Source organism: Oncorhynchus kisutch, linkage group LG3 (genome assembly GCF_002021735.2).
Source record: "Oncorhynchus kisutch isolate 150728-3 linkage group LG3, Okis_V2, whole genome shotgun sequence".
In the NCBI taxonomy this organism is placed as follows: Eukaryota; Metazoa; Chordata; class Actinopteri; order Salmoniformes; family Salmonidae; genus Oncorhynchus; species Oncorhynchus kisutch.
Genome location: NC_034176.2, coordinates 55389264 through 55461352, shown reverse-complemented (window position 1 = coordinate 55461352; position 72089 = coordinate 55389264). Strand labels below are relative to the sequence as shown.

The window sequence follows — 72089 nt, the reverse complement described above, 5'->3', positions numbered from 1 at the left end:
GCCTACCTGAGAAGGTGCAGGTGTGCTGCTCGGCTTGTCGCCTGGTTCTCATTCTGGGAAGAAGAGTTGGGTGAAGTGCTCATAGGACTGCACTTTTGGACTGTCCCTCTCACAGGCGGCGTGCACCCACTCCAGAGCCCCGCCTGTTAGCACCGAGATCACCAAGGCCACCTTGTCCCTCTCGCAGGCCGTCCCGGCATGTCGGGCAAGGTGGAGGTCACACTGCAGGAGAAACCCCCTACAGTTAGCTGGGGTGCAGTATAACCGCTCCGGGAGGGGCAGGTGGACGTTGCTGATTGGATCGGTGATGTTGATGGTGGTGGGGTGGCTGGAACGACCGTGGGGAGCTGGGAAGGTGATGGTGTAGCCAGCAGCTGGCGTGCAGTCGGGAGCACCTCCTCCATGGCAGTCCCAAGGTGCTCCAGGCGCGGTCGTATTATAGGAACTTTCTAAAGCGGAGGGGTCGGGATGTCCTGCTACTTCTTGTTCTCTTGGCTCAGTCATTCAGTCACAAGTGTAGAGAGGAGTAGGCAGGAGGCAGTCACAGGTTTAGAACTACTGAATTTGTTAAAGCACCATATATAAAAGGGGGACGAATCCCAAAGTGCAAAATAATAAAGCACTCAGGAAATAGTAGGAGAGATTCCTCTCTGGAAAACAAGCAACATCAACAATGACGACAAAGACAAATGACAGAGGGTATATATATACAGTGATAGAGTGGGGATTGGGACCAGGTGTGTGTAATGATGACGAGACAAGTCCGGGGTTGATGGGCGAAGGGCGTCTGCCAGCAGCAGGTTCGGCAGCAGCTAGAAGTCCGGTGACGTCGAATGCCTGAGCTGGGGGGAGCCAAAGCGAAGGCCTTTCCAAATTATCTCCAATCAATTGAATTTACCACAGGTGGACGCCAGTCAAGTTGTAGAAACATCTCAAGGATGATCAATGTAAACAGGATGCACCTGAGCTCAATTTCGAGTGTCATAGCGAAGGGTCTTAATACTTACGTAAATAAGGTATTTCTGTTTTTATTTTTACTAAATGTGCAACAATTTCTAAAAACCTGTTTTCGCTTTGTCATTATGGGGTATTGTGTGTTGATTGCTGAGGATTTTCTTTTTTTAATCCATTTTAGAATAAGGCTGTAACATAACAAAATGTGGAAAAAGACAAGGGGACCGAATACTTTCTGAAGGCCATGTATGTATTCTTTCCCCCGGACAAATATAATTAATCAATCCAAGCTGCAGAAGCAATTTGATGAATGGAAGGAGACATCTGTTACAAATACCAAAACATTTAATGACATTCAGAGAATGTCAAGCCAAGCCTTCAATACTGGGTAAGCCTACAAGGTAGGGAGGGATGTGTTTTCTGTTTGTCGAGATTGACACAGTATATTCATTGTGGTGTTGAAAATACAAACCATGATATTGAAGTTTCCAAAGTTGGTATGTTTTGTTTATTTGTTGTGTGATGCATTGGCACTGAAACCTGTTGCTGAATAATTTGTTGCATGTATTTTATATAATTCTAAATATGGCATCAAAATGTTAAAAATCAGATGTCCTCCTAGCTCATCATTGTCTGCAACTGGTTCTGATGTGAAGTAGGCTAATAAAAGAGGCAGGGAGCGTGAGTGAGCTCCTCTGTGGTGGTCGGCGAACCCTCAACCTCCTGGCCCATAGCCCTGCGTGGCATCGACTGTGCCACAAAAGAAAAATAGATATCGCCGTTTATAAACACAGGGTCGCTGTGTTTATAAACGGGGGGAGGGTGTTCAATGTATTTTACAGTCCAAGGGGAGGGTCATGTGAAAATATTTGTAACGTTGGGGGGGGGGGGGGGGCTGTTCTAGTGGTTGTTGTGCCTACAGAGCCTTTTTCCCAGTCCTTCATCCATCTAATCCTCTTTTACAAATATTATTGTGTCATGTTTTTTCGATGGCTTTGAGTTCCATCTCATAAGCAGTAACTCATACTGCATGAAGTTTAAACAAACATAGTAAACCTGGATGAATTAAAGCCAGCAAAATACCATAATGCTGAAAATAGTAAGTCAACCAGTTAGTTAGGTAGTTAGTCGCTAGTTAGTTAGTTATTTCATTTGTTAGCTAGTTAGTTAATTAGTTTGTATGTTAACAGTTTGTTAATTCACTAGTTATTTAGTGTAGCTTCCAACTCCCTGCCCTTTTCCAAAGTGTAGCTTGGAGAAAATGCCCTTTATTTAAATGAGGGCATTCTTTCTGTCCATTTTTGTGGGGCAACAGATGCTCTACCATGCCGGAACAAAAATGATAGAAATGAAAACCCTGATGCCATCAAAGTTAATATATAAAGAAGATAAATATATTTTCAAGTGATCTTAACCCATAATGATGAGGAATGTTGCGCTTGCCAGTAAGAATGGGACTCAGGAGGCTCTAGCCAGGTCTCTGGCGAGGAAACAAATAATATGACAGTTAACTATGGATTTTTTTATTTTTTTCATCTGCAGTAGAGCAGAGTAAATTGCTAAATGAATGAAGGAATGGAGCAGACTGGCAGATAAGCAAACAGGCAACCCAGAGAGATGAAAAAATGCTAATGTTGGTGTTTAACTAAGCTCCCTATTAATATGTACATTAGATGATCACACAAATAAAAATATATGAATTTAATACTTTAATCGTTCTTAATACTTAAATGGGTTCTTTGATCATGATGTAGGATAAATCTCATATGGGGTTTTACAATGAAATAATTGTTATACTAATGTACATTTAGTTCTGTATATTTTTTGCAACTTGTTTGTATGCCAAAGATATGTTCCTCCAAAGGTTATCCCACTATCCACACGCTTTTTGGTTCACTTGTGTTTTACTTGCTTGTCATTACAAATTATTTTTTCACCTAATTTCACTGAGCATCAACAAAACATTGAACAAAAACAGTTTTACAAGCAGCTCATGCTGAAGACAACCATGCTTCCCATCACCAGATTGAACAAAAATATGTCATTACGTTTATTGTACCTGGGCAACCAATGTCAACCATTGGCAACCTGATATAAACCTTTTTTTACATCAAACATTCACTGTATCAGTTATATAATGCTGCTGTAATATGTACTCTGTATTGATGGGCTTTATGGTTTTTATTTAGCCTTGTTCCCAGTTGTAGGGTAATAGTAATTATAATATTTTGCATTACTGGTGTGTTTTAACAGGTAAACTACATTCAATAAACTCAATGGATACCATGTGAAGAGTTAAAAAATATTTCCTCAAAACAGGTGAACAATGAGACTAATGAATAAAAACTAACCCTTAGGCCTCCCGAGTGGCACAGCAGTCTAAGGCACTGCATTGGAGTGTTATGGCATCACTACAGCCTGGGGTTTGATCACAGGCTGTGTCATTACCAGCCATGAGTCCCATAGCGCAGCACACAATTGGCCTAGCGTCATCTGGGTTAGGGGAAGGTTTGGTCGGGGAGGCTTTACTTGGCTCATCGCACTCTAGCGACTCATTGTGGCAGGCCGGGTGCCTGCAGGCTGACTTTCGGACGTCAGTTGAACAGTGTTTCCTCCGACACATTGGTGAAAGGAGGGAAAAGGGCTACCTAAGTATGGTTCCCAATCAGAGACAACGATAGACAGCTGTCCCTGATTGAGAACCATACCCGGCCAAATCATAGAGATACAAAATCATAGAAAACAAAACATAGAATGCCCACCCCAAATCACACCCTGACCAAACCAAATAGAGCCATAAAAAGGCTCTCTAAGGTCAGGGGGTGACAATAGGGGAGGAAAAAGAGGGTAAAAATTACACCAAAATAATAATAATAATTTTAAAGAACTAACCCTTGGCCTCGCAGCCATAGAGCTTTACATGGGTTTTTGTCCTAAATTATGAATAACAGACATATTTTTACTTTCCAGGAGTGGGCTGTCAGATCAGAAGGGTCTGTTATCTTGTATTCTCTTTTGCATGAAACAAAGAAAGTTAAAGATTGCTGTTGTGAAGAGTCACTCTTTATTGTTTTATTCCCTTAAAGTATAGGAACCAAGATGTTGTGACACATTGTGAAGTGTAGGTCACGAAGGTACCCGGAGTAATGTTGTGGGAGATGAAGTGTCCTGCTTTGTGGAAGCCCTATTTCACATAAAGTCACATTAGTATTCTGCTGGCTGGTTGCATCGTGGCCTGCTAGCTTGTGTAGAGTGGAAGACAGGCCTATCCAAGGGGCCTCTTGCGAGAGGGGGCAGCATGGTTGACTCTGCGGGTTAATTGTTGCGTTGTGTTTCCTCATGAGAACGGCTTGCAATTACCGGGGAGAAGTTAACCCATTTCATATTCAGGGGATAAACTCTCAGTGTAAGTCTGGAACTCAGAGCCATGCAGCAGCCCCCACAATTCATCTGACCAGGAATCTGGGTTAAAGATGCTGTGTGTTTCTTTGAAGGGTTGTAGATTGGATGTGCATCCCTTCCACTATGTAGTTATAGTTCTTAATTCCAGGACTTTTGTCAGGGATTCCACCAACCCATTATTAATGACAAATCAGTCTTTAGCAATGTGGAAAGCAGTATACTGTACTGGCAATGAGAGAGAGAGGAGAGGACACAGGAGGAACTCAGCGGGTGGTGGCAAGGTAGTGACTGGATAAGTAGGTATTGTTCTGGCTCAGCTGTCTATACACAGTGTTGGAGGACTCGAGCCACCCCTTTTATAATTATGATTTTGTCATGGGTTATATAGCTCAGGACTGGTTTGGAGGTAGCCAGGTTGCAGTAACTACTTTATCTATTGTCTTGATGTCTTCATTCACAATCATGGATTTTAATTAACATCTTGACAGCCCAATAGTTTTTTCTTTGGCTTTTATCTCAATAGTAACCAAAACCGAATTTTGGGATTTGGTGCTAATACATATTATTGTGGGGGCGATACCATCATATCTAAGCCAATATGATACCAATCTCGATTAAAAATCTACTTAATTGGAGGTACACAGCACACTCCCCGCCTCTCGTCATGAGCCGTATGTCCGTTACCGAGAACCATTACCTGATTTTTAATCAGGTTTTTTTCTCTCCCAGAACTAGCTCAATATTTAGGCATCGGATAAGAACGAGACCTTTAGACTTGTGTGACCTTTAGACTTGCCACCTTTCGAACTGAATACATTTGTATAATTTATTGCTCTCACATTCTTGTTTCTGTTCATTAAGAACCAACGATGTGGTACCTTTTTGTAGCATTTTTGACAATGTTAACATATTTTTTGCCAAAGCTCAGAGTTCTAACACCGGGTCAGTTGCTCTGCAACAACACAGCTGCTTGCACCAGGCTGCTAGTCATAAGAAGTGTATGGGAACAAACCTAGGCTGTTGTAAATAGCTAGCTATATGGTGGTATTCTAGCTGAGTTTATTCAATGAATGCAAACAAACTGACACCAGTCAGCTGAAAGCTAGCTAGCTAACAAACAGGCAAAGAAAGGTAGCTAGCCAATTAATGTGGTTTGGTTTTGATTAGCTAGCTAACATGATGTTATACCAATCAGATGAGAAGTAACATTGGCTAGGTAGTTAACCAACAAGCAAGGAAAGCTAGCTATATAGCAAGCTATATTTAGCCAAGTAAGGTTTTTCATATAAGGCCAAAGACACCATGTGTAAACTGCTGACCTAGACACTTGCATGTAATCAGAGCACAAACCAATTTGCACAAAGCGTGCACCACAAACAAACCAGCTGCAGAAAATGACGTATTGAAGACAGCGGTGCAGAATGCCGCAAGAATGCCTCAAGTTAAAACGTAATATTCAATGTCTGTAAATTTGACTAAATATTAGCACTTCACTCCACATACTCGTGGGCAATAACCTTCAATCTGAATAACAACACAAAACGAATTACAAGGCTAGAGAAATGTATCGATCAATATCACCAATACAATCAACACCAGAGAGTAAGCATGGATAACCAATCCCCAAAAGAAAATAAGATTCCTCAACGGACACAGACGATTTATGCTTTTCACCACCGGGAATGGTAAGTGGAGAAACCGACTTGCTGAATTCAATAAATTATCAATTTGTCATACTTGAACTTGTCAGGAAAGATATAAAGGAGTTGAAAGCGAGCTTCGAGATGAGAGACGAAAAAGTTGTGACAATGGAGAAAGAAAGAAACGAGCTAAAAGGTACAGTCGATACTATTAAAACAGATGTTAAAAAGGAGAACATGTTTCTGAGAGAAGTCTTACTTGATATACAGACTAGATCTATGCGAGAAAAAAATCTGGTATTTACCGGTATTAAAGAAAATTAGGGTGAAGATCCTGAGAGAGTGGTGAAAGAATTCCTTCTAGCAGATCCCATGCAAAACTGTCGACAAAATCAAACTCAAACATGTACACCGTTTTGGACAGCGATACGAGCGCCCAATCATTGCCAAATGTGCATTCTTTAAAAATTAAATAATGATAAAAAGCCTGGGCAAAAGACTCGCTTGCACGAAAATTGGTATGAATGATCAGTTCCCGAAGGAAATTGCAGAAGTTCTTGTAACTCCCGTAGTCGGTAAACTGTACCTTGATAACCAACTGTTTCGAGACCCCAAGACTACTCCATGACTATTCTAAATAGTACAAAGTGCCCATAGAGGAGTTGAATAACGAAACTCCCAATACTATCCATGGTAGGGATTGTAATAAAAAACCAGGAAAACATTTAAATACAACAATTAATGAAGAAATAATCTACAAATACGCTATACCATTCACAATAGGGAATGTTGTAAAATAATCAGTATCTGACTTTGTATTTATAGTATTTATAAATAGATAAAAGACAGCATTAGAAGAAAGGATAGTTATTTCAATAATACATCTTCAAATATATGGAACTAGAACACAAAATTACTCAAAATCCCCAAGTTAGGTAGGAATCAACACGGTAGGCATAAAAACACAGCAAACAAGAGGACAATAGAAGACACAGTATGTGGGTATGTGAGGGTATATTGTAATGGAAGATGGGGTGTTTTTTTGTGTTTGGAAAATTGTGGAGTTAAGTGAGTGAAAACGGAAAATGGTTGCAAATGCCAGTGCCCATGTGTGTCTGCGAGTAGGAGTTATGACAGACAGAGCTTTCAATTTTTTGCAGATATGAGATATACATTTTAAAATAAATAATAAATATGTGACCCGTTTCAAAAACTAGGCGTATATCGCGGGTAGCGGGTTTATGTTCACATGAGTGAACATAAACTTTTTTATCAAAATGCATTTTTTGGCAGAAATGCCTTCTCGAACATGTGAACTTTCATGTGCCTTAATAACAAACTTGTATGCAGTCTGTAAATACAAATAAATGTGTTAAATTACAAGCCTAGTTTGTTTAGCCACATAAAAAGGGAGCCACCTTCCTGCTAGCCATGATTGGCTGAGATAGTGAGTGGGCTGGACATGCCAAGAGATGAGTTTGGATTGGTCTGCCATATAGCATGCTTCTGACTCTTTGAGCTGGTCAGTATGTGTAGGTTATCTTGTCTAACGGGGATTTTTTAAATGTATTGCGTAGTAAAACTTAACAAAATTGTCCACTATGCAAGTATCCATATCAATAGAATTTCACTGCAAGAACTGTTTCAGAGCACTCTCGTCTGAGTGTGCCAGAGCGCAGAATAACTGATGAATTTACGAATGCTCAACACCCGTTGAATATGGCCGGTGTCAGTAAACATATGCAAAAAAAGTTTAATTAAGTTGTTGCCAGTGTAGAGAAATGCTATTTCTTATGTAGGAGACCAAACTATTGTTAAGGGGGGGCTACCACTCAGAGTTGAGCCTGTGGGGTCCCCTACAGGATAGCTCCCGCATTACACTAATGGCCAAAACCAGCGCACACACACATGATCTCCGTTGTAGCTGAACGTTGAATACCCGAAGAGGATTCTACGATGACGGACAGACAACTGAGCCAATGGCGGAAGACTACAGACTACACCCCAGCTGAACCAATCCAAAGATCCGATCTTCCAGAATCAACCTACATTATTTTCTATATAATAGTGGTGTACTGATTGTAACGGCCTCTTCTTCGTCTGCGCTTCCGTACGAACCAGCGGGAGAGCCGTAATTACGCTGTTCTAGATATCTTCACTCTGAATAAACTGTAGCTTGTCATACAATTTACCACCTTGTCTGAATCGATCCTTGACCGACTCGTCCGTCTACATATCCAATTACTAACACCAGGAGCACAGTTACAATCACCAACGCTCTGGATATCATGAAAACAGCCTAACCAGCTCTGCTAGGGCGAGTAAAATGGTCAGAGTTTGGGTGGGGGCTAAAGCTTAAGATGACTCTAATAGCATTGCACACGGTTAGTGTGAACCAGAGTGACTTGACACAACGCTGGGCCAAGCAAGCTGTACAAACAAAATAGAAATGACACAGGACGTCTTATTTAATGAAAGGGTCTGCAGTCTGCAGTGAAGCGTTCATCCATGTATACAGGTAAGAGTCTAGATACAGTTTCAGATATTATACGTTTCTAATTTTGCCAGAATGTTGTTTTCATTGCAAATTAACGCTTACTATTAACTAGCTAGCTGACTTTAGATGGCTGGCTCGCTAGCTAACATTATGTTTATGATCTGTGTGTAGAATATTATCTCAGAATGCCATTTCGCATTGCTAGTTATAGCCTGATGTTAGCTAGCTAACCAACCTATTTGGTTATGAATTAGGATTATGGTTCATTGTTTAGCTAATATGTCTAAACAAAAGACTCCACTACCAGATGATTACAAGACCCATCAAGTTGGCCAGGTGTGTCTGACAATGATTATGGCTATCTATTTCATAATAATGCCAAAATGTTGGTATCTGGAATTTGTCTTTCAGCATCTGTAGAACAGGCTTGAATCTCCTCCACCAGTCATACAAGGATGATGGTCAAATGCCTCCCATCAAAAATAGAGCTGGCCCAAACAAGAAGAGGACACACCTAAAGCATGAGGACTTGCAGCGAGTTGTGAACTTCATCAACAACTACGCAGAGGATAATGCAATAGTATTACCAGGACACAAATACTTTGTGGAAAGTTGCTGCCATCCCATGTGACAAAAGTAGCGGTGTGGCATCTCTACAAGGAATCGATGACAACACTTGGTATGTAAAGCATAAACAACACGTTTTGATTATTTAATTTAGCTCTAACATGATTGGCACTACTTTTATTGATCTCACATTAAAAAAATATACATTTCCTGTTTTACAGGTTCATTGCTCTGGAGCCTGGTGTTGTTGTTGCCAAGGAGTGTTCTGACTCAGCTAAGACCAGGTTTCAGCTGCTGCGCAAGGCTGACATCCTTCCTCCCATAGAAGGTCTGCCTGTACAAGCACCACCTGAACTGGACACAGCTAGACAAACGTATATTTTTGAGAAGATCAGGAAGTTTTGCGACGAAGAGGCTATGGACATCACATGTCCTGCACCAAAGTCAAGGACAGAAACAGACTCTGCAAATATAGATTCCTTTGTTCATTCATGGTTCGGATGGACTAATTCATCACTGGGGGCAAGTTCCCAGTCATCAGCACTATCTGCAGTGCCTCTATTCAAATGGCTCTCTCAAATCAAATCAAATTTATTTATATAGCCCTTCGTACATCAGCTGATATCTCAAAGTGCTGTACAGAAACCCAGCCTAAAACCCCAAACAGCAAGAAATGCAGGTGTAGAAGCACGGTGGCTAGGAAAAACTCCCTAGAAAGGCCAAAACCTAGGAAGAAACCTAGAGAGGAACCAGGCTATGTGGGGTGGCCAGTCCTCTTCTGGCTGTGCCGGGTGGAGATTATAACAGAACATGGCCAAGATGTTCAAATGTTCATAAATGACCAGCATGGTCGAATAATAATAAGGCAGAACAGTTGAAACTGGAGCAGCAGCACAGTCAGGTGGAATTTGAAACTGGAGCAGCAGCATGGCCAGGTGGACTGGGGACAGCAAGGAGTCATCATGTCAGGTAGTCCTGGGGCATGGTCCTAGGGCTCAGGTCCTCCGAGAGAGAGAAAGAAAGAGAGAAGGAGAGAATTAGAGAACGCACACTTAGATTCACACAGGACACCGAATAGGACAGGAGAAGTACTCCAGATATAACAAACTGACCCCAGCCCCCCGACACATAAACTACTGCAGCATAAATACTGGAGGCTGAGACAGGAGGGGTCAGGAGACACTGTGGCCCCATCCGAGGACACCCCCGGACAGGGCCAAACAGGAAGGATATAACCCCACCCACTTTGCCAAAGCACAGCCCCCACACCACTAGAGGGATATCTTCAACCACCAACTTACCATCCTGAGACAAGGCTGAGTATAGCCCACAAAGATCTCCGCCACGGCACAACCCAAGGGGGGGGCGCCAACCCAGACAGGATGACCACAACAGTGAATCAACCCACTCAGGTGACGCACCCCCTCCAGGGACGGCATGAGAGAGCCCCAGCAAGCCAGTGACTCAGCCCCTGTAACAGGGTTAGAGGCAGATAATCCCAGTGGAAAGAGGGGAACCGGCCAGGCAGAGACAGCAAGGGCGGTTCGTTGCTCCAGAGCCTTTCCGTTCCCACTCCTGGGCCAGACTACACTCAATCATATGACCCACTGAAGAGATGAGTCTTCAGTAAAGACTTAAAGGTTGAGACCGAGTTTGCGTCTCTGACATGGGTAGGCAGACCGTTCCATAAAAATGGAGCTCTATAGGAGAAAGCCCTGCCTCCAGCTGTTTGCTTAGAAATTCTAGGGACAATTAGGAGGCCTGCGTCTTGTGACCGTAGCGTACGTGTAGGTATGTACGGCAGGACCAAATCAGAGAGATAGGTAGGAGCAAGCCCATGTAATGCTTTGTAGGTTAGCAGTAAAACCTTGAAATCAGCCCTTGCTTTGACAGGAAGCCAGTGTAGAGAGGCTAGCACTGGAGTAATATGATCAAATTTTTTGGTTCTAGTCAGGATTCTAGCAGCCGTATTTAGCACTAACTGAAGTTTATTTAGTGCTTTATCTGGGTAGCCGGAAAATAGAGCATTGCAGTAGTCTAACCTAGAAGTGACAAAAGCATGGATAAATTTTTCTGCATCATTTTTGGACAGAAAGTTTCTGATTTTTGCAATGTTACGTAGATGGAAAAAAGCTGTCCTCGAAATGGTCTTGATATGTTCTTCAAAAGAGAGATCAGGGTCCAGAGTAACGCCGAGGTCCTTCACAGTTTTATTTGAGACGACTGTACAACCATTAAGATTAATTGTCAGATTCAACAGAAGATCTCTTTGTTTCTTGGGACCTAGAACAAGCATCTCTGTTTTGTCAGAGTTTAAAAGTAGAAAGTTTGCAGCCATCCACTTCCTTATGTCTGAAACACATGCTTCTAGCGAGGGCAATTTTGGGGCTTCACCATGTTTCATTGAAATGTACAGCTGTGTGTCATCCGCATAGCAGTGAAAGTTTACATTATGTTTTCGAATAACATCCCCAAGAGGTAAAATATATAGTGAAAACAATAGTGGTCCTAAAACGGAACCTTGAGGAACACCGAAATTTATAGTTGATTTGTCAGAGGACAGACCATTCACAGAGACAAACTGATATCTTTCCGACAGATAAGATCTAAACCAGGCCAGAACATGTCCGTGTAGACCAATTTGGGTTTCCAATCTCTCCAAAAGAATGTGGTGATCGATGGTATCAAAAGCAGCACTAAGGTCTAGGAGCACGAGGACAGATGCAGAGCCTCGGTCCGATGCCATTAAAATGTCATTTACCACCTTCACAAGTGCCGTCTCAGTGCTATGATGGGGTCTAAAACCAGACTGAAGCATTTCGTATACATTGTTTGTCTTCTCTCCTAACACACACGTCATACGTTGCTACTACTATTTGTTTTCATCCTGCTGCTCAGCCACTTTACCCCTGATTGCATGCATATAACTACCTCATCGATCACTGATATCGTTATTGATATTGTTCTTGTACATACTGTATGTTGTATTCTTTATATTGACACTCTATTTTTCATATTGCTACTATGCAAGTAACTATTTCACTGTACTGTTTACACCTTCTGTAGAGACCCATCCACTTAGTAAGATGTGGCTTGGGGTTATAGCATTTCTTTCACATGACCCATCAATTTAGACAAGTGTGTCTGGGTAAGCATCATTTTTTTTATCTGCATACTTTCAGTTTACCTGGAATTTTTCCTTATTGTACAATGGTTCCTCAATTAAAAGTTTTGAGATTATGAAGTAATTTAGAAGTAATTTGTGGTTTAGTACGTTACCCCACGTCACTGCTTCATTGCTCCAGACCACAGCAAGGGGGAGATAGAGCACTGATTATGTTTTTGGGTTCAAAGGCCTAATGTGTCTCTACCTGACAATGAATGGGCGATATAAACCAAATAGAAACTGATAATTGTGCACGATTTCAAAATTGAATTTAAATTAACTGAATGAGGAGGATGAAGAAGGTGATTGAATTTAGAAATGGAAATGTTCAATTATATTCCATGATATTCTTAAGATATATGTGTTGACTGAAAAAAAGCAAGTGATGCTGGCTAAATAATCAAGTTGATGGCGCAGTTATATAGCCTCGGCACCTACATAACTCACTCATGGCTTTGGATCAAAATAAATAAGTACCAATATTCTTTCTGAAAGTCTTTAATAAAAAAATGTTTTGGTTATCCTGACCGGGATGCCATGATTTATAGTCTCTAAAAGGAAAAATATTACCACCATCACTTACGCATGTCATTTTCCAGATTTGCCCTGTTTGATTGCCAGGCGGCATTGGCGGAGAGTCAGGTGGAGAGCGACCTGTTTAAATTATATGAGCAAAAGATATTCAAGAATTGCCTTTTTCCCTTTATTCAGATTATAACCACTCACTTTCGGTTATTTTAAAATGAAATCATCTCCAAAATATAGTTATTTTTTAAACAAGGACTTGAAAATGAGATCGTGAACTCTGCAAACAACCCTTCCACTTTATACTGTAGGTCTACCATAGGTACTGTAGGTCTTTAATTTATTAATTTTATTTAACCTTTATTTTACTACATAAAGGTCTACATACTCTGCTGGCGTCTTGACGCAGTTTATGCCCTCATTTGTAATGCAAACCCGGGCGGTAGTGTGTTTCGGTCCGACCCTTTTCCGGCTTACAGACAGTTTTCATCAAGCCAGCTTCTTTCTATGGTGCTACCCACTGCAGGGGGAGTCTCACGTGCGCAATGTTCCACACTTCCTAAGCATGCCGGAACCACTCATCTACCGCAGGAGTCGTGGTCTGGGCTGGGGTCCATGGGGCCAGGGCCGGCTGGAAACCCAAAACACACTGGCAGGGGATCAATCCAGTGGAGGAGTGACTTAGAGAGTTCTGGGCGTACTCTGCCCAAGGAAGGAAACGTGCCCACTCATCCTACCGGTCCTGACAGTGACTCCTCAGGAACCTCCCCAGCTCCTGATTCATCCTCTCCATCTGCCTGTTAGACTGAGGCCGATACCCGGATGTGAGGCTAATTGTGACCCCGAGTTTCTCCAAGAAGACCCTCCATACTCAGGATGTGAATTGGGGGCCACGGTCCAAGACGATGTCCACCGTAAGGCCATAATGCCGGAAGACCTGCTAGAAGAGTGCCTCAGCGACCTGGAGAGCAGCGGGGAGACCAGGAAGAGGGTTTAAACTAAATTAACTGGAAAATCTATCCACTACCACCAGAATGGTGGTGAGGCCATCAGAAGGGGGAAGATCAGTAACAAAGTCAACGGATAGGTGGGACCAAGGTGGCTGAGGCACGGGAAGTGGCAGGAGCTTCCCTGCTGGAGCATTCCGCAGGGACTTGGTTTGAGCACACACGGAACAGGAGTTGACATACCGTGTAACATCCTGCCCCAAGGTGGGCCACCAGTATTTCTCAGTGAGGGAATGGACGGTGCATGAAATACCTGGATGGCCAGCGACGCCAGCTGTGTGTGCCCAGGTCAGCAGCTGATCCCTTAACCCTGTGAGAATGTAGATGTGCACGGGAGGACAACTCCAGGGTGCAGGCTCCCTCTCTAGAGCCTGGTGAATGTCCACATCTACATCCCAAACCACTGGACCCATGACTTGGGAGGATGGGATTATGGGTGCCTTCTGGACAGGACCCTCTCCCAAATCGTAGATACAGGACAGGGCATCAGCCTTGATGTTCTTAGAACCTGGGCAATAGGTCAGCGTGAAGTCGAACCTGGTGAAGAAAAGGGCCCACCTGGCTTGGCACGGATTCAGTCTCCTCGCTGTCCATATGTACTCAAGGTTCCGATGGTTGGTGAGGATGACGAATGGTTCCTTGGTGCCTTCCAGCCAGTGTCTCCACTCCTCTAGTGCCAACGTTAGCGCCAAGAGCTCCCGATTGCCGACGGCGTATAATTCCTCTCTGCGGGGGACAGTTTCTTGGAGAAGGAAGCACAAGGATACAATTTGAATGGGTTCCGCTGTCTTTGTGACAAAACTTCCCCCACACCCACCTCCAATGCATCTACCTCAACCACAAATGTGGCATGGGATCCTGGTGTTTGAGCAAGGGGGAGAAGGTGAACATCCCGCTTGAGGAGATGAAAGCCCTAGTCGGCTGCTGGAGGCCAGCCCAACCGACGAGGCCCACCCTTGAGGAGAGAGGTGAGAGGGGCGGCGACGCCGCAGAAGTTCCTGATGAAGCGGCAGTAAGAGTTGGAAAACTGGTGGTTGGGACTGGCCATGACCTTACCACATCTACCTTCTTGTCCTCCATCCTCACCCCCTGCAGGCTGATTTGGTAGTTCAGGAAGGAGACAGCCCTCTGGTGGAATTGGCACTTCTCCGCCTTGACGAACAGGTGGTTAGACAAGAGGCGTTCTAGGACTGCTCGAACGTGAGTGATGTGATCTTCCAGGTTGGTCGAGAAGATCAGGATGTCATCGATGTACACAATCACCTGACATCTGAGCATGTCCCTGAACACCGTGTTGACGAATAACTGGAAAACTGACGGAGCATTGGCTAAATCAACATAACCAAGTACTTGTAGTGACCAGACATCGTGCTGAACGCCGTCTTCCACTCATCCCCCTCCCGGATGCAAATGAGATTGTAGGCACTCCGCAGGTAATCAATACAAGTGCGTAATCCTCCCTCCTTCATGGCCACGAAGAGGAAACCAGCGGATGCAGGGGACTTGAACCTGCTGATGAAACCCTGTTGGAGCGCCTCTTGAATGTAGTCCTCCATGGCCTGGGTCTCAGCCACTGACAGAGGGTAGATGCGTCTGTGCGGAGGTGTAGCACCAGAAAACAGGTCAATGGCACAGTCTCAGGGGCGATGAGGAGGGAGAGGGAGCGCGGGTCTTGGAGAATACCTCCCTTAGATCCTGATATTCCTCCGGGATGTTGGGCTGGAGGGCAACCACAGGACTCTCAACCAACGTGGAACCACAGGGAACAAGGAAGCAGGTCATCCGGCATTCAGGTGACCAGTCGGTGATTCTCATCCTCGACCTTGAGATGGTAGGGTTATGGCGCTGAAGCCAATGTTGGCCAGTTTATTTTTATTTCACCTTTATTTAACCAGGTAGGCCAGTTGAGAACTAGTTCTCATTTACAACTGCGACCCAATGTGTGTGATGGTTCTGGATCCTAGTCAAGATCTTGAAACGGAAAAGGAGAGGAGATCAGGTAGGTAGTAATATTGAGAGAGGAGGCAAGGGTCTGATCCATAAAGTTTCCCACAGCGCCGGAATCCACTAAAGCTGTAGATACAGGGCATGAGGGACAGTCAGACATCCCATCTGATGTGCGAAATAGAGGGAGCACTGAAGGAAGAAGCCATGGCATTTGGATGATGTTGCGTCATATTTCTCCGGGAGGGATAGACAGACATTGCTGACCTGAGCGGGTTGCTGGATGGGCTGGTGTGCTAACTCGTTGGGTAGACTGGCTCTAGAATATCCTCCGCTGTTGAGAAGCTGTAGACTGCGGAGAATATCTTCCATGGCCGTCCCCAGTTGAGCCAGCTGATCATGGTGTTGTTCAACGATCGTCTGGGAGATGTCTGGTTGTCCTGCTGCTTCCATATTTTGAGTTGGTATTCTGTAATGATGGGGCGGTGAGTCGGAAGCAGGTACAGGTGAAACGTTTTAATAAAACAACAAAACCAAGAACACGACACTGACATAACGCAGAACACTGATACACAAGAACAATGCCAACTGGTGAGTGAACATGGGAGAGTGACATATAAAGTGGAGGAAATGATGATGGTAATGGAGTCCAGGTATGAATCATAATGATTAACACGTGCGCGTAATGATGAGTACCAAGTGTGCGTAATCATGAATCCCAGGATCGGTGGTCAGTACTCTGGCGATGTCGTACGCCGGAGGGGAGGAGCAGGAGCAGACGTGACATAAATATTAAAGTATTAGACCTCTCACTAAAGGCGTCAGTCGTGCAAAAGTTAGACTTATATCCGAACTGGTTGGAGACTATAAGAGTACATGACCATAAAGGCTAGATCATTTTTCAAGCTGTTCAAACATTCATAGATGACCAACAGGGTCAAATAATATAAACAGTTCAGCACCTTAGGAGTAAATGCCAGTTGGCTTTTCAAAGCAGAGCATTCAGAGGTCAAGACATCAAGTGCGTGCGCATGTGCGAGAGAGAGAGGATCAAAACACACACAGTAACGTGTGGAATATAGCAATAAGAATGTCAGTTTAATATGCAGATCACCTCCTATTACCCTTCTCAAAGTTATACGAATTGTGTGTGTACAATTATTTGTGACATTATTGCATTTAAAGCGTATTGAAGATAGAAGCAATAGGATTTGAAGCAATAGCCTACCGACGTGAGGTCAACTATTTCAGCACCGTTTCGCACTACTCTGAGACAAGCATGGGGACTGGTCTTGGTAGATCAATTCGATTTCTTATTTTAACTGTCTCCATTTGGGGATTGGTTAGCCTACAATTAGGGTGTAAAAATGTTAGGATTATTTTGCTCTTACTAACCTATTCCCGACCGGTCATGAGTAAACCTGAGGGTTTCGTTTTCCGTGTAATAGAAACACCATAATATTAAATCAAATTAATTAAACTACATTTCTTAAAATCAATCCCACATACTATGTTCTTACAAAAAAAGGTTTTAAATTCTCTAGTACAGCCACTATTACAAACGGTCAAATGCTTCTCAAAGATGCCCTCTGGTAGTCAAACTAGCACTAACTAGCATTAATGGTAACAATGGCTGACACTATAACTTGCCATATAATTCTGCGGCAGCAAGCAAGGTGTACTGCAGTATGACACCTTTTACAGGAAGAACCACTGTAGGCTACTACTTTTATTCTTAATCTTTACTACACTACTCATTGTTTAGCACATGACCTCACGTATGAATTCTTAAAGAGATGGGTGGGGCTGGCTTAAAAGGGTGTGAACAATGCTGAATGGGTATAGACAAAGGAGAGCTCTCCAGAAAGTACCAAAACATTCAAAGGCCATTTCCCAAAAGTGAGGTTACAAGTTTATCAACTTTCAAAGCAGAATTACTTTCCCATTGTTCCTCAAATGCAGTGTATGATATATCATTTTGTAGCTCTGTGTCTCTGCTTTTATCCAACGTAAAAAACACAATTTCAAATTTTGCTACATAAGACCAAATCAAGGCAGTCGGTCACATATAGTTTATTTATTTATTGTCCTATCATGATGGAACAGTCCCCACACCTGTACCCCTGACACCCACCTGAGTGACCCACACACCAAGGAGAAGTCCTTATATGTTTTATAGGCCTACTGCAAGTATCCTACACGCAGCCAAGACAGAAAGATAAACGTAATAAGATATCCACTAAAGCAACACCGCCCCCTCAAGAGTTTGAGCCTTTCTGGCAGGGTTGGTCCAACAAAGCCAAAGCCCACGGATGGGTGAGCATAATATGCAAGACATTTCTCAAAGCTGCTAATGAGAACCTTGACGACCTTGTACCTAGGGAATTCCGGTGGGGTGCCCCCACTCAGGTAGTGGCAGTGCTGGCAACACTAGCTGTAGTAACCCATGGGGAGGTGGTCACACTCGGACAATCAGAGAGGGGGCAAATTATTGTGGCCCTGCCCTGGTGGCACAAAATAATCAAAAGGTCCAACTACACAGAGATGCTTGGGTAAAGGCTCACAATGGGGGACCAGCGTGTTTCAGGGGAAAGGGGTGTATCTGAGTTCTATCAGCTAGGACTTGACATTGGTTAATCAAATCTCCCCATTCTTGCAAAATTGTGCATGCCTTCTCAAACAGCTACAACTGTATATGCATTCGCACATTAAGTCTTCCCTTGAGTTGGGCTCTGGGGTGGAACAACTGTTGAACATCTGTACTTGCGGTTGTTTTTGGGGGAAGTGTGTGTGTGTGTGTGTGTGTGTGTGTGTGTGTGTGTGTGTGTGTGTGTACAAACCATGGCAATTAAAAACAAAAACAATGTTTTAAGTGAGAACTAGGTATTGGTCTGAAGCCGAAAAAGAAAGGAAATTCACATGAGCACTACAATGTTTATTCCATCCATGCTCTACCAAGGTTTTCCAGCACACAGCTTTGACCTACTATAGTCGCTAGGTTGGTATTGTACTTCAACCTATGTGTAGGCAGGTTGCTTAGGATTCAAACCTTCTCAAACAGCCTAATTCATAGAAGGATAATGGACTTTACAGTGTCCTGCTATAAAAAACAATGATGTATACCGGTGTATATATATATATAATTTGGCTGTATGTATTTTTAGATATAGTAAATGTGTATTATTATCTTGTGTATTATTATATTGTAATTGTGTGTTATTGTTGCATCTTCAACATAATTGCAAAAATAAATAGAAGTACAAACATAACTTTAAGCTACATATTATTTTGACGGAGGTAATATCAAATCAAATCAAATCAAATGTATTTATATAGCCCTTCGTACATCAGCTGATATCTCAAAGTGCTGTACAGAAACCCAGCCTAAAACCCCAAACAGCAAGCAATGCAGGTGTAGAAGCACGGTGGCTAGGAAAAACTCCCTAGAAAGGCCAATACCTAGGAAGAAACCTAGAGAGGAACCAGGCTATGTGGGGTAATAAGCTTGATCAGCACAGCAACTGATGAAACAGGACCATGTTCGAAACACAAGTGGTTCTGATCTTATGTCAATAATACACAGGTAAGCTAACAGATACAGAAATCTATCTGAGATATTGTGTCCAACACAACACCACCTGTCATATATTGCTAAAGTAAAGGTTTAAGGAAATATAGGCACGCACCATATTAATACAAGACAAAACAGCTCAGTCAAGCCTGATGGTCTTGTAAGCATAAAAGCAAGGTAGAGTAATGGGTTAATGTCTTACTCTGGTGCATGAAGAACCCAATACTTTACCTTGTATCTGGTACAAATCACATTATTGTGTAAGCACCTCCTCTAAAAGTATGAGTTAGCCTGTTTTGAGAAGGTTTGAATCCCAAGCAACCTACCTACACATACAGTAGTTTGAAGTACAATAACAACATAGCTACTGTAGTAGGTCAAAGCTCTGTGCTGGAAAACCTTGGTAGAGCATGGGTGGAATAGGCATGGTGGTGCTCGTGAATTGTTTGGCTTCAGACCAATGCCCACTTCTCACTTAAAACATTGTTTTTTAGGAATTAGGAATTAGAATACTTCTCAGTGATAAGCATATTCCCTTCACTAATTCAGTAACTGTGCGTGATTAGTTATTGCTTGATGGATTAGACAGAAGAAATTACAAGGGAAATGTGACCATAAAAAAACATGCACCTTCGTTGGTCCTTTGTGTTCTGTCAGAGTTGGTGGCTGTCAGAAAATGGTTATTTTAGCATGAAAAGCATTTTCGGGACCATTTCATTAGCAAATATCAATAGGTACATTTAAAACAAAATGCTGCTATTTCTAAAACCGTAGCCTTAGATTCAGGGAAATGCCAGTCTACACAAGGATTGTAGACCTGCGGCTATTTCTCAGATAAGATTTGAAGTGAAACTTGTCTTGCAGGTGATTTACAAAATGACAAAGGATGCAATTTATTAACGTGGAAATTAATTTCAGTCACTCAAACGAGGCCATGGGATGCTGAATTCGGAATTTTCCATCTTTCATGACATGAAAAACACACATTTTCAAAACGATCTCTGCACACACTACGCTGCATCAGCAAAAAACCTGGGTAATTTTCCTCATATCTAGAAATTCCCACACTGATTTACTCCTTGCTGTTTAATCTGCACCCCTAGGAAGCAGGGGAAGATTTTTCCATTGGAAACATAATAATTTAGATGGATTCTCATTAGAGAAAGGATAGATTTAATACTGCCGTGTCCCCCAGTGCTTATTAAATCAGGCCAGTTTGAGATAATGGATCTTTAAAATTCCACAAGCAGCTCCAGTGATCTCCTCCCCCTGGACTGTGTTTCTTCTCGCCATACTTATTACGGGATGATTCAGGTTTGGAGAGAGACAGAGGGAGAGAGATTTCCAATAGATTACGTGTTTATAATTTTAACAAAGAGTCGTATATCCCGGGAAAGAGCTGCAGGTGTCAGAACTGCTGATGATTTGAAAAAGCAACCGGGGGGGGATTAGAAGAGAATTGAAAAGCCAGTTTACACTAGCAGTCACAGTCAATAGTGTCTTAGTGGAGGGCTCCACACTGGAACAAACTAAGTGGGCTACTGAAGTGAACTTTCTCTTTAAGGAGGGGAGAACTTGCTAAATCTATAGCTGTCACATTTGATGTTGCTATTGATTTACAAAGCTGGCAGTCTCTAACCACTGTCAGCTTCAAGGGATCTAGTTGTTTAGCTATGCAAAGCTTGCTTTTAATCCCACTGTAGGTTTTAGGCGGTTCCTGCTTTACTTTCCAATCCAGCACAGCAGAGCATGTGTGCAATGATTGGATATATCGAGCCCGGCACATGACTCGAAACTACAAAAATGGTCCCTCTCAAAAAACTTCTCAAGGGCTGCGGTTATCCCTTGAGGAAAATAATGAAATACTATTGGCTGAATTGAAGATAAGGCCCAATTTTATTGCCCAAATGGGTTCCTATTGAAAGAAAATGTGCAGTCAAATGGAAAATAAATGAAGGTGTAGCTGCATGCAGAAATTATACAAAACTTTGTCAATTGACCAGGAGGGTGTAATGTTTACCAGCATGCCATAATGAGACTATAACAAACAATTAGGTAGGCCCCAATTCAATAAAATGCAGATAAAAGGAAACACACTGTGGATTCAGCATGTTGTAACTGTATTTTTTAGGATAAGTGTGGTTAAGCATAAAACATAATTTTTAGCATATTTCAAAAACAAAAAAAATATTCTACTAGGCAAGTCAGTTAAGAACATATTCTTATTTTCAATGTTGGCCTGGGAACAGTGGGTTACCTGCCTGTTCAGGGGAAAAACAACAGATTTGTACCTTGTCAGCTCAGGGGTTTGAACTTGCAACCTTCCGGTTACTAGTCCAACACTCTAACCACCAGGCTACCCAGTAGGACTATGAATTTGATAGATTTTTTAACCTTTTTTAACAAGTCTATTAGGAACACATTTTTATTTACAATGATGGCCTAGCAAGACACAAAAGGCCTCCTGTGGGGACAGGGTCTGGGATAAAAAAGAAAAAAAGACACTACATCACTACATGAAGAGAGACCTTTTACAACAACACAACATGACAGCAACACAACATGACAACAGCACAACATGGAAGCAACACAACATGACAAGAACACAACATGACAACAGCACAACATGACAACAACACAGCATAACGAAGGTTACATATGTAACCATGGTTATGAGAGCTATATGGATAACTCCAATATATTGGTATCACTCCGCGGTGGAGGTGAAGATTTACAGATTTACTCCCGTGTACACCTGTGTACACCCTATATATAGACCCCATGGCCGAAGTACGTTCTCTACATAATTTTTGAGGCGCCTCTAGCACCGTAGAGGATTGGAGTGATCCATATAGCTCACATAACCGTGGTTACATACATAACCTTCGTTATGTTTCACTATATTGGATCACTCCAATATATTGGTATACATGTACCAGATTAGTGCTAGAGGGACCTGGCCAGCCAGCGGCGAAGTACCAGCGCGCGACTGACACGCAGTCAATGTGGAAGTGGGTCCCGGCACAGTCCCACGGAATGGGAGGTGACGCCCAGGACCGCTGAACCAACCGCAGAGGGAGGTGACACTTTTACCCGATAGTACCTGGCAAAGGTGCAAGAGGAAGCCCAGCTGGCCGCAGCACAGATCTCAGCGAGGGGCACTCCTCTCAGTAGAGCCCAGGATGCAGCCACACCTTGTGTTGAATGTGTCACCACAGATCCCAGCACTGGCATGCCAGCCAGGGGGTATGCTGTCATAATCGTGTCCATGATCCAGTGAGAGAGCCTCTGCTTTGATAGCCCAGCCCCGGTGGACTCTCTCACCATAGCAGACAAAGAGCTGGTCTGTTGTTCTCACTGACCATGTCCTACCACATAGGCAGCCAGTGCCCTCACAGGGCACAGCATGCCAGAGGAAGGCCCAGATTCCCCCACCACTGCCGGAGGGTCGTAAGAAGACAGGATAAAAGGGATGTTCACATGTCTGACAGAACCTTCGGGAGGAATGAAGGGTTGGGGTGGAGCGATATACTCCTCTCCCCTGGGTCCATCCGGTAGCACTTAGAACTTACCGAAAGAGCATGGAGCTCACCCACCCTTTTCAAGAAAGCCACCTTCATAGAGAGGTGTTTCAGGGAGGCAGACTCCAAAGGTTCGAAAGGTCGGCTTTGCCAAAGCTGCCAAGACCACATCCAGATCCCAGCTCTCCATTGAGCGGGTCCTAGCTGGACGCAGGCGACGAACCCCCTTCATAAACCTGGAGACCAAGCGATGGTGCCCGACTGGCCTGTCCATCCACCCCACATGACAGGCAGATATAGCAGCCAAATACCCGCTCAGTGTAGAGACTGCCAAGCCCTCATCCAAGCGAGACTGCAGGTATTGGAGGACATACAGAACCCTGCATGACTCGTGCACAACCTCAATACCAGTGCAAGAGCAGAACAACCACCAGCATTACTGGTATGTCGCGGTTGTAGCCGGCACCCTTGCGCTCTGCATGGTGTTCATGACACCCTCCTGTAGTCCAAAAATGGATCATTTGTGCCGTTCAGTGGCCAAGCCCACAGACTGAGGCGTTCGGGCCTCAGATGCCACAGTTCCCCCGGGCCTGAGACAGCAAGTGCAGTCTCAGTGGAAGTTGCCAAGATGTCCCAGACAACAGGAGAAGGCTGAACCGGGTTCATCTGGGCCAGTATGGGGCCACCAGAAGCAGACGATGCTCTGCCATCCTGGTCCTGTCCAGCACAGCCTGGATCAGGGGAAAAGGGGGGAATGCATAAAGCTCCAGCCCTGGCCAATCGTGAGCCAGAGCATCCAAGCCCAGAGGCCCTGGTGGCTCCGACATGGAGTACCACAGGGGGCGTGTTCTGTTATAATCTCCACCCGGCACAGCCAGAAGAGGACTGGCCACCCCTCATAGCCTGGTCCTCTCTAGGTTTCTTCCTAGGTTTTTTCCTTTCTAGGGAGTTTTTCCTAGCCACCGTGATTCTACACCTGCATTGCTTGCTGTTCGGGGTTTTAGGCTGGGTTTCTGTACAGCACTTTGAGATATCAGCTGATGTACGAAGGGCTATATAAATACATTTGATTTGATTTGATTGTCCAGGGAGGCAAACAGGTCCACCTGCGCCCTCCTGAACGTGTCCCATAGGTGCTGCACCACCTGGGAATGTAGGCTCCAGTCCCAAGGTAGGGAACCCTCCCTCGAGAGCATATCCACTGCCACTGGATGTTAGGTACGTGCGCTGCACGTAGAGACACTAGACAGCCCAGAGCCCATAGAAGGAGCTCCCGTACTATAAGATTGAGGTGGTGGGACCTCAGTCCACCCTGACGGTTGATGTAAGCCACCACTGTGGTGTTGTCCGTTCTCACCAGGACATACTGTATCTTCCTTTCAGATGTGGAAGGAAAGACCGCAGGGCCAGCAGTACAGCTCAGACCTCTAGTGTAATGATGTGCCTGCCACTCCAAGGGGCTAGCCAACAGCCACTGGCCGACCTGCCCATGGGGTCTATATATAGGGGCGGACCCCAGCCATGACACAGGTGTACATGGGAGTAAATCTGTAAATCCTCACCGCGGATGTATCCCTCCACCACGGAGTGATACCAATATATTGGAGTGATCCAATATAGTGAAACAAAACAACAACACAGCATGGTAGCAATACAAACATGGCACAAACATTGTTAAGCACAGACATTACCACAAAGGACAACATGTTAGAGGCAATGCACATCGCACAAAGCAGCTACAAGTGTCAATAAGAGTGTCCATGATTGAGTCTTTCAATGTAGATGGAGCTAAAACTGTCCAGTTGAAGTGTTTTTTTTTAGCTCGTTCCAGTTGCTAGCTGCAGCAAACTGAAAAGAGGGGTGACCCAGGTGTGTGCTGTAGGGATGTTTAACAGAATGGGAATGTCAGAACGGGTGCTGTATGTGGAGGATGATGGTTGCAGTAGGTACAGTATCTCAGATAGGGAGAAGTGATGCCTCGGAGGGTTTTAAGCATCAACCAGTGGATCTTGCGTCAGGTATACAGAGAGGGCTAGTTTACAGAGGAGTACAGAGTGTGTCCTCATAGTGTATGCCTCTCTATTATGTATGGGAATACTTTGGAACGGATTTTCAAAATTAAAATAGCTTGGAGCTGATTTGCTTGTGTTTTTACAGTATTTTATGTCTAACAATAAAATTATGTTTCATTCTATATATATATACAGTACCAGTCAAAAGTTTGGACACACCTACTCATTCAAGGGTTTTTCTAGATTTTTACTATTTTCTACATTGTAGAATCATGAAGACATCAAAACTATGAAATAACACATATGGAATCATGTGTTAACCAAAAGAGCGTAAACAAATCAAAATATTTTTTTCATTCTTCAAAGCAGCCACCCTTTGCCTTGATGACAGCTTTGCAAGTCATGGCATTCTCTCAACCAGCTTCATGTGGTAGTCCAGGTGACTACCTCATGAAGCTGGTTGAGAGAATGCCAAGAGTGTGCAAAGCTGTCATCAAGGCTAAGGGTGGCTACTTTGAAGAATCTCAAATGTTAAATATATTTGGGTTTTTTTAACACTTTTTTGGCTACTACATGATTCCATATTGGTTATTTCATTGTTTTTTTGTCTTCACTATTATTCTACAATGTAGAAAATTTGTAAAAAATAAAGAAAAATCTTTGAATGAGTAGTTGTGTCCAAAACTTTTGACTGGCATATTTTGTATTAGAAACTGGGTGGCTTGAACCCTGAATGCTGACAGCCACGGTATATCAGACCAGCGGATGGAAATCCCGGATTGAACTAGCAATCCCGGATTGCCCTGTTAGGGTGAAGGGGACAGAGGTGGCAAGAGTAAAGGCGGGCCAGTGTGTGCTATCTGACAGTAATTTTGGTTACCCAGCAATAAAATTATCTCATAAAAGTTTGTCATTTCGTGTTTTACTTCTTGGGGGGGAAATACTGTTAACAGTTGTGATTACCTTTGTGCAAAGAAGGAAAGCGAAGTCTCCTCCCTCACAAACAAACTCTCAGCCAAACCACTCCCTTCCTCTAAATGTTTGTTTTCATACATTTTTACGATGTAGTCAATGTTGTCTTTGTGGTTGTGGAATCTAGAGGAAACCGTTTATCATCCGCACATGGGCTTAAAAATCACTGTCCCAGTTTAAGCACGGCCTTCGTCCAAACACGATTTGTCCAAATCTTCAATGATGAAAACTCAAAACCAGGAACTACTGCTGCTTGTTATCATATACAGTGCCTTGCGAAAGTATTCGAAAGTATACTTGAACTTTGCGACCTTTTGCCACATTTCAGGCTTCAAACATAAAGATATAAAACTGTATTTTTTTGTGAAGAATCAACAACAAGTGGGACACAATCATGAAGTGGAACGACATTTATTGGATATTTCAAACTTTGTAAACAAATCAAAAACTGAAAAATTGGGCGTGCAAAATTATTCAGCCCCCTTAAGTTAATACTTTGTAGCGCCACCTTTTGCTGCGATTACAGCTGTAAGTCGCTTGGGGTATGTCTTTATCAGTTTTGCACATCGAGAGACTGAACATTTTTCCCATTCCTCCTTGCAAAACAGCTCGAGCTCAGTGAGGTTGGATGGAGAGCATTTGTGAACAGCAGTTTTCAGTTCTTTCCACAGATTCTCGGTTGGATTCAGGTCTGGACTTTGACTTGACCATTCTAACACCTGGATATGTTTATTTTTGAACCATTCCATTGTAGATTTTGCTTTATGTTTTGGATCATTGTCTTGTTGGAAGACAAATCTCCATCCCAGTCTCAGGTCTTTTGCAGACTCCATCAGGTTTTCTTCCAGAATGGTCCTGTATTTGGCTCCATCCATCTTCCCATCAATTTTAACCATCTTCCCTGTCCCTGCTGAAGAAAAGCAGGCCCAAACCATGATGCTGCCACCACCATGTTTGACAGTGGGGATGGTGTGTTCAGGGTGATGAGCTGTGTTGCTTTTACGCCAAACATAACGTTTTGCATTGTTGCCAAAAAGTTCCATTTTGGTTTCATCTGACCAGAGCACCTTCTTCCACATGTTTGGTGTGTCTCCCAGGTGGCTTGTGGCAAACTTTAAACGACACTTTTTATGGATATCTTTAAGAAATGGCTTTCTTCTTGCCACTCTTCCATAAAGGCCAGATTTGTGCAGTATACGACTGATTGTTGTCCTATGGACAGAGTCTCCCACCTCAGCTGTAGATCTCTGCAGTTCATCCAGAGTGATCATGGGCCTCTTGGCTGCATCTCTGATCAGTCTTGTCCTTGTATGAGCTGAAAGTTTAGAGGGACGACCAGGTTTTGGTAGATTTGCAGTGGTCTGATACTCCTTCCATTTCAATATTATCGCTTGCACAGTGCTCCTTGGGATGTTTAAAGCTTGGGAAATCTTTTTGTATCCAAATCCGGCTTTAAACTTCTTCACAACAGTATCTCGGACCTGCCTGGTGTGTTCCTTGTTCTTCATGATGCTCTCTGCGCTTTTAACGGACCTCTGAGACTATCACAGTGCAGGTGCATTTATACGGAGACTTGATTACACACAGGTGGATTGTATTTATCATCATTAGTCATTTAGGTCAACATTGGATCATTCAGAGATCCTCACTGAACTTCTGGAGAGAGTGTGCTGCACTGAAAGTAAAGGGGCTGAATAATTTTGCACGCCCAATTTTTCAGTTTTTGATTTGTTAAAAAAGTTTGAAATATCCAATAAATGTCGTTCCACTTCATGATTGTGTCCCACTTGTTGTTGATTCTTCACAAAAAAATACAGTTTTATATCTTTATGTTTGAAGCCTGAAATGTGGCAAAAGGTCGCAAAGTTGAAGGGGGCCAAATGTTTCGCAAGGCACTGTAACTATATGTGAGCCTTGGCAGGCGGTGAGAAGAGAAGGAGTGAGTAGTGTTGACCATTCACTGGTCTCTCAGTCTCTACTACCATTGTATGTTTCTCAGCAACCGAGGGATCCCGATATAATGCATGTTAAAAAGGTGGACTTTGTATCATTTATTGGTCATAAACTGTACAGCGTAAACAGAAGAAAGAGAAAATTGGCATCATTGTGAGAGCATCTGAACTTTTTCGGGACTCAGGGATTTTACAGCCGAGGCCTTGCAAGGAACCCTGTCTGTAGGGATGTGATTCAAATTGCTGTGAGTGAAGGAGTGGGATGTTTTTTTGTGTCTGCTTTTGCATTTTGTATGAGGTTGTTCGGGGTAGTTCATACCCTGCAATGTTTACTACCCCGTACAATAGGTGGCATGCAACAATACACCTTATTGGTTGTAGTCTGCCAATAAACCTCAAAGATTTAGAAGATTCCCCGGGAGAATTTCAACCAAAGCACTTCCGACATGCTCCCAACATGCTCAGAATTGAATTCACTTAAATGATGGTACTTAACTCTTCAGAGTAGCCCAGGTTTGAATTCAACTTACTTTACAAATCAGCCTCTCTCAACCTGGCCCATAAAGAATCTAGGTTAGCTTCACCAGCTTGCCATCTTGTTCCCGTTTAGAGAAGCTCTCGGGAATGGCTGTCACAGCTGCTCCTGTGTCCAGCTTGAAACAAATCACTTCCTCATGACTGCACAGGTACATGTAGGCTACTAGCCATTGTCATACATTGTGACATACGGTGCCTTCAGAAAGTATTCACACCCCTTGATTTTTTCCACATGTTGTCTTACAAAGTGGGGTTAAAATAAATGTCATTGTATTTTTGTCAACAATCTACACCAAAATACTACGTAATGTCAAAATGTATGAACAATAAAAAAATGAATATATCTTGATTAAAGTATTCAACCCCCTGATTCTAGACATTTTAGAATCACCTTTGGCAGTGATTACAGCGATAAGTATTTCTGGGTAAGTCTATAAGAGCTTTCCTCACCTGAATTATGCAACATTTGCACATTGTTTTTGAAATTCCTCAAGCTCTGTCAAAATGGTTGATGATCATTGCTAGGCAACCATTTACAGTTATTGCCATAGATGTTCAAGCAGGTTTAAGTCACTAACTCGCCCACTCAGGAACATTCACTGTCTTGGTAAGCAACTCCAGTGTATATTTGGCCTTGTGTTTTAGGTCATTGCCCTGCAGATGTAATGAATACTCAGGGAGAAAAAGGTGTAGAATCACTCTAAGAGCGCGACAGATGTTTATTAAGCCTTTATTAAGAAAGAATACCTCAACCATACAAACAGAAAGAACTGAACTAAATAGGGAGCTGATGAGACCAGGTGAGAAACAAACACAGGTGAAATCAATGAACTAAAATGAAAGACAGGGCTACGTTCCGGAACACAAAGAAACAGGGCTACGTTCAAGAACACAAAGAGGTTCGTTGACTAAGAAAATAAAAGCAGAACCTTACACATAACCATAACATGATGCAGCCACCACTATGCTTGAAAATATGGAAAGTGATCCTCAGTAAAGTGTGATATTGGATTTGCCTTAAAAATAACACTTTGTAGCTTAGTTAATTACTTTGCCACATTTTTTCAGTATTACTTTAGTGCCTTGTTGCAAACAGGGTGCATTTTTTTGAATATTTGTATTCTGTACTGGCTTCCTTCTTTTCAATTTGTCAATTAGGTTAGTATTGTGGAGTAGCTACAATGTTGTTGATCCATCCTCATCTTTCTATCACAGACATTAAACTATAACATTAAACTCTGTAACTGTTTAAAGTCACCATTGTCCTAATGGTGAAATCCCTGAGCAGTTCCCTTCCTCTCTGACAACTTTGTAGTGACTGGGTGTAATGATACACCATCCAAAGTGTAATTCATAACTTCCCATGCTCAAAGGGATAATCAATGTCTGCTTTTTATTTTTACCCATCTACCAATAGGTGCCCTTCTTTGCGAGGCATTAGAAAACCTCCCTGGTCTATGAAATACAAATACAAATCAAATCAAATTTTATTTGTCACATGCACATGGTTAGCAGATGTTAGGCCGAAGGCCCAATGCAGTAGATGGTATTGAGTACAGTATATACATATGCGATGAGTAATGTAGGGTATGTAAACATTATATAAAGTGGCATTGTTTAAAGTGGCTAGTGATAAAGTGATTACATCCAAATTTGAATTATTAAAGTGGCTAGAGATTTGAGTCAGTATGTTGGCTGCAGCCACTCTATGTTAGTGATGGCTGTTTAATAGTCTGATGGCCTTGAGATAGAAGCTGTTTTTCAGTCGCTCGGTCCCAGCTTTAATGCACCTGTACTGACCTCGTCTTCTGGATAATAGAGGGGTGAACAGGCAGTGGCTCGGGTGGTTGTTGTCCTTGATTATCTTTTTGGCCTTCCTGTGACATCGGGTAGTGTAGGTGTCCTGGAGGGAAGGTAGTTTGCCCCCGGTGATGCGTTGTGCAGACCTTAACGCACCACCGGGCGTAGCAGTTGCCGTACCAGGCGGCGATACAGCCCGACAGGATGCTCTCGATTGTGCATCTGTAAAAGTGTTTTTGGTGACAAGCCAAATTTCTTCAGCCTTCTGAGGTTGAAGAGGCACTGCTGCGCCTTCGTCAAATCAAATCAAATGTATTTATATAGCCCTTCTTACATCAGCTGATATATCAAAGTACTGTACAGAAACCCAGCCTAAAAGACCAAACAGCAAGCAATGCAGGTGTAGAAGCACGGTGTCTAGGAAAAACTCCCTAGAAAGGCCAAAACCTAGGAAGAAACCTAGAGAGGAACCAGGCTATGAGGAGGAACCAGTCCTCTTTTGGCTGTGCCGGGTGTTGATTATAACAGAACATGGCCAAGATGTTCAAATGTTCATAAATGACCAGCATGGTCAAATAATAATAATCACAGTAGTTGTCGAGGGTGCAACAAGTCAGCACCTTAGAAGTAAATGTCAGTTGACTTTTCATAGCCGATCATTGAGAGTATCTCTACCGCTCCTGCTGTCTCTAGAGAGTTGAAAACAGCAAGTCTGGGACAGGTAGCACTTCCAGTGAACAGGCCAGGGTTCCATAGCCGCAGGCAGAACAATTGAAACTGGAGCAGCAGCACGGCCAGGTGGACTGTTGACAGCAAGGAGTCATCAGGCCAGGTAGTCCTGAGGCATGGTCCTAGGGCTCAGGTCCTCTGAGTGAGAGAAAGAAAGAAAGAGATAATTAGAGAGAGCATACTTAAATTCACACAGGACACCGGATAAGACAGGAGAAATACTCTAGCCCCCCGACACATAAACTACTGCAGCATAAACACTGGCGGCTGAGACAGGAGGGGTCAGGAGACACTGTTGCCCCACGATGATACCCCCGGACAGGGCCAGGATATAACCCCACCCACTTTGCCAAAGCACAGCCCCCACAGCACTAGAGGGATATCTTCAACCACCAACTTACCATCCTGAGACGACAAGGCCGAGTATAGCCCACAAAGATCTCCGCCACGGCACAACCCAAGGGGGGGGGGGGGGGGGGGGCGCCAACCCAGACAGGAAGACCACGTCAGCGACTCAACCCACTCAAGCGATTCACCCCTCCTAGGGACGGCATGGAAGAGCACCAGTAAGCCAGTGTCTGTGTGGGGGGACCATTTCAGTTTTCCCGTGATGTGTACGCTGAGGAACTTAAAACTTTCCACCTTCTCCACTACTGTCCCGTCGATGTGGATAGGGGGCTGCTCCCTCTGCTGTTTCCTGTAGTCCATGATCATCTCCTTTGTTTTGTTGACATTGCGTGTGAGGTTATTTTCCTGACATCATGCTCCGAGGGCCCTCACCTCCTCCCTGTAGTCCGTCTCGTCGTTGTTGGTAATCAAGCCTACCACTGTAGTGTCGCATGCAAACTTGATCATTGAGTTGGAGGCGTGCACGGCCACACAGTCATGGGTGAACAGGGAGTACAGGAGAGGGCTGAGAACGCTCCCTTGTGGGGCCCCAGTGTTGAGGATCAGCCAGGTGGAGATGTTGTTTCCTACCCTCACCACCTGGGGGCGGCCCGTCAGGAAGTCCAGGACCCAGTTTCACAGGGCGGGGTTCAGACCCAGGGTCTCAAGCTTAATGACGAGTTTGGAGGGTACATTGGTGTTAAATGTTAAGCTGTAGTCGATGAACAGCATTCTTACATAGGTAGTCCTCTTGTCCAGGTGGGTTAGGGCAGTGTGCAGTGTGATTGCGATTGTTTTGTCTGTGGACCTATTGGGGCGGTAAGCAAATTGGAGTGGGTCTAGGGTGTCAGGTAGGGTGGAGGTGATATGGTCCTTGACTAGTCTCTCAAGGCAATAGTCATTTAGCTCGGTTACCTTAGATTTCTTGGGAACACATGCCCTCTTGAAGCATGTGGGAACAGCAGACTGGGATAAGGATTATTGAATATGTCCGTAAACACACCAGCCAGCTGGTCTATTGTCCTCAAAGCGAGCAAAGAAGTTGTTTGTCTGGGAGAAAGACATTGTGGTCCGCGGTGGGGCTGGTTTCCTTTTTGTAGTCCGTGATTGACTGTAGACCTAGCCACATACCTCTCGTGTCTGAGCCGTTGAAATGCGACTCTACTTTGTCTCTATACTGACACTTAGCTTGTTTGATTGCCTTGCGGAGGGAATAGCTACACTGTTTGTATTCGGTCATGTTTCCGGTAGCCTTGCCCTGATTAAAAGCAGTGGCTAGTTGCTTGAAAGCTGCCATCAATCCACTGCTCGACTGAGGGACCTTACAAATAATTGTATGTGTTGGGTACAGAGATGAGGTAGTCAACAGAAAATCATGTTAAACACTATTATTGCACACATAATACAACTTATTATGTGACTTGTTAAGTACATTTTGACTCCTGAACTTATTTAGGTTTGCATAGCAAAGGGGTTGAATACTTATTGACTCAAGACATTTCAGCTTTTTTCTAACATTTAGAAAAACACAATTTTACTTTGACATTATTGGGTATTGTGTGTAGGCCAGTGACAACAAATCTCAATTTAATACATTTTTTAATTCAGGCTGTAACACAACAAAATGTGGAAAAGGTCAAGGGATCTGAATACTTTCTGAAGGTACTGTAAATGGTTAGTGGGTTGGGTTGGTGTTGAGTTTGACAAGGTTTGGGTTTGGTTGGGAGAGCAATGTTTTAATAGTCTTCCAGCCACACAGTTATTGAATGATGGAATTGTGGCCACAAGATGAATTATCTGTGATTTCTGGAACTTACAACAATTATTTGGATTGATAATACTACGGCTACTACTACTACAACTATAAGCCATTTAGCAGAGCGACGTACAAATATTTTACTTATGGGTGTTCCCGTGAATCAAACCCACTATCCTGGCGTTGCAAATGCCATGCTCTATCGACTGAGCAACATAGTACTGCTGCTGCTGCGGCTGCTGCTGCTGTTGCTGCAACTAAAGAAAAACAGGCCCTTTGATTTGTGTTCTAAAAGCTTAGTGTGTTATGTACTGTGTGTCCTTGCTCTGAGACATAGATTCAGATCCTTCAACATTGCTTTGAAGTCAGTGAAGAGTCTGTCTTTCTTCCACCTTTGTGGGGGATGTGAATGAGTAAAATGGCATGAAGGAAGGTACAATTGGTTTGATGACAGTATGTCATCTGAAAGAGTATCATCCTCTGCATTGCAGGGCTCCGAATAGCTTTCAGTGTCCTCTGTGCACTCAGATGTAGCCGATTTTAATCAGCTTACTGCCTTCGCCACAGCATGATACACACTATGGGAGATTGGGGACCTGGAAACACACAGGAACCAGTGGCTGACACTGAGGAGCACTTATGCAAAAGGAAGGGGCTAATAATGCAGGACATAAATTACTGACAGCAGAATATGCCACTTAATTGGTGCCCAACCGTCATGCAGGACACTATAATTCACAGGAGCACAAAAACAATAATTTTTACATCTAGACTTTGTTTATTTCTGAGCTTATACAAAAATAATTTTGAAGCAGGCGTGACAGTAATCAATGAGTGGGAACAGACCACTGATATGTCTGGGCCTCATAGAGAGACAGAGCTAAAACAAATAGTCAATTCAAAATGGCTACCACTGGGAAAACATGACCACTGGGAAAACCCTGACCCCTAACCTTAACACCTAGCCTAGCTAACATTAGTCATCTAGCTAATGTAGCATTAGCCACCTAGCCACCTAGCTAACGTTAGCCACAATAAGTTGGAATTTGTAATTGTACATATTGTACAAATTGCAATTCATGACATGTCATATGAATTGTAATTTGTAACGTACTATACATCCTACTACCGCTATTATATTGGTAGGCCAATGTAATGTGACCTAACGTAAAGTCACCGAACGTAAATCCTGTGTCATACTAAATGGAGTTGCACAGACTTTAGTAAAATATAATACGTTTTACTCTGAGACCAGGTTACCCAGTGTAGCCCTCCAGTGAGTCACCTAATCAGCTGTAATAAAGGTGGCAACTGAGAAGCGCTAGTAGTTAGCTGCCTTTCACAGCTACATTTACAGCTACTAATTTAATTTACTGTTTATGCATGCTGTGGTAAAAGTGTGAGGCTATCATTCCTTAATTTCAAAAGTGCTTTTATTTAGTTAAACGTCTTTCGTGGAACACTCACTTCGCCATGCTAATTTCGTAGCGCTGACAAGATTTCTGAACCTTTTATTAACAATGTTCAAAAGAACATTGACAGTACAGGATGACTCAATCTCATGTGTGATGTTCTGAAGTAGTAGGTGTGTGTTGTTGTCAATGGAGTAGAGTACAGTGATGGGCTACATATAAGACTGTATGCATCTGCATATTTATTATCTCGGCAACAGACATCTCCTCTCCCAGGGTCCTTAATTCTCATAACCATGAAGAAATTAAGTGACCAGTTGCTCTTAAGCCACCATTACTGTACTGTAGCTTCTCCCTGCGGATTTGCTAGAGCAATAGCTTTCATAGGCACAATGGTATCCGGAAACAGGAAAGTCCATTTCACATATGGAACACAAAATCGTTCAATACTACACTTTATTTTGCTATGTGAATTCTGTCACTGCTTATCGATTATCGCATCGGATCTACTTGTTTGTGTTTGGACTTTTATAGATTGGATTTTGTTTCTAAATCTCACGTACAGTACAAACCTAGAGGTCCTCGCGGGTGGATAATAGTTGTAATAATGAGCAGTGCGCCGAGAGAGCTGCAGCATGCACGGTGCATCTCAAAGCATGGCATATGGTGTGAGATCTTGCTTTGTTTCCTCACTTTTGCTGACCTTGGTATTAGCCTCCTTCCCATATATAATTAGGCAGGTGTTAATTCACTCATTGCTCCTCAGTCATAACTCAAACCAAGTGAAATGTGGCAGGCTTAACTAGCAACGCTCTGCTTCAGCGGATAGCGTTGAGTTGTGTGGCTAGCTGGTTGCCGTACTGCTGGCTCACTTAGCTGATCGATAGCTAATTCCCTTACATAATCAAGGGGCCACAGCAAAGGGAATGCAGTGAAAGGTGTGATAATTGATTACGTTTGCTCTACATTTTCCCCAGTGGTTCCGCTGGTGCGTTACCCCCTAATTTTTCACTGAGCTGTTGAGCGGAGGTGCTGAGGTGGGCTCCTTGCACACATCGCATTTGGTTAGAAGCGATATGAGGATATAATGCACATTAGGAGAAGTCTGTGTTGATTTTGTTGTGGGGGTTGTCTTACACAGTAGGCCTCCTATTGGGCCAAAATCTTTATTTATTTATTTAGTCTTACTTACTTTTAGATATACCTACTGTATGTATGTGTCGGGCCCACTGGCTTAAAATGCAGCACACATTTATTTTGATGTAAAATATTGGTATTCATGGGGTCGTCAAACTATTTTGTTATCGCCAGCTTTTGCCTGAACCAACTGTCAGTCTAGAATTAAGAAGGCCTTTCTTTCCCTGAAGTGGTTATAAAATAAAAATCTGTCTGTCGACAAGGCCTCAGGTGTCGTCTCCAGGAGAACTGTCCGAGACACTGTCAATAGTCTAAGTACATCCAGCTGTGGTGCTGAGGAGAGGGCAATGTGAGATGTGAGAAACCGTGGCAGAATTTTGCCTGCCTTGCACATCTAAAGGCGACCGAGCTTAGAGGAGAAATGAGGACTCCCACAATGGGAGCAGCATGAAGTCGAATGAACTCCTTCCCAACAGAGAAGCCATGAACAGCCCTTGGCTGTCTCAAAATGTTACTAGCCGTCGAATCCTTGCTTCCACCGTCCTTGTTTACCTTCATTTCCTCAACTCCTTTTCAAGCGCGTTGGAAGAGAAGGTCGAAGGTCTCGTCCCTAAGACCTCCTTTTCCTCCACTGTGCTTTGAGAGAGGGGTGAGAAATTGACAAAATCAGAATGAAACGACTAGTAATTTGACAGCTGGTAATGATTTCAGACACAGCACTAAACTGCCTTGTTTGTTTGGGAATCCAATTTTATAAACAGTGAAATTCTCTCCAAAAACCAGTCTGGTTTTCATTGGTTTCTGATTATGCTGCCAGACAGTGAATAGGGACTAATTTTCTCTAGATTGTGTATTGTGTGTGTGGATGCATGTGATTCAATATTATTAGTATTTCATAATAGCAGTTGTTCATTGTCTTCTTACTTTTGAAGGGTAGTAATTGTTCAGTTCAACACTTCTTTTGGCAAAGAAATATAAATAATCAAAAACTCTTTACAAAATAGGTATTTTTACCTCTAGTATTGAAATTCATTTTTAACCAGTGTACGAACAAATTAATTAATTCCTTTGTAATCAGAGGGAAATCTGCTCAAGGAACTATACATAAACCATTCCCCACTGGTCGACATGAGTTCGGAGTTATAGGGAAAAACAACACTCATTTTTATTTCATAACTACAGTACATCAAAAAGGACCTCTAAAGTCTAGAAGACAGGTGTCAAACTCATTCCACAGAGGGCCTGCAGGTTTTCGCTCCTACCTTGTACTTGAATTATGAGAATTAAGGTCACTAATTAGTAAGGAACTCCCCACACCTGGTTGTCTAGGGCTTAATTGAAAGGAAAAAACCCAGAACCTGAAGATACTAGGCCCTCCATGGAATGAGTTTGACACTTCTGGTCTAGAAGGATTATTGGGCTAGTAAAGGACAGTCTGTTTTGAGGGTTAATTTGTGTGCAGAAGTACATCACTTTGATATCGTATGAAATATAAATATGATGAAAATTGTATAAAATATATACACTACCGTTCAAAAGTTTGGGTTCACTTAGAAATGTCTTTGTTTTTGAAAGAAAAGCCATATTTTTGTCCATTAAAATAACATCAAATTGATCAGAAATACAGTGTAGATAAATGACTATTGTAGCTGGAAAAGGCAGTTTTTATGGAATATCTACACAGGCGTACAGAGGCCCATTATCAGCAACCATCACTCTTGTGTTCCAATGGCACGTTGTGTTAGCTAATCCAAGTTTGTCATTTTAGAAGTCTAATAGATCATTAGAAAACCCTTTTGCAATGATGTTAGCACAACTGAAAACTGTCCTGATAAAATAAGTATCTGGAGCATCAGCATTTGGGGTTCGATTACAGGCTCAAATTGGCCAGAAACAAAGAAATGTATTCTGAAACTCACCACTCTATTCTTGTTCTGAGAAATGAAGGCTATTCCATGCGATAAATTGCCAAGAAACTGAAGATTTGGTACAACGCTGTGTACTACTCCCTTCACAGAACAGCACAAACTGGCACCAACCAGAATAGAAAGAGGAGTGGGAGGCCCCGGTGCACAACTGAGCAAGAGGACAAGTACATTAAAGTTTCTTGTTTGAGAAACAGATGCCTCACAAGTCCTCAAATGGCAGCTTCATCAAATAGTACCCGCAAAACACCAGTCTCAAAGTCAACAGTGAAGAGGCGACTTCGGGATGCTGGCCTTATAGGCAGAGTTCCTCTGTCCAGTGTCTGTGTTCTTTTGCCCATCTTAATCTTTTCTGTTTATTGCAACTCTGCCTAGAAGGCCAGCATCCCGGAGTCGCCTCTTCAGTGGAGTCGCCTCTTCACTGTTGACGTTGGGACTGGTGTTTTGCGGGTACTATTTAATGTATCCAGGCACTCCGCTTTGCGTCATGCATAAGAACAGCCCTTAGACATGATATATTGGCCATATACCTCACCCCCCATGCCTTATTGCTTAAATATCCCGTATTCATGGGAGTAGAAACTGCACAGTAGATAAACAACAAATACATCCAGTGTGCCAGTTTCGCATTTATCTATCTTTGCAAACAGGAAACCTACCATTTTCCTCTGGAACGTGATTGTTAATTTCACTCTGTCTCAATGGATGTGCTATGGGCTTTGAGGCTGCCTTTGTGCAATATGTCTCTAGCAGGGTGAATAAGGCATGCAAGCCTTTTGTTGACGGCTGCTTGGTTTCCTTACAAGCGAAGGGAATTCAGCTGACCTCATCAATGCTGACAAGTGTTTTGCTTTCCTCCGTCCTGTGCTGTCTGGCCTGCAACTAGCAGCTACCCAGGCATGTCTAACACCTAGGGCTCTTTTCAATCCACATTGCGGAAGTTCAGCTTTACAGCAGAGACTGCATTTACGGTCAATTCTGCATATATCAGCTCAATTGTAAATTACCTTAACATTTCTATCACATAATCTGTAACGCTAGAGCCCCTACTGAACTGCAAGAAGCAAGTAGGCAGCTGCCAAACCAAATCTCTTATGCACTAGCAGGATTGTAGTATTACCTATGCTATGGCGCCCCCCTTTGAAAAGGAGCTGCAATACACTGCCAGGAAGCAGTTATTGTTTTTAAGAAAACAGTTCTCTCTTCATCAAAAACAACAGAGCAGGTTGGTGGGGGTGTTAGGAGGTGATGTGAGAAAAGCCGCTTCCTGAAAACCCTCTGTGACAGCAGCTGCACCTTGCACACCATATGCCCCATTTTGCCACCGATCCTCTCTAATCTCTCAGCTCTATCAGAACTGATCCAAATTGCAGTTAGAGAGTAATGGCATGCTTGTGTTTCATGTGTTTCATCGAGATCCACGAGCTGGATCACTGTGGATCTGGAGTATACATTCAAACCTATAACAACTGTCCTTCGCTGCTCGTTCAGTCAATTATGTTAAAGAAGCTATACAGAACTTTTTCCCGTATGGGTGCTCTTAAGCCAAAGCTACCCCCTAAATGGACAGAAATATTATCGAGAAATGACATCAATGGACATAAAGAGTCACACCTTCCCACACCCATGAGCAAAACCATATATTGTTTGCCTAAAATGGAAGATTTTTGTGCTTTCATGAGATAACAATTTGTTATAAAATCAAATTCTTACATCAGCTGATATATCAGCTGATAAGTGCTGAACCAGGCTATGAGGGGTGGCCAGTCCTCTTCTGGCTGTGCCGGGTGGAGATTATAACAGAACATGGCCAAGATGTTTAAATGTTCATAGATGACCAGCAGGGTCGAATAATAATAATCACTGTGGATGTCAAGTGTGCAACAGGTCAGCACCTCAGGAGTAAATGTCAGTTGGCTTTTCATAGCCGATTGAGATTATCTCTACCACTCCTGCTGTCTCTAGAGAGTTGAAAACAGCAGGTCTGGGACAAGTAGCACGTTCGGTGAACAGGTCAGGGTTCCACAGCCGCAGGCAGAACAGCTGAAACCGGAGCAGCAGCACGGCCAGGTGGACTGGGGACAGCAAGGAGTCATCGGGCCAGGCAGTCCCGAGGCAAGGTCCAAGGCTCTCAGGTCCTCCGAGAGAGAGAAAGAAAGATACAAAGAAAGAAAGAAAGAAAGAAAGAAAGAAAGAAAGAAAGAGAGAGAGAAAGAGAGAAAGAGAGAGAGAATTAGAGAGAGCATACCACTAGAGGCATGTCTTCAACCACCAACTTACCATCCTGAGACAAAGCCGAGTATAGACCACAAAGATCTCCGCCACGGCACAACCCAAGGGGGGGCGCCAACCCAGACAGGAAGACCACGTCAACCCACTCAAGTGACGCACCCCTCCTAGGGACGGCATGGAAGAGCACCAGTAAGCCAGTGACTCAGCCCCTGTAATAGGGTTAGAGGCAGAGACTCCCAATGGAGAGAGGGAAACTGGCCAGGCAGAGACAGCAAGGGCGGTTCGTTGCTCCAGTGCCTTTCCGTTCACCTTCACACACCTGGGCCAGACTACACTATACTGAAGAGATGAGTCTTCAATAAAGACTTAAAGGTTGAGACCGAGTCTGCGTCTCTCACATGGGTAGGCAGACCATTCCATAAAAATTGAGCTCTATATGAGAAAGCCTTGCCTCCAGCTGTTTGCTTAGAAATTCTAGGGATAGTTAGGAGGCCTGCGTCTTGTGACCGTAGCGTACGTGTAGGTATGTATGGCAGGGCCAAATCGAAAAGATACTGTAGGTAGGAGCAAGCCCATGTAATGCTTTGTAGGTTAGCAGTAAAACCTTCAAATCAGCCCTTGCCTTGACAGGAAGCCAGTGTAGAGAGGCTAGCATTGGAGTAATATGATCAACATTTTCAGCCATATTTAGCACTAACTGAAGTTTATTTAGTGCTTTATCCAGGTAGACGGAAAGTAGAGCATTGCAGTAGTCTAACCTAGAAGTGACAAAAGCATGGATACATTTTTTTGCATAATTTTTGGACAGAAAGTTTCTGATTTTTGCAATGTTACTTAGATGGAAAAAAGTTGTCCTTGAAACAGTCTTGATATGTTTATCAAAATAGAGATCAGGGTCCAGAGTAATGCCGAGGTCCTTCACAGTTTTATTTGAGATGAGTGTACAACCATCAAGATTAATTGTCAGGTTCAACAGACCTAGAACATGCATCTCTGTTTTGTACGAGTTTAAAAGTAGAACATTTGCAGCCATCCACTTCCTTATGTCTGAAACACAGGCTTCCAGCGAGGGCAATTTTGGGGCTTCACCATGTTTCATCGAAATGTACAGCTGTGTGTCATCTGCATAGCAGTGAAAGTTAACATCTGGTGGATAGAGAGCCATTTATTATGGTCAACATAGGAGGGCGAAGCACATGAAGCAACCCTTTCGGTAGTTTAGTTGGACTTAGGGTCCAGTATGCAGCTTGAAGGTTTAGAGGCCATGATTATTTTCATCATTGTGTCAAGATATATAGTACTAAAACACTTGAGTGTCTCCCTTAATCTAAGGTCCTGGCAGAGTTGTGCAGACTCAGGACAACTGAACTTTGGAGGAATACGCAGATGTAAAGAGGAGTCCGTAATTTGCTTTCTAATGAGCATGATCTTTTCCTCAAAGAAGTTCATGAATGTATCACTGCTGAAGTGAATGCCATCCTCCTCCTTATCTCACGAAAGCACAAAACTCTTTCATTTGAGGAAAACAATATATGTTGATCTGAATACAGCCGACATTCAACCCATAAACAATTAGCAACTAAACTTCCATAGTGTTCCTTCAAGTGGCCTTTCCTGTTTGGGAGGAAAAGCATAGAACAGTCCATTAGGAATAAAGGTATACAAATTCAGGCACTGTTGTAAAATTCAGGAAAATAAGTTAGACAGACAAAACAACCTAGACGAAGACAAACAGAACACAAACGGTCTTGATGTAATGATTACTGTAACTGATTATGAGCTGACACATATTTCAGGTACAGTAGCCAATCTGATACTCTATTACCAAGACATCTGAATGTGTCTTTTGTAAGTTGATCAACTCCAGGCGGTATTATGGTTTGGTGCAGATGACATAAAAATAGAGGTCTTTGGCCACACACACCAGTGATATGTTTGGCATTGAAAAACAGAAGCATTTGCCGAAAAGTACCTCATACTTACGGTAAAATATGGTGGTGGATCTTTGATGTTATGGGGTATTTTGCTTCCACTGGTCATGTGGTTCTTTTTAAGTCAACGACATCATGAACTTTTCCAAGTACCAGGACATTTTAGCCAAAAACCTGGTTGCCTCCGTAAGTGGCTCTTCCAGCAAGAACATATCCCCAAGCACTAATCAAAATCCACAAAGAAATGGTTAATTAACCACAAAATCAACATTTTGCAATGGCCATCTCAGTCTCCAGACTTGAACTCCATTGAAAACCTGTGGTTTGTATTGAAGAGGGCAGTACATAAGTGCAGAAAAAGGATATCAAGGAACTGGAAATATTCTGTATGGAGGAATGTTCTACGGTCCCTCCAGGCCCGGTCCTGGCCGTTCTACCACCCCTGGTGAGACAAAACTAGAATAGTCCCAGTAAGCAAAATTACGTTGAAAATATGTCTAAAATACATATTTTCCACACACTGAGGTCAGGTTCAATTTAGGTTCTGAATGAAAGGTAAAAAAAATATGTACTTTCCGGACATTTAAAATAAGTATTTTCTGGGACGTTGAAAAGACATCACTTATAGACATCTATGTTTGGGCCCTATCAAGGCTGGACTAGACCGGACAAAATCTGAGCCAAACATAGATGTCTATGATTGGTTCAGATTTGGACCGGACTGCACCAAATCTGAACCAAACAAAGACGTCTATGTTTGGGCCAAATCAAGGCTGGTCCAGATCGGACAAAGTTTGAGCCAATCATAGACATCTATGATTGGTTCAGATTTGTTCTGGACCAGACCAAAAACCAAGATCCGTGGAAATCAAGACCGATCAAGACTGCACCAAAAAATACATTTAGGTTAGGCTACTTGATCGAAGAAACCTGCATGATGTAAAAAGTGTTTGTCTCATTACATTGTCATTTATTTTATAACCGGCCTGTAGGCTACAGAAAAAGTCACATCCGCAGCAATGCGTCTCTCCAACAGCACCCTGGAGATGCGCGCTGGGAGTGGACCTTAAATATTTTGTGCCCCTGCCTTTGACAAAGTGGGCACTGCTAATTACAGGTTGGCATCAGCGCTCACCTAAAAAGCCATATGCTACTGGGCAGTGGAGGCTCCTTGGAGGAGAAAGGGGGGAGTGAACTTAATTTTCTTTAAAAGTGAAACATTAAAAAAAACTTTTTTTAGATAAAACTATACTAAGTATATTCACGTCACCAAATAATTGATTAAAACACACTGTTTAGCATTGAAGGTCTACACCTAGGAGGCTCATTGTTCTCACCCACTTTTATAGACTTACACAGTAATTATGACAACTTCCGGAGGACATCCTCCAACCTATCAGAGCTCTTGCAGCATGAACTGACATGTTGTCCACCCAATGAAAATATCAGGGAATTAATCTAATACTGAAAGCATGAGCTACAGCTAGCTAACACTGCAGTGCATAAAATATCATGAGTAATTGACTCAAAGAGAAAGAAAGACAATAGTTGAGCAGTTTTGAACAAATTCATTTCTTCCAAAATTAAGGAGAAGCAAGAGAGAGAGAGAGATAGAGAGACATTTGGTTGTATTTTGTTTTACTTTCACTTTCACAAATTGTCATTGTTTTTGTGCAGAATTTTACGAAAATATAAACACAACATATGAAGTGCTGGTCCCATGTTTCATGAGCTGAAATAAAATATCCCAGAAATTTCCATACAAAGCTTATTTCTCTCAAATGTTGTGCACAAATTAGTTTACATCTCTGTAGTGAGCATATCTCATTTGCCAAAGTAGTCCGTCCACCTGACAGATGTGGCATATCAAGAAGTTGATTACACAGCATGATCATTACACAGGCGCACCTTGTGCTAGGGACAATAAAAAGCCACTCTAAAATGTGAAGTTTTGTCACACAACACAATGCCACAGATGTCTAAAATTTTGATGGAGCGTGCAATTTGCATGCAGGAATACAGGAATGTCCAGCAGAGCTGTTGCCAGAGAATTGAATGTTAATTTCTCTACGATAAGCCACCTCCAACGTCATTTTAGAGAATTTGGCAGTACGCACAACTTGGCTCACAACCGCAGACCACGTGTTACCACGCCAGCCCAGGACCTCCACATCTGGCTTCTTCACCTGCGGGATCATCTGAGGCCAGCCACCCGGACAATTGGACAATTGATGAAACTGAGGAGTATTTCCGTCTATAATTAAGATATTTTGTGGGGAAAAACATATTCTGTTTGGCTGGGGGCCTGGCTCCCAAGTGGGTCCAAGTGGGTGGGCCCACCCATTTTGTTCAGTATCTATGAGGTTTTATGTCTTGTTGGAGGTGTGTCTTCCACCATAGGTGGCCTCCTAATGAGAGGGCCGGCCCTGAATCCGTCCCAATGTGTTCTCCAATCTCATTAAACATTTTAGAAAAAGCAGTGGTGGAAAAAGTACCCAATTGTCGTACTTCAGTAAAACTATAGATACCTTCACAGAAAATGACTCAAGTATTAGTGAGTCACCCAGTAAAAGTCTAAAAGTATTTGGTTTTAAATATACTTAAGTATCAAAACTAAATGTAATTGTTAAAAAGTAAAAGTATAAATCATTTCAAATTCCTTATATTAAGCTAATTTAATTTAGTATTTTATTTAAGGATAGCCAGGGGCACACTCCAAACATAATTTACAAACCAAGAATTTGTGTTTAGTGAGTATGTCAGATCACAGACAGTATGACCAGGGATGTCCTCTTGATAAGTGCGTGTATCGGAGCATTTTCCTGTACTGCTAAGCATTCAAAATGTAACGAGTACTTTTGGGTGTCAGGGAAAATGTATGGAGTAAAAAGTACATTGTTTTATTTAGGAATATAGTGAAGTAAAAGTAAAAGTATTCAAAAAATATAAATAGTAAAGTACAGATACCCCCCAAAATTACTTAAGTAGTACTTCAAGTATTTTTTTACTTAAGTACTTTACACCACTGGGAAAAAGGGTGTCATTATACTCATAGGGGGAGGGTGCTAGAGTTTTGAAAACAGGGGTGCCAATCATTTTGAACCCCATCTATATTTTAGTCATTTAGTAGACACTTTATCCAGAGTGACTTATAGGAGCTATAAGGGCCTTGCTCAAGGGCAGATCAACACATTTTTTTACCTAGTCAGCATGGAGATTCAAACCAACGACCTCAGTTATTGGTCCAACACTCTTAACCGCTAGGCTACCTGCCGCCCTGCTATCTTTCTTAGATGTATTTGTATTACTTTTTAAACTAAATCTCTTTCTTTCTCAATAATTATGGACATGATTCTTGAAGTATATATCTTAACTGACTTGCCTAGTTAAATAAAGGTTCAATAAAAATCAAACATTTATGTTTATATTGAAATGACCTCTGGTTAAATTGTCATTTAGAGTAAGGTACAAAAATAACCTTATTTGAGTGTAGGTATTCATGTCTAAGAAATGTTTTACCTTTGTCGAACCATCTTGGAAATATAGCAGACAATTAAGACTTAATTTTGGGCTTTTAGTACTTCTATAATAGACTGTGCTGAAGTGTCTAGAATCCTACATTCAGATCCATGCATGACGTTTTCTCCCATTGAATGCGATAATTATGTGGAAGTCTAAGTTATGTAAAGGTAGTATTCGTCCTAGGCGTAACAAAGAATGGGAATATTCCCAGCAAATGTAAAAACTTTCCTTCCAAACCAATGTCATTTTAGAAATAAAAACATATAAACATATTATTCAAATGTTCCAAAATAATAATAAATTCCTAACACATTTCCAAAATCTCAAAGTTTCCTGGAATTTAGAAAAATATACAAACCCACATAACCAATGCATTAGGGTGCAGTAAATCCATGACTTGACATTCTGCTATAGAGACTTATGCACGTTAATGCGTATGTCGGGTCTCAATAAGTATTTTGTATATGAAAGTCTCCTTTAAAGTGTTTAAGGTTAGTCTTGGAGTCCTTCTCAATTTTGATGTCCTTGTGGAAAGTGGTCCATTGGGATATTTTCCATTTGGAGTCCACGATTGTAGTAGGCGGAACCATCATATTTCAAGTCCACAGGCTCAGGGTTGTTCAGTCGTAGAACTAGGAGTGAGAAACAGAGATGTGACATTTTGCATGGCCGATGGGATAACAGGAGCTTTCCTATTATTGATCCAGTTCTATCAGATAGAAAATATGCCAGGAAATCCTAAAAGGGAAATATCTCTAAGGGAACTTCCTACCTGGGTCTGAGGGGATTTCCTCAACAAGCTTCCTGTGTGTGAAATCCCGTCGGTCTCTCCTTCTCAGGATGACGTAGACCACCATCGCCACGAAGCACACTGCCACTCCTATGCCCAGGATGGCAGCCCATGCCTCATTCCTCTTCTTGTTCTGCACTGCATCTGAGGCCAAGCCTTTAGAAAATGTATCAAAAAGAATACATGAAAAATAGGGAAATACATTGCAAATACAACATTCTAATATCGGTGCAATTCTAATATATGGTGCAATAAAATGTTGTCTGGGATGATATATCTCTGTAATTCTAAATATTCTTCCAGTTACACTTTATTTGGATAGTTCCATATACTGTAGATTATATACAGATGGTAAAACGATCAACAAAGTGGCTGTTGATAAGCAAATACTTCCTAAGGTTACATTTAGGGTTAGGGATAGGTTTATAATAAGGGTTAGGGTAAGAGTTAAGGTTAGGGTTAGGGATAGGTTTATAATAAGGGTTAGGGTAAGAGTTAAGGTTAGGGTTAGGGATAGGTTTATAATAAGGGTTAGGGTAAGAGTTAAGGTTAGGGTTAGGGATAGGTTTATAATAAGGGTTAGGGTAAGAGTTAAGGTTAGGGTTAGGGATAGGTTTATAATAAGGGTTAGGGTAAGAGTTAAGGTTAGGGTTAGGGATAGGTTTATAATAAGGGTTAGGGTAAGAGTTAAGGTTAGGGTTAGGGATAGGTTTATAATAAGGGTTAGGGTAAGAGTTAAGGTTAGGGTTAGGGATAGGTTTATAATAAGGGTTAGGGTAAGAGTTAAGGTTAGGGTTAGGGATAGGTTTATAATAAGGGTTAGGGTAAGAGTTAAGGTTAGGGTTAGGGATAGGTTTATAATAAGGGTTAGGGTAAGAGTTAAGGTTAGGGTTAGGGATAGGTTTATAATAAGGGTTAGGGTAAGAGTTAAGGTTAGGGTTAGTGGATAGTAAGTTGAAATGTTGTTGACAGTTATTGAACATCGACAAATCATATACAGTACAAAGCATCTACTTGTGACTATCCAAATAAAGTACCATTCTTCCTGTAATTGAGGGCAAAATGTATGTTTAAAAATAAATGTGCATAAAGAGCACCCTTTTGCATGAGTAGTCTCAACTCAATAGATCTATTTCCCAGCCGTGTAATAACGCCGCCACAATCAGTGCAAAAGCCATGCGTGAAAATAACAGGTTTTATTGCAATTCAGTAAAAGTTTTCCATCTATTTAATCACGTTGAACCAATTAGTGAAACCAATAATTAACCAATGTCAGTCAAATGAAGTGTAAAGTGTATCAGTATTTCATTGCCGTTTCATGTCATTTGTGAAATTACCACGGAAGTGATACAGTGCTTTCAGAAAGTATTCACACCCCTTGACTTTTTCCACATTTTGTCCTCTTACAGCCTGAATTTAAATTGGATTACATTGAGATTTTGATTCATTGATCTACACACAATACCCATAATGTCAAAGTGGAATTTAGTTTTTAGAATTTAGTTTTTTACAAATGAATAACTTATTTAAAGCTGAAATGTCTTGAGTGAATATTCGACCTATGTTATTTGCATTTAGATTTCTGTTCAGTGTAGTTACTCCACAATACTAACTTAAACGACAAAGCAAAAAGTAGGAAGCCTGTGCAGAATAAAAAATAATCCAAACATACATCCTGTTTCCAATAAGGCACTAAAGTAATACTGCTAAAAATGTGGTAAAGAAATTAACTTTTGTTCTGAATACAAAGCATTATGTTTGGGGCAAATCCAAAATAACACATCACTGGGTACCACTCTTCATATTTTCAAGCATGGTGGTGGCTGCATCATTTTATGGGTATGCTTGTCATCGGCAAGGACTAGGGAGTTATTTAGGATAAAAATAAATGGAATAGAGCTAAACACAGACAAAATCCTAGAAGAAACCTGTTTCAGTCTGACACTGGGAGACAAATTTACCTTTCAGCAGGACAATAACCTAAAACACAAGGCCAAAACACTGGAGTTGCTTGCCAAGATGACATGTATTATTTTCTGAGTGGCCTGATTACAGTTTTGACTTAAATTGGCTTGAAAATCTATGGCAAGACTTGAAAACAGCAGTCTAGCAATGATCAACAATCAACTTGTCAGAGCTTGAAGAATTTTACAATCCAGGTGTGCAAAGCTCTTAGAGACTTACCCAGAAAGACTCACAGCTGTCATTGCTTCCAAAGGTTATTCTAATACGTATTGAATCAGGGGGGTTGAACTAGTGTTTCATTTTACATATATATTTTTTGGATCACATTTTTCTTCCACCTTGAGTATTGTGTCTGGATCGTTGACTAAATTGACAATTAAAAAAAATATGTAAAAAAGTGAAGGTGTGTGAATACTTTAAAACATTTGACCAACATGATTTATTAAATTATGCTCTCCCTGAATCTCTGATTGAATTACGTTAACCAACCCCCTAAGAGGAAAAGCATTATGGCTGAAATGCATTTACAGGCTGTGTTAGTTCTGCTAATGTATTGATAGAAATTCAGTTCCTTATGCCTTGGATCCAGCACCTAGGTTGTACTCATTAATTTTGTGACTTTTATTGATAAAAATGCCACGAAAAGATAAAGCAAAGAGGACTATGGATTGTTTGTGTTACCCATGGAAACCTGTTTACCATAATACTACTGTATTTTTGGGCATAATGTGGTTTGTGGTATACGAAGATGAGATCTAACTATTCCAAGGGCAGTTTTGATAAAACTTTATACAACTAAATGAAAAGTACCAGACTAGTCAATATGTTAATAAGATTAACAACATGTTTACTATGAACAACAGTTTCCCCTCTTCGAAAAAGCTTTCACAATCTCAGTCATCACATTTGGAAATTCAAATGTTTACTTCCCTGACATCTCCTTATCTGAAAACCAAGCTTGTTAACCTCACTTGCGTTTCTATTTTCTCACAACACCTTTTATTTCATAAAAAGGAGCACACCCTGCATTTACATTAGAAGAAAGGGGGGTATTTATATTCATGTGTTACACGTTTCGTCAAAATATTGTTTTGGCTGTTTAAGCCTGACTCCCGACTAAACGCAATGTCGATTGGCACTGATGAAGAAGTGCATTATAGTTGCTTGGGAAAACATTGCCATTTCTAAAGGAGGAACATAATTAGTAGGAAAACCTTTTGTCATCATTGTGATGTTTTCAGATTGACATTAGATGTAGTATTACGTTAGCTAGCTAGCTAAGATTGAGGGGAGAGCTTCGGATTTTATCTAGCTAACTCTAGAATTGCTAGGTATTTTTTATGAACTGCTAGCTAATGGCAACATTGCCATTTGTCTAAAGTAAATTTGGTATTTGGTATTTTTTGGTATTTTATTAGAATCCCCATTAGCTGTTGCTGAAGTAGCAGCTCCTCTTACCTGTGTTCACACAAAACATGACATAATACAGAACATCGATAGAAAATAACAGCTCAAGGACTGAACTACACAATTTTGAAATAAGAAAATAAGAACAAAATAAGAACCCATTTTGGTTCCAGGTAGAACCCTCTGTGGAAAGGGTTTTACATGGATGCCCAAAAGACTTATACCTGGAACCAAAAGGAATTATTCAAAGGGTTCTCCTTTGGGGACAGCCGAAGAATCCTTTTAGGTTCTAGATAGCACCTTTTTTCCCCAAGAATGTAGTGTAATTTAGATTAAAAGTCACCATTTGGAATGACTGGGCACCACTTGACTTTTGGGGGCCACTATGGCTGAGGTCTTTTTAGAATGTAGACTCAAAAAATTAGGAGTGCATAAAGGGTTCTTCTAAGATCCTCAAAGTTCATTGAAGAACCTTATGGTTCTTGGAACTGAAAAATGGCAACAAAAAGGTTCTTCCAAGAACCACATATGAGGTTGGGTTCATAGAGGAACCGCTTTGGTTCTTGGGGGTTCTTGCAGGAACCTACTACCCAATTGAAACATTTGGAATTGAATTTGAGACGACAGCAGGTGCAGGCATTTAACTGAAAAATTGAAAGATCTCCTCAATTTAAGGTAAGGTTTTTCCCTAGTATGATCTAAATTGATATTATTTTATGATTATACTGTCTATCTTTCATATTTGTGCAAATGGCTGCTTGACACTTTGTCCCTTTTTTACAATTCTTTCTATGACAGAAAATGGACACGATTCAATGGATATCAATCAACAAAAAGTTAAGAATATGTTAAAGGATATAGCAGCATTGGGCAAAGATTACTGAACTGCGTAGTTATTTGTGTTTGTCTTTGTTTGTACAATTAGTAGTGGTTTGCCTCATAATGTTATGCAGATCACATGTATCATCTACAGTTTTCATTTTAAACAGCCATCTTCTCCATCCTTTACCTCGTCAATAAAGATCCCAGAGCCCTCTACATTATGGACAAGGTATGTGTATGAAAACCTTTGTCAAAGGTGAACCGTTTTTTTCCCCCCATTCACATTAACACAAAAACCAAGGTATGTTTTGTTAATCATCTGTAGAATTACATGTATTTTTAGTATTCACAAACTTCACTCTCCCTACACCTCTGATGAATATAACAGGAAACCTGTCCGATCATTCTGGCTATGGATAACCTACAGAGGACACCAACATCAACATGCCAGAGTCATTTTAAAGGGTTCTTCGAATAACTTAGGGGTTAATTAATCAATTTGAAGAACACCTAAAGGATCCTCCAGGAACCTTTTATGTTTAGTGTAACAATGGCATGATGCTACCAAGTGACGGTGGGTCAATCCATGAATAGAGAAGATATGATCTAGGTCCGGATATTGTCTACTTTTGTGTGACATGGTTGTGGGAAACGCTACACCTTTTCACTCCATGTTCCCTAAAGGAAAGGTAATTAGCCAGTATTGGTTGTCAATAGATTAATAAACATTGCCTATAAAGACTGCGATGCATAACTAGTAAGCTGTACTAACCATGGAATATCTGTAAAGCAACATGCAAATGAGGTAAACAAACAGGTCAAACCAGCCACAGTCTAAACAAATCACTGGCTGAAATGTATGATGAGGTCTTCTCAAAGGTAACACTGTTTTTCGTTACACATTTCCAAGTTTTTACAGTTTGATAGATGTAGTTACTACATATTCAAATCCATGACTGGACCTGGCAAATAATGTGTAAGTGTTTGAAAAGGATGTAATTGAGTTTGAATTACAAGAGGATCTATTCGTACATCATTTATAACCTGTCAAAATTGGGGATATCCTCCTTTAATGAATGTCTCCAATCACCCACTCAAATAAACCCTTGTTAGGTATGTTAGAAACTGGAGAGCAGTACTCTCACGCCCTGTATGGCAGCAACGAACCTCAGCTACTGACCCCCTCCTTCCTGTAGCCAAGCTAGCATAGGGGTCTTTCGTCCCCCGAAGAAGGTGTTTGTAATGGAAGCCTCCACTTACTGTGGGCATGCAAGTATTTTCTGAAAGTCAACCCTACCCAGCCGGTTAATGAAGGGGAGTTTGTGCTTTGACTTTTTTTTTAACAAGTAACAAAAAAGAAAAGAGATCCGTCAAATGTGGGTCAGGGAGAGACTGGAAAGAAAGCTTTGTGTAAAAAAGACAATGATGATATATCATAAGTGCCCTTTGAGTGTTGTTGGGTATTGTGTAACTCTCTAACTAGGTCCCTCCTATGTTCAAATCTGATACTGTGTGGTTATTTGTAACTTTTGACTGCTCTGTCTGGTTGCTGACTCATGCATTAATGCCTCTCCCAAAACATTTAAAACAATATCACAGTGGTTAAATGAAGTGAACACACCCGACTTTAAATTGTTGTGATCTCTTGGTATCTCCCTAAAAGTTGTTACAGGCTCACTTGAACAAGCAAGTAAGTAGGTTATAGGCGCACACAGCAGTACCCTCGAGACAAAGAATGTACCAGATATTTAGACGCTGGAACACTGTCTCCTCACCTCTCGCAGAGTTGCTTCCTGAAGCGGCACCAGTTTCCATCATGGCTGTTATTGTGCTGGGACCTGTGGTTGTTGTAGTTTCTGGGATGATTTTGGCAGTTGTAGTCCCAGGGGAGTCCAAGGGAAGCTTTGTGGAGGGGGAAGCTGTGGATGGTTCACTGGATGGCTCTGGTACTGCAGTTGTTACATTATGGAAGTCCTCTGTACTGTTGGTTACCCTGTTCTCAGCACCAGGATCTGGACCAATCTGCTCTGTGCTATTGGTGTCTGGAGCTGTGGTTGTCTCATTTAATTCAGTGTAATTGGACATGGAATTAGAGCCATTTGAGTTTTCTGTGATTGCAGTAGTGGTGGTAGTTTGGAATCCACTGTCCTCTCCGGTTGCATTGGAAACTTGGCTTGAGTTTAAGGCAACACTCACTGGGGGTTCTGGTGCAACAGTGGTTTCTGGGGGTTCCTCTGCTGTAGCATTTGGCAACCCTGGTGGCATTGTGGTGCCAATTGTCACACCACCTGAAGTCTCATTTGTGTCCTGGATGTTGTCCTGTTCCCCACTAAATGACACAGAGCCATTTGCGATAACCCATTCAGAGTAATCTGTTGACTCAGTGCCCTCCAGGGTCATATCAACAATGTCATTGGACTGAGCTTGTGATGTTGTCTTGTTTAGCTTGGATTTGACCAATTGACGAAGCCAACTTTGATCAATCGTTTGTCCTGGAGAGTCTGTTGGTGCCTGGAGCAAGGCCACATGAAAACCTTGCAGTTGCAGAAGCAAAACAGCACTGATGATTGTGTAAAGATCCATATCCCGTCTCTAGTTCCTGTTCTGAACAACAATCAACACGTAAACAAAATATTTTTGTTAGATACATTGAGTCAAGGTTGGTTCTCCACAAATGTCAAATCTGTTTTCTTAATTATCCCATTTTGGCCCAAATGTCCCATGGTCTGCAGGTCACTATTGATTATAAATAAAGAATATACAGTAATGTACATCATTTTTCTTAAGCAACCAGTCGCCAGCAATTAAAGTATGTATGAATAGTTCAACTGATTAAGGCCAGATAAGGACTTTATGAATTCCCAAGTTTCCCATATGGTATTTTATATTCCCCATGTTATGGAACAATTGCTCACCCTACACTACAAAAAAAGCAAGCTCTCTATGGGTGGTAGATTGATTTGACTTTATTGTTATCTTTTAATATAATTATTATCTATTCATACCAATCCAGGAGATAAAATGTTGATGCTATCAGTTTAGCTTTGATCTCAATTTTGTTAAGGCTGACTCAGGGTCAGGAGGACAATTATTTCCCCTGAATAGAAGCAAATGTTTTTCTAATCAAATCTCCCAGAACTTGTATTATAGAGTGTCTGCCAACTCAGTTATGGGGACAATAGACTAAAGGAATGCCAATGCAATAATCATTCAGGGTGTAACTATGGGGAGACTCCCATGTACTTTAGTTGAGTCAATCTGGGATGAACAGCGATATTGCCTGTTGGCATGCTAAATACACATTCAGAAGCGTTTTCAAAGCACACATGAATGTCTACCTAGCATTTCCCCTTCAGAAATATCCATAAAGCCAAGGGTTGATTAGGTTTTGATAGCATGATAGAAATAAAATAACATATCTGTAATAATGTGTTCTGTCTGTTGGGGTTAATAACTTAATTTGATTTACATTTAAGCATAGAGAAAGTGTCATGATTAACTCAGTCTCTGTAGACCATATTTTTGACGAAATGTTATCCTCCTTCAATCACTCTGAGTATCTTTGTGTTAGGTTCGTGTGCTCTTCCAACTTTACATATTTGGTTTGGTAAAAATAAAGTTGGTTTAACACCATTTGAGTCCCCTCAGCAAATTATGCAAAAAAAAACATATACACTTGACAATGACCTTAATCTGCATAAAACAATAGTCTGGAGGAGATGACACATGTATATTGGTTTGCCTGACTCGTGGACAACTACTAAGTACAAATTTAACCCACCAACACCTCAATATGATCATTCTGTTTCATTTGAAAGTGGTATGGCATTTGCAATCGGACGGATTTTCCTAATTCGTTTTGGTGGCGTTATCATTTTACTAATCAAACTGTACCAGACACATATATTGGTCACACAATTCAATGTCTACCATACATCTCCCATACAGAAGAAATTGTGAAATAGCTCTACATTACTAAAATCACGATCACCACGTACCTTTTTCTGGTGCTTGGTCAGGTGGTTACAGCTAACAGGTGTGCGGAATGCAGTGAGATCTCTCAGTGAAACAGCCAGCGTATGAGAGAGAGGGAACAATAGGCTAGGGAAGGGGGAGGGCAGTGCAGGGTATTCAGATCAGAACAGCCAGGAACCTGTTCTACCTGATTTTACACCTGACACAAACACACCCTGATATCCAGACAATCCCTAAATGGTCATATGGAACTGGCTATAGGGTAACTAAGGTTATTTAGACATGTCATGGTTTTACGGCTTATCTTCTGTGTTCCTGAGATGTACACTACACATCAGTTTATTTCAGTTCAGTTTGGTTTCCAGGTGTGCAGCACCTGAATTCCCCCTTTGGGCGGAGCCCAGGTCCTCGGGAACATTCCTCCCTTGTGATCGTGGAATGGCTTCTGTCGTCATGGCAACAAAAGGGCAGTACAGCGTCCATCAAATCAAATCAAATCAAATGTTATAAGTCACATGCGCCGCATACAACAGGTGTAGACATTACAGTGAAATGCTTACTTATGAGCCCCTAACCAATAATGCAGTTTAAAAAAAAATATGAGTAAGAATAAGAAATAAAAGTAACAAGTAATTAAAGAGCAGCAGTAAAATAATACTAGCGAGACTATACACAGGGTGTACTGGTACAGAGTCAATGTGCGGGGGCCCCGGTTAGTTGAGGTAGTATGTACATGTAGATAGACTTATTAAAGTGACTATGCCTAGATGATAACAACAGAGTAGCAGCGGTGTAACCATTTGATTAGCTGTTCAGGAGTCACATGGCTTGGGGTAGAAGCTATTTAGAAACCTCTTGGACCTAGACTTGGAGCTCCGGTACCGCTTGTCGAGCGGTAGCAGAGAGAACAGTCTATGACTAGGGTGGCTGGAGTCTTTGACAATTTTTTGGGCCTTCCTCTGGCATCGCTTGGTGTTCACAAAGGCCATCGTGCCCACAGAAGAGCAGCATGACCATGAAAGTCCATATAATATGTAAAGGCCATAAACTACCCAAATCCAAGATATAAAATAAATGTCTGGACAGAAAATAAAACCCTGAGCAGCCTTCCTCTGACACTGCCTGGTGTAGAGGTCCTGGATGGCAGGAAGCTTGGCCCCAGTGATGTACTGGGCCGTGCGCACTACCCTCTGTAGTGCCTTGCGGTCAGAGGCCAAATATTTTCAGTCTCCTGAGGGGGAATAGGTTTTGTCGTGCCCTTTTCACAACTGTCTCGGTGTGCTTGGACCATGTTAGTTTGTTGGTGATGTGGACACCAAGGAACTTGAAGCTCTCAACCTGCTCCACTACAGCCCTGTCAATGAGAATGGGGTCCTGCTAGGTCCTCTTTTTCCTGTAGTCCACAATCATCTCCTTTGTCTTGCTCACATTGAGGGAGAGGTTGTTCTCCTGGCACCATATGGCCAGGCCTCTGACCTCCTCCCTGTAAGCTGTCTCGTCGTTGTCGGTGATCAGGCCTACCACTGTTGTGTCATCGGCAAACTTAATGATGATGTTAGAGTCGTGCCTGGCTGTGCAGTCATGAGTGAACAGGGAGTGCAGGAGGGGACTGAGCATACACCCCTGAGGGGCCCATGTGTTGAGGAACCGTGTGGCGAATGTGTTGTTACCTACCCTTACCACCTGGGGGTGGCCCGTCAGGAATTCAAGGATCTAGTTTCAGAGGGAAGGGTTTAGTCCCAGGGTCCTTAGCTTATTGATGAGCTTTGAGGGCACTATGGTGTTAAACGCTGCGCTGTAGTCAATGAATAGCATTCTCACATAGGTGTTCCTTCTGTCCAGGTGGGAAAGAGAAGTGTGGAGTGCAATAGAGAATGCATCACCTGTGCATCTGTTAAGGTGGTATGCAAATTGGAGTGGGCCTAGGGTTTCTGGGATAATGGTGTTGATGTGAGCCCTGACCAGCATTTCAAAGCACTTCATGACTACAGACGCTACGGGTCGGTAGTCATTTAGGCAGGTTACCTTAGTGTTCTTGGGCACAGGCACTATTGTGGTCTGCTTAAAACATGTTGGTATTACAGACTCGGACAGGGAGAGGTAGAAAATGTCAGTGAAGACACTTACCAGTTGGTCAACGTATGCTCGCAGTACATGTCCTGGTAATCTGTCTGTCCCTGCGGCCTTGAAAATGTTGACCTGTTTAAAGGTCTTACTCACATCGGCTGCGGAGAGCATGATCACACAGTCTTCCAGAACAGCTGGTGTGCTCCTGCATGTTTCAGTACTATTTGCCTCGAAGCAAGCATAGAAGTAGTTTAGCTCGTCTGGTTGGCTCGTGTCACTGGGCAGCTCTTGGCTGTGCTTCCCTTTGTAGTCCTGTATTGACGTTTTGCCTGTTTGATGGTTCGTCGGAGGTATTTCTTATAAGCTTCCAGGTTAGAGTCCCACTCCTTGAAAGCAGCAGCTCTAGCCTTTAGCAGCACTGCCCCCTCAAGATTCTGAGCCTGCTTGGCAGGGTTGGTCCTGCAAAGCCAAAGCCCCCTAAAGGGAGAGCATACTACACAAGGAAATTCTAAAAGCTGCTAATGAGAACCTTGATGACCTTGTACCTAGCCGGTGGGGATTCCGGTGGGGTGCCCCCACCCAGGCAGTGGCAGTGCTGGCAACACTAGCTGCAGTAACCCTTGGGGGGGGGGTCACACTAGGACATTCAGAGAGGGGGTATATTATTGTGACCCTAGTGGCACAGAATCAAAGTTGGACTGCATGGAGATGCTTGGGAATATGGTCAATACGAGTGACCGTATTGTGGGTGTTTCAGGGAAAAGGTGTACATTTGACCTCCATCCTCTAGGATGTGACAATGGTAAATAAAATCTCTTAATTTTTGCCTATTTTTTTGTGCGGTCTTGCAGGCCTTCTCGTGCAGCTGCAACTGCAAGTACATTTCTAAATCAAGACCAATCTTGAGTTGGGCTCTGGGGTGGTGCAATTGTTGAGTAAGTGAGCTTATGGTTGTGTGGGGGTATGGGTTGAGTGTGTGTGGGTGTATATGTGTATCCCACAACTGTTGCGAAGAAGTAAAATATGTTATTTTCCACCATAATTTGCAAATACATTTTTAAAAAATCCTTCAATGTGATTTTCTGGATTTTTTTTCTCATTTTGTCTGTCATAGTTGAAGTGTACCTATGATGAAAATGACAGGCCTCTCTCATCTTTTTAAATGGGAGAACTTGCACAATAGGTGGCTGACTAAATACTTTTTTGCCTCACTGTATATAAGAATCTATCAACTCTACAAGCAATACTAGACTCTATTATTATGGTGGGAGATTTTAATACGGTCTTAAATACCTCTATGGACCGGAAAGGAAATCACACTACAAACTATCACCCTCAGGCACTTAAGGAAATCATGAATGTCATGGATATATTGGAATTAGTGGATATATGGAGACTTAAATAACCTGACCTAGTGAGATATACATGGCGGAGGCTTAATCAAGCTAGTCGCCTTGACTACTTTCTTATACCATTCTCTCTGGCACCAAAAGTTTAAAAAGTGTTCATAGGGGACAGAATGCGGTCGGATTATCACATAATTGGCATATATATTACTCTTACAGAATTTCCACGTGGGCGAGGATATTGAAAATGTAATCAAAGCCTACTAGATGATAAATTGTTTAGAACTAGGACAGAAGAATTTATAACTGACTTTTTCAGACATAACATAGGTACAGCAGGTCCCCTTACTGTATGGGACACTTTTAAATGTGCCTTTAGAGGCAATGCAATTCAGTACTCATCTATAAAACAAAAGCAATGTAGAACAATATAGATCATATTAACAAAGGAAATTGAAGGACTAACAGTACAGTTAGATAGCAATAAAAACGGCACTATAGAGGCACAGAATAAGTTAGAGGAAAAACAAAAAGAAATGGAGGAACTTATTCAAGAAAGATCCAGTGTAATATATTATAAAAATAAAGCGAACTGGATGGAATATGGGGAAAATGCACCAAATTCTTTTTCAATCTTCAATATGGAAATGCTACCCAAAAGAATGTATTAAAACTTGTTACAAATGATGGAGTCACGCATGATTCACCAAATGATATTTTGAAAGAGGAAGTAAAGTACTTTAAAAATATGTTTTCATTTCAGACTCCTCCATCTCCACTAACTGAAACTAATTGTATGGATTTTTTTCCTAATAATAATGTAAAATTAATATCTGTACAGAAAGACTCATGTGAAGGCCAAATTGCAGAGGAGGAACTGCTTGAGGCAATTGGGGCCTTTAAGGATGGGAAAACTCCAGGGCTGGATGGCATACCAGTGGAAGTATACTAAACTTTATTTAGTATACTCAAAGGACCATTATTGGCTTGTTTTAACCACTCCTATATAAATGGTAGATTATCAGACACGCAACAAGAAGGTCTGATATCATTATTACTGAAACAGGACCCAAGTGGTATATATAAAGATCCAGTCCATTTAAAACATTGGAGACCTCTTACACTTCAGTGTTGTGATGCAAAAATCCTAGCCAAATGCTTGGCACATAGAATTTAAAAAGTATTGTCAGATATTATTCATCCGAATCAGACAGGTTTTTTACATGGACGATACATTGGAGATAATATAAGACAAGTACTGGAAACAATAGAACACTATGAAATATCAGGGACACCAGGCCTGGTTTTCATAGCTGATTTTGAAAAGGCTTTTGATAAAGTACGACTGGTGTTTATATATAAATGCCTAGAATATTTCAATTTTGCGGAATCTCTTATAAAATGGGTTAAGGTTATGTATAGCAACACTATGTGTAAAATAGTAAATAATGGCTACATCTCAGAAAGTTTTAAACTATCTAGAGGAGTAAAACAAGGTTGTGCAATATCGGCATATCTATTTATTATTGCCATCGAACTGTTAGCTGCAAAGATTAGATCAAACAATAATATTAAGGGATTAGAAATCCGTGGCTTAAAAACTAAGGTGTCACTGTACGCTGATGATTCATGTTTTCTAAAACCACAATTGGAGTCTCTCCACGGCCTCTTAGAGGATCCAGAGACTTGTTCTTATTCTGCTATCCTCCAGAGAGGAGAGGACAGGATAGCAGAATAAGAACAAGCCTCTGGATTAAAACCAAATTATGATAAATGTACCATATTACGTATTGGATCACTAAAACATTCACATTGTACATTACCATGTAGTTTACCAATTAAATGGTCTGACAGAGATGTGGACATACTCCGTATACAAATCCCAAAAGAAAGAAATGATCTCACTCCAATATATGTTTATAGAAAGTTAGCAAAAATAGATAAGATCTTGCTACCATGGAAAGGAAAATACCTGTCTATTTGTGGAAAAATCACCCTGATTAACTCCTTAGTTATATCACAGTTGACCTATTTGCTTATGGTTTTGCCTACACCTAGTGACCTGATTTTTAAATTATATGAACAAAAAAGATTACATTTTATTTGGAACGGCAAAAAAAGGTATAATTTTAGTGAATGATATCATAAATAGGACTGGTGGAGTTATGTCACACATGCAGCTAACACAGACATATGGAAATGTCTGCTCTACCCAAAATTACAACCAATTAATTGCAGCATTACCACAAAAAAGGAAGAGGCAAGTAGAAGGGGAAAATAGTAAGGAACTTGTATGTCGGCCCTGTATTAAAGAACATAAATGGTTAAAGAAAAGTGTGATAAATAAAAACATATACCAATTTCATTTAAGGACCAAAAACTGACAGCTGTGCCATGTAAATTGCAAAATAGTTGGGAGGAGATTTTCGATGTGCCCACTCCATGGCACATGGTTTATGAATTGATATGCAAAACAACGCCGGATTCAAAACTTCAAATTTTTCAATATAAATTACTATACAAAATTATTGCAACTAATTGAATGTTATATATATGGGGGATACAATCTTCCCAGCTCTGCAGATTCTGCTGTGAGGAGGCAGAGTCATTAGATAATTTATTTTGGTATTGTCCATATGTAGCTCATTTTTGGTCACAGGTCCAGGAATGGCTGAAGAATTGCAACATTTGCCTGGAACTAACACTACAGATAGCAATACTGGGTGATTTGAAAAGCCATAGTCAATCAATCAATAATATAATAATTATTTTAGTAAAAATGTTTATTTTTAATTTACAATCTGTAGAAGCTATGAGAATAGGAAGGTTCAGTTATTTTGTGAAGCATCACAGCACAGTTGAAAAATATATGGCAAGTAGAAATCCGAAATGGATGATGTTGAGAGAAAGATGGGAGGGGTTGAATGGAGCTGAAGGGTGGGACTAATAACAAGATAAACAATGTAAAGCATACGGGATCTGTAAAATATATATATGTTCGGAACTTTTGTGAAATAGCACAGTTACAAATAGAAATCAAACTGGATGGACAGAAACTTCTGCTTCTATCAGAAATAGAGGAAGGACTAAGAACAAACAAGAGAGAACTATTGTAAAGTAGACTGTGTCTGTAGAATGTGTATAAGATGTATGGATTGAAGGTAGAAGCAGAAGTGTTTATTGGTTTACTTCAATTGGGGGGATCGGCGGTAGGGTTTGCGGGGAATAATAATAAAGGTATATTCTTTAAAAAAGTATGTATGTCTATTTAGGTATGTGTATGTATATATGTGTATATATATGCATGTGTGTATGGATATATATATTTACCCCAAAAATATGGGGGATTGGAAATTATGCAGACAATTACATTGGAAGCAACATTCTTTCCGCAATATTAAGCTGATCCACCCTCTAAAAAAGTGTGGATTGTCTGTAATCCATGGCTTCTGGTTTTATTTATTTATTTATGTTCGACAGATACAACGACACAGAGTTACACATGGAGTAAAACAAACATACAGTCAATAATACAGTATAAACAAGTCTATATATATATGGTTGAGGTATGTATGTACGGTCTGTCATAACGTTGGCCTCTTTGGGTATAGCAAGCCCATCCCCCTCTCCCTGCCTCCCCATTTCCTCCTTCAACTAGGTTGCTGTGGTCAGAGAGAAGTCGTAAATTCCTGAGAATCTCCTCATGGACGCACAGTATAGAGAGAGTAGATTTTCATGGAGAACAAAGGAATTCCTTCCACCTCACAGAACTTGAGGTATGAACAAATTTCATGTTCCGGAGAAAGTATAAAAGATCGGTGAAGAATCCAGCTACGAACTGGTCCGTTTGTCACAACTTGGGGAAGCTCATGGGAGACGGTGTGGCCACATTACCATAAAGCTGTTTATATAATAGCCGCAGATATGAGGTTACATCTCATTTTTGTATAAGATGAATGAGTGAGTATGATACTGTTTACACAATTTTACAATGTGATTTTGGACTGTTTAATGAAGGAAAACTCAAAAAGGGGATTGGAGTTAACTAAATCAGAGGACCGCCCCTGAGTCCAGTTAGGGTCAGGCGTCCTGGGACAGTCCTTTTCTGCCTTCCCGAATAAAACCCCCACTCGGGTTTTCGATCAGCAGACCGAGCTTACCTCAATTACGAGATGGCTAAAGGTTGCAAACCATGTTTTTCTCCATTAGGGGAGACAAAGGATGTAGACCATTGCTGAATCTTTTAACCATACCACGTGGTTAAACTCTTAGACTATCGATACCGACAGAATAAGAACAAGTCTTTGATATTAATTACTAGTCTGCAGCGAGGAATTCAGTATCGTTGAACGCGAAGAACGACAACCGCCAAAACATCCATTCTATAACGAAACTAATGAATGTCACTCTGAACTACCCACTATAACCACGACAGCGAGAGAGAGGGAGAGAGACGGACAATTCTACAATAGAAATGAACTTTTCACCAGCGATCACGATGACACACTGAGCGTAAATATATTGATTGATCGCAATTGTTCCCAAATGAGTGAGCGTTCATGTACAAAGGACTAGCATTTCAATTGTTAGAATTATCACTCTGTAGTGACTTCTTAGCAAAACAGTCCTGTAGCTTAGCATATGTTTCATCTGACACTTTTTTATTGATCGAGTCACTGGTGCTTCCTGCTTTAATTTTTGCTTGTAAGCAGGAATCAGGAGGATAGAATTATGGTCAGATTTGCCAAATGGAGGGGAAGGGAGAGCTTTGAATGCGTCTCTGTGTGTGGAGTAAAGGTGGTCCAGAGTTTTTTTCCCCTCTGGTTGCACATTTAATATGCTGATAGAAACTTGGTAAGACGGATTTAAGTTTCCCTGCAATAAAATCCCCGGCTACTAGGAGCACCGCCTCTGGGTGAACGTTTTCCTGTTTGCTTATTGCGGAATACAGCTCATTCAGTGCGGTATTAGTGCCTGCATCAATACTCTACCTCAGGCAAGCAAAACTTGGAGACTTGGAGGGAAAAGGTTGGAGGGATGGATTTTTCAGCCTTGTCTCACCCAAAGACAAAGATAAGATAAGTTTAACTGTATTGTCCCTGAGGGGTATTTTATCTTAGTGCTGCTGCTTCCACATGAAATATATCACATAATACAAATCATATAATATAACAATATTGCAATAGGTTAAGAACACTCATCAGATAAACTGTAAATGGCATGCCTTCACATACATACAGAACACACACGCCCATGCACACGCACACCCACCCACCCACACAAAAGTCAATGAGTCAATGGAAGGGACACTGACTCTGTGTTCAGTTTCCACATGATTTCAGACGATTGCCTACTGTGCAGGTTCCAGTTATTCCCATCTCTCCTTATCCTACATCTAACCTCTCTATCGTGATGCTTAGCAATGTCACTTTGGTGATGCTCATTTTGATGGAAATCTCAATTTTATAAGATAGGGCCTTTAATTATAAGGTGTCCTGAAATACTGGCTTGCTCTATTGCACAGTTTTTAAGCGTTAACTGCTTTCCACATAGTCACTTTGAATAATAATCATCATAATTTTCCATGTCCTCCGCGGTATGAATTCCTACTTTTCCTAAGTCTCACCAGTATGAAATTCTATACTGCCACCAGATGTCAGCACTAACCAACGTACTAATAGGCAAGGGAAATATCAGTAAGCTGGACGTCAGTATACACTTTTCAAACGCGTTTATGCGTCTCATTTTCTATTCACAGTTCAAAGGAAAACGAATCACTTTTCGGTTCGATTCATGTCTTTGAGAGAGATAAATAATTTATCACCCAATATGTTTTAGTAGAACTGTTCGCTTGTGGTATACGCTTGCTCATGGCTCTCTAGAAGTACTAAGTACTAAGTCAATCATGCACAAATGTTTTATTCAGTTGAATGACACCCTCTGGATTGATATTCCTAGTAGAAGCACGCTGTGAATTCCTTTTAAAACCTATTTCAGTCTTAAATAGTCTGATGTTACATCTAACATTTAAGTCTTCTTATTAAACAATAGTGTTATTGTTGCTGTAAGACTCATTTGTTATCCTCATATAAACATAATTCAACTTCTGTGGGTAATTATATTGAAACATCATAGGCTAAGTATTAAGCTCTACAAGTCCCCAATATGCTATTAACTATAGCATAAGGAACATGTTGAGTTACGATCATTATAATCATCTAAATATCATGGTAAAATAAACATAATTGTTAAGGTCCATAAGCCTTGCAATAACTGATTTGTAATTGATTTAGTTAGATCATCTTAGATGAATATCCTGTTTATTGTGTTCTGGAGTGTCTCCTGGGATGTCTTCATGAAACAGATAATGGCTTGTGGTGATCTTTGAGCAGCTGAAACTGGGTCGTATTCATAAGGGCATGCGATGGAAAACGCTTTGAAACATTTTGCAACGGGAAACAAAAGGAGTGTTTCAGTCCATTTTCTTCAATATGGTGCCTTATGAATACAACCCAGGATTCTCCAGAAGGACTTTAGCAGACAGAGCAGGCCTGTCAACATGTTTAGAACAGACCACTGTGCAGCAACAACATGCGGAGTGGAGCAGCAAGGTCTGGAGAGAGAGAGGACACAGAGAAGGAGAGGAATTCCTCTGTGATGACATCAGAGATCAGACCGTTTGAGAGGAGAGAGAGAGAGATGGGAAAGATGACAAAATATCCAACAAAGGATTTCAGTGGCCCAATTTCCTCATTTTTGTGAAGATATTTATTGGAACAACATTTCAGTTAATCTTGTTGTGGAAGTGGGTCTCTGGGACTGCTTCCCTATTCTACTCCTCACCACATGTTCAAATTATGTTTTCTCAATGACATTCAAATCAGCATTGAAAAAAGGTGCAAATTGAAGTTTGTTCCCCCTGAGCGAGTCTGACCACAAGTCAGAGACCACTATGATGACACACGAAATGTGTTTGACGGATCGCGGGAAACAGCAGGACTTGGCTTTGGTAGGCTACAATCCAAGCTATGTCTTCCAATGGTGCGACTGTTCTCGCCATCCAAAGATTATCCAGACAGTAGTGGTGTAGTCTACAGCGATACGGATATCACTTATTATTGCTATCTACATAGAGCGTTGATGTGAATCACACTGCTGCTCTCTCATTTAGCTATTTGCGCCTTACGGATTGTGGTTGTGGTGGATGGCTGTTCACACATCTAAATGTGTATTTGAACCCAACAATGGTTGAATTCAAGAAGTTTAAGCTGCCAATAATCATTGTTTTCACAGCTGCATAGTGCGGATCCAAGACCATGGAATGAAAGTGGGGCTTTTATTGCTCAATCTAATTGATGATAATACATTTTTTTTAATCCATAGGCCTAATGGACACATGCTCAAACTTGCACACTTTTGATAGACTTAAAGGGGCAATCCGTAGTTACTACATCTATTTTTGGACTTATATACAGTACCAGTCAAACGTTTGGACACACCTACTCATTCAAGGTTTTTTATTTATTTTTACTATTTTCTACATTGAAAAATAATAGTGAATACATCAAAACTATGAAATAACACATGAGGAATGGTTGTTAAACAAATCAAAATAGATTTTAGATTTTAGATTCTTCAATGTAGCCACCCTTTGCCTTCATTACAGCTTTGCACACTCTTGTCTGGAGAGCCAGAATTTATTTTTCAACTCGAATCAATGAGCCCAATCAGTCCTCCATGAACAACAAAATCATAAACAACAGAGTATGGCTGGCTAATAAGTCCTTAGTTTTGGGTTCATGCTCAGGTGTAACAAGCCATTTAAAAAATGATCTGCTGAAATTGTTGCAACCCCTATTACTCTTTCGTATCGTCTGAGATTCCCAAAGATTGGAAAGCTGCCGCGGTCATCCCCCTCTTCAAAGGGGGAGACACTCTAGGCCCAAATTGCTACAGACCTATATCTATCCTACCCTGCCTTTCTAAGGTCTTTGAAAGCCAAGTCAACAAACAGACCACTCCGAATCCCACCTTACCTTCTCCGCTATGCAATCTGGTTTCAGAGCTGGTCATAGGTGCACCTCAGCCACGCTCAAGGTCCTAAACGATATCATAACCGCCATCGATAAGAGACATTACTGTGCAGCCATATTCATCGACCTGGCCAAGTCTTTCGACTCTGTCAATCACCACATTCTATTGGCAGACTCAACAGCCTTGGTTTCTCAAATGATTGCCTTGCCTGGTTCACCAACTACTTCTCTGATAGAGTTCAGTGTGTCAAATCGGAGGGCCTGTTGTCCGGACCTCTTGCAGTCTCTATGGGGGTGCCACAGGGTTCAATTCTCAGGCCGACTCTTCTCTGTATACATCAATGATGTCGCTCTCGCTGCTGGTGAGTCTCTGATCCACCTCTACGCAGACGACACCATTCCGTATACTTCTGGCCCCTCTTTGGACACTGTGTTAACTAACCTCCAGACGAGCTTCAATGCCATACAACTCTCCTTCCATGGCCTCCAACTGCTCTTAAATGCAAGTAAAACTAAGTGCATGCTCTTCAACCGATCACTGCCCGCACCTGCCCGCCCGTCCAGCATAACTACTCTGGACAGTTCTGACTTAGAATATGTGGACAACTACAAATACCTAGGTGTCTGGTTAGACTGTAAACTCTCCTTCCAGACTCATATTAAGCATCTCCAATCCAAAATGAAATCTAGAATCTGCTTCCTATTTCGCAACAAAGCATTCCCTTCACTCATGCAACCAAACATACCCTCATAAAACTGACCATCCTACAGATCCTCGGCTTCGGCTATGTCATCTATAAAATAGCCTCTAACACTCTACTCAACAAATTGGATGCAGTTTATCACAGTGCCATCCATTTTGTCACCAAAGCCCCATATATTACCCACCACTGCGACCTGTACGCTCTCATTGGCTGGCCACCGCTTCATACTCGTCGCCAAACCCACTGGCTCCAGGTCATCTACAAGTCTCTGCTAGGTAAAGCCCCACCTTATCTCAGCTCACTGGTCACCATAGCAGCTCCCACCCATAGCATGCGCTCCAGCAGGTATATCTCACTGGTCACCCCCAAAGCCAATTCCTCCTTTGGCCTCTCATTCCAGTTCTCTGCTGCCAACGACTGGAACGAACTGCAAAAATCTCTGAAGCTGGTGACTCTTACCTCCCTCACTAGCTTTAAGCACCAGCTGTCAGAGCAGCTCACAGATCACTGCACCTGTACATAGCTCACCTGTAATTATCCCATCCAATATACCTCATCCCCATACTGTATTTATTTATTTATCTTGCTCCTTTGCACCCCAGTATCTCTACTTGCACATTCATCTTCTGTACATCCTACCATTATTACTTCGCCACCATGGCCTATTTATTGTCTTACTTCTCTTATCCTACCTCATATGCACATGCTGTATATAGATTTTTCTACTGTATTTTTGATTGTATGTTTGTTTATTCCATGTGTAACTCTGTGTTGTTGTATGTGTCGAACTGCTTTGCTTTATCTTGGCCAGGTCGCAGTTGCAAATGAGAACTTGTTCTCAACTAGCCTACCTGGTTAAATAAAGGTGAAATAAAAATAAATAAATAAAAATAACAATTTGCCTAATCTATACTTCCATATTTCCAAGTCCTATTCTTGAAGATCAAGGGGTATAACATTTATTGGAATGACTGGAATTCTGATAGACTGGTTTTTAATGTAAATATATAATTTAATCGTATTATTATATGTAGTAGAAAGCAATGGGTTAGAAGAAGCCTACATAACCAACCAATAAAGTAACATTTAACATCCATATATGGCCAGCTATGTAAACTTTAACATTGATTTATCCTGCAATAGATGTCATTCAATTGGTAACATACATTTTTTGTCTTCTTCTAAAGACTCTTAAGGGGTGAAGTAATCTAAAAGTAATGTAATCAGATTACATTACTGAGTTTGGGTAATCCAAAAGTTACTTTACTGATTACAATTTTGGACAGTTAACTTGTAACTGTAACGGATTACCTTTAGAAAGTAACCTACCCAACCATGGTCCTATACAGTGGCAATGTCATTCAGGGCAGGTGGAGCAGAGCCCCACCTGTTTTGAGCCCCACACTTTTAGGTAATAAATCAATCAATCAATCAAATCAAATATACAGTATATGATTTTGGGGGGGTGTCACATATCAGTTTGCAAACAATGTTTAAAAAAATGTTTTAATTGAGTTTATAAAGCCGCATACAAACATGGTCTCTTTTTTGCTTTCTTGAGTAAGGCAGCTCCAAAATGCAGGCGTTTCAGCCTAGCTCAGGGCTTTCTGTGGTGGTGGGGCTGACCAGCAGAAAATACAGAGCGTTACGTCTTATTGGCTCAGTTTTCTGTCACGATTGGCTCAGTTTTCTGTAACTCATGGGACAGTACGTCACCCCATTGTCTAAGGTTAGAGCTAGAAAATGTTTTGTGATTTGTGTTTTTCCATAGAGTTATATTAGAAGTGCACATCCCAGAAGGCTCAAGGTCATTGGCCACAGATATAATCAAATCACATTATATCTACAGTAGCTTTGATTGGACTGATGTCCAACATGTCAACATCATACTTTCAAAAACTTAGCTAGCAAGCTAGCAGTCATCACCATGAATCAAGTCGACAATTTACTGGAAAATCATTTTCAATCCTTGTCATATGAAGATAAATTAGAGATAAAACGTATCGGTGCTCATCGACTACTGGACATAAACGTTACACAACAAGTTGGAAATTGCAAATAAAAAGATGTGTGGTTTGGGAAGGAATCTGTGGCTAACTGTGATTTCAAGACAACTAGAAACTCTGGAAAAACGAGATATGACTGGGAAAATATGTTTTGAATGGTCATTTAACTCAGCATTGGAAATCCAGCATCTTTGTGTTTGATTACAAAATTTGCCCACGAAGGACCGCGGCACTAAATCAAATCAAATCAAATGTATTTATATAGCCCTTCGTACATCAGCTGATATCTCAAAGTGCTGTACAGAAACCCAGCCTAAAACCCCAAACAGCAAGCAATGCAGGTGTAGAAGCACGGTGGCTAGGAAAAACTCCCTAGAAAGGCCAATACCTAGGAAGAAACCTAGAGAGGAACCAGGCTATGTGGGGTGGCCAGTCCTCTTCTGGCTGTGCCGGGTGGAGATTATAACAGAACATGGCCAAGATGTTCAAATGTTCATAAATGACCAGCATGGTCGAATAATAATAAGGCAGAACAGTTGAAACTGGAGCAGCAGCACAGTCAGGTGGAAGTTGAAACTGGAGCAGCAGCATGGCCAGGTGGACTGGGGACAGCAAGGAGTCATCATGTCAGGTAGTCCTGGGGCATGGTCCTAGGGCTCAGGTCAGTTGAAACTGGAACAGCAGCATGGCCAGGTGGACTGGGGACAGCAAGGAGTCATCATGTCAGGTAGTCCTGGGGCATGGTCCTAGGGCTCAGGTCCTCCGAGAGAGAGAAAGAAAGAGAGAAGGAGAGAATTAGAGAACGCACACTTAGATTCACACAGGACACCGAATAGGACAGGAGAAGTACTCCAGATATAACAAACTGACCCCAGCCCCCCGACACATAAACTACTGCAGCATAAATACTGGAGGCTGAGACAGGAGGGGTCAGGAGACACTGTGGCCCCATCCGAGGACACCCCCGGACAGGGCCAAACAGGAAGGATATAACCCCACCCACTTTGCCAAAGCACAGCCCCCACACCACTAGAGGGATATCTTCAACCACCAACTTACCATCCTGAGACAAGGCTGAGTATAGCCCACAAAGATCTCCGCCACGGCACAACCCAAGGGGGGGGGGGGGGCGCCAACCCAGACAGGATGACCACAACAGTGAATCAACCCACTCAGGTGACGCACCCCCTCCAGGGACGGCATGAGAGAGCCCCAGCAAGCCAGTGACTCAGCCCCTGTAATAGGGTTAGAGGCAGAGAATCCCAGTGGAAAGAGGGGAACCGGCCAGGCAGAGACAGCAAGGGCGGTTCGTTGCTCCAGAGCCTTTCCGTTCACCTTCCCACTCCTGGGCCAGACTACACTCAATCATATGACCCACTGAAGAGATGAGTCTTCAGTAAAGACTTAAAGGTTGAGACCGAGTTTGCGTCTCTGACATGGGTAGGCAGACCGTTCCATAAAAATGGAGCTCTATAGGAGAAAGCCCTGCCTCCAGCTGTTTGCTTAGAAATTCTAGGGACAATTAGGAGGCCTGCGTCTTGTGACCGTAGCGTACGTGTAGGTATGTACGGCAGGACCAAATCAGAGAGATAGGTAGGAGCAAGCCCATGTAATGCTTTGTAGGTTAGCAGTAAAACCTTGAAATCAGCCCTTGCTTTGACAGGAAGCCGGTGTAGAGAGGCTAGCACTGGAGTAATATGATCAAATTTTTTGGTTCTAGTCAGGATTCTAGCAGCCGTATTTAGCACCAACTGAAGTTTATTTAGTGCTTTATCCGGGTAGCCGGAAAATAGAGCATTGCAGTAGTCTAACCTAGAAGTGACAAAAGCATGGATTCATTTTTCTGCATCATTTTTGGACAGAAAGTTTCTGATTTTTGCAATGTTACGTAGATGGAAAAAAGCTGTCCTCGAAATGGTTTTGATATGTTCTTCAAAAGAGAGATCAGGGTCCAGAGTAACGCCGAGGTCCTTCACAGTTTTATTTGAGACGACTGTACAACCATTAAGATTAATTGTCAGATTCTACTTTCCTGACCAATCACATCACAACAACGTGAGTCCAAAAATGTCTTCAAAAATTATGTAGGATGCCACAGAGATATGTATGCTGTAGCTAAGAAAGTAATACTACGTGTATGTTGTGTAGTAACCTGTTAGTAGCCCATGTGCCTCACCCAAATAATTTGGTCTATTTTTACCAACGCGATATTGTAAACTCATCATCCATGGCAGGTCTGTGCTTGTTTGCAAACTTTTTTGTACATCTTTGACCGTGCTACTGATAGTAGTACACAGTAAGAACGGCCCATGTTCTGAATTCTGTTGCTGTACATTTCAAAAGTGCTGAACAAATATTTATATTGACTACATCCATCGTCGTTCGCTCATTAAAGTCTTAATCGAAATTACAGATTGCCTCTTATCCACTTGTTGTCTGCTTATGCCATAGTTTGTACATCTCAATTGTCAGTAGAAACCACATTTGTTTCTACCAACAAGCAAGTCAGCCATGTCAGCTATGTTTTGTAAAAAGGCAATAAATGAGGCTGAATTAACTGTTCCGCTGAAAGCCAGGTGTAGCAGTGGTAAGGTGTTGGGACTGCTGTTGGGACTCTGTTGTTGGGACAGCTTTATGTAGGCCCTAACAGTTTGTGGGCACCGTTTGTCACTGTTATAGTGCAATTAACGTATTGTTTAGTGTTGTGTTGTGTAGTGGCTTTGCTGGCTTGCATCCCACAATTCTTTTTTTTGCCCCACCAAGATTTACATGCTAAAATTGCCACTGGTCCTATATCTATGAGAGAAGGTCAGGATTTGTATTTATTTTTTTTACCATGGAATGGCCCATATAACTTTGATGTGGAAATGTCGGGTTACCTTCAGACAACTCCCGTGAAGCTTGTGGACACGTCCGTTCGGACATTACAGGCGATTTGTTCAGTTCAGCAAGCCCCAGGGCCCAGTTTTTCAAAAGATATCTGATCAGAATTCAGCACTCGGATAGCATTAAATGTTAGAATTGGGTTTTTCAAAACTACATTTTTTTAATTCTGATCCACCGGATAAGAATTCATATTTGGTAATCGAATCTGACCTTTAATCAGGATTCAATGTAAAAAAAAAATCGTTTTTGCATCCAAAAATCTGGATTATGTTGATCCCACTGTGCCGGGTGGACTTAGAAAGGTGAAAGGCACTACAGCCAAGAAACGTCAATGTAACAAAGGTGGTTTTAAAAAAAAACTAAAGCTTTATTATGTTAAATTGACCACAGTATAGGTATGTGGTCAGTAGTTATATTGCGAAGTGTCAAATAAATGTGTGTACTTACTTATAAGTGATATGTAGGCTTTTTTATTGTTAAGCTCTTGGCTGCGAATACAGCGTTTTTGCCACCACCCCGCCCCCTCCCGCCCCTCCAGAAATCTCCTTCTCAAAGCTAAGGATCTGGATCACGTTCTGCACATATGTTATTTTATACTCTGAAATGAAATTGATCAAATGCAAAGATAGTATTATTAACATGAAAGGATCTCCAATAGGTCTCTCCAATCAGGAACTACCCACTGTATTTCAGAAAGCACTTATTCTCTTCAGTAACATTTGCCCAGGAGAGCTTTCTGTGCCCATAAAGATGCCAGGACCAGCATCAGGGCACAATAGAGACATTAATGGTGCTGGCAGTCGGCAGATGTTGAGGACACGAGTCCGTTCCTGTGGTGGGCACTTTGGCAGACGGCACAGAGTTTAGCACCACTGCCACTATTCACCAGCAGCACAGTCCAACGATTACCGCACCGGCTCAGCTGTGTTGCCAACTACCACATAAAATGCTTACTGCATATGGAAAGCATGTGTGCTCCCTGCTCACCGA

General features: G+C 41.8%; 1 protein-coding gene across 2 annotated transcripts; it reads right to left on the bottom strand.

The window, feature by feature from the left end:
• Positions 1-43129: 43129 nt before the first annotated feature.
• Positions 43130-54192, bottom strand: LOC109872725 (mucin-15-like). 2 transcript variants are annotated; one of them, XM_020464028.2, is made up of 4 exons: positions 54081-54192; positions 51858-52686; positions 45871-46044; positions 43130-45730 (listed from the first exon to the last, which is right to left on the bottom strand). In XM_020464028.2, exons 2-4 carry the CDS (start codon positions 52663-52665, stop codon positions 45609-45611), a joined length of 1104 nt encoding a protein of 367 aa, XP_020319617.1. In that variant the 5' UTR covers positions 52666-52686; positions 54081-54192; the 3' UTR covers positions 43130-45608. The 2 variants fall into 2 exon arrangements, with proteins under 2 accessions (XP_020319617.1, XP_020319621.1); XM_020464032.2 differs by having other exon boundaries at positions 43912-45730; positions 51858-52681; positions 54081-54180.
• Positions 54193-72089: the final 17897 nt, after the last annotated feature.

What these genes read in the sequence shown, in the direction of transcription:
- LOC109872725 (XM_020464028.2), bottom strand. Translation starts at nt 52,665, where the DNA reads ATGGATCTTTACACAATCATCAGTGCTGTTTTGCTTCTGCAACTGCAA. An exon ending in AGGAAGCAACTCTGCGAGAG is followed by an intron (nt 46,045 to 51,857) that starts GTGAGGAGACAG and finishes CATTTTCTAAAG; the next exon opens with GCTTGGCCTCAGATGCAGTG. An exon ending in GGAAATCCCCTCAGACCCAG is followed by an intron (nt 45,731 to 45,870) that starts GTAGGAAGTTCC and finishes TCTCACTCCTAG; the next exon opens with TTCTACGACTGAACAACCCT.